Raw genomic sequence first — 72,089 nt, 5'->3', positions numbered from 1 at the left:
ACAATGGTATCGCGGTCATTTGGTGGGGAAACAGAGTTGTGACAACGGTATCGCGGAAACATGGTCGGGAAACAGAGTTGTGACAACGGTATCGCGGTCATCTGGTGGGGAAACAGAGTTGTGACATCGGTATCGCGGTCATTTAGTAGGGAAACAGAGTTGTGACAACGGTATCGCGGACATATGGTGGGGAAACAGAAATGTGACAACGGTATCGCATGGTGAGGCGCTGGGAGTATTGACTTTGTCAAAAGCTGTTTTGTCTGTGATTTAACTTGTTGTCCTTTTAGTAAACCTAGGGATGAATATTGAGGGCAAGTTTCAAAAACAATCATATTAGAAACAAGTTGTCAAATACAAAAATATTTTGAATAAAGTTATCCAATTGTTATATTTTTATTGATTGTTGAAGAATTTGAATAGGTTTACAGTTGCATTCGTTACAGCAAGAAAATTTACCAATTCATTATACATTATACCTTTAAGTTACAATAATATTGTTTTTGTCTGAGGTTTTTTTTAAAAATCAGCTGAGCCTTTACTTTTTATCATAAAACGAACATTCTGCTAAAAGAAAAAAAATATCAGAAATAAACTAAAAATAACTTTATACTTTAGTCTTTTCTCTTGTGAAAATCAGCCCATTCGTACAATCAATAATATCACAAATATAGCAGACTCTTGAAATGATTTTATAATTTATAACGGAAGTCACTTTGAAAATTAATGACAAGTTGTTTGACTGAACTTTCGTTTTCTTTTATGAGGGTAAAAGCTTTTTCAAAGCGTTTGTTGCCTGACACACGTACAACTATTTTCTGACCATTAAGTGTCTATTCCAGGCCAAACAAAGGCAATTCTTAGAAAAACAAAAATAAACGATCTATCAATAATTTCAAGAATATTGTACAAAACGAATTACTCTACACCTTCACACGTTGTTCAAAAAAGAAAAGGTTGATAGTGGGAATCGCCAACTCTTCATAACGCTTTACATATTAACACTGAACAGACCATTATTATTGACAGTCATTCTTTAAAATAATATATTTTAAAGAAAACGAAATGGCGAAATATTATTTCACCCTAATTCTATTGGCAATGGTACAAAAAGCTAATGCGATTGTAAAAGATTTTCAAATACTGGAGGTTAAAAAAGGTTTTACTGTTAAAACCTTTGATTCAGTCGTTCATGGTATTTCAAAGATACAATGTGCCGTGGTGTGCCTGAGAAACGAAACGGATAGACAGTGCAATTTGGCGGGTTATCACAAAGGGTCAAGGTCATGTTTCCTGAGTTTAGACTGATGTTGTCAATGAGGCTGATGCAGATTACTCGGTGTTTTACCGTGATACTGGTAAGTAGTTTATAAAGAATATTAGAGAACAAACGGGTACGTAATGAACATCGTTTGAAAACACACAATCATATATTCATCTTGTATCATATACAGAAATTTGATGCAGCTTACAGATACATAGTTTCCACTGAACAGTGATACTAGTTCCATAATAGACTTAAATATAACAAATACATTGTTTTTGTTTATTCTAATGTTATAAGAAGCAATTGATTGCCTTTTATTCTGGCAATACAATCTTTTTTCAAACCCTTTTTATGATGGATTAATTTTATTCTCATTGCCTTCAAAAATAAAATAAAATTACCCAGTTCTTTTCATTTTCATGAGCGAATGTACGTTTCAAAGTATGCGTGCACAGTTTCAAAATCGTTTAAAGGCGTATTCAATAAAAAGTTGATATGATTAAAACAATCACACGGACATTATTTAATAGGCCAACTCTCGAATTAGTTTATACCATTTATATGAAAAACTACGAAAACAAGCTCAGTAGCCAAAAGCTTAAACATAAACCCCCTTTAAACGCACAGGATCAACGCCAAAGACAACGAAAATGAAACAACAGGACAAAACTCCACAAACAAAACAGCTCATATATATTATATAAAAAAACCATATCAATTGCACATTGATCTTATCAAATAATTTGAATATATGCTTTGACTTATTCAATGGGATGGAGACTTTCAAGTACTTTATTACGCACAATAAGTCGAATAAGGAATAAGGAACTAGTTCCAATGCTGGTGCTGCTGGGTTGATGGATTTAAGCCCCGCTACGTACGCAGGTTTACTCATAGATTTACAATATTAAGTACTAACAACTAAAATAGACGTTCATCCCAAACAGTCTTTTATTTGGTACACAGGCACTAGGGTTGTACATCTTCGAAGTGTATATGCGTGGGGGTGTGGGGAGTTACTAATCCTTTATTATAAGAAATATAAATTTCGTTTACACCGTTTTAGTAGTATTTTCATTATTGTCAGAAGGAGAGTCAGTATAAAGTTTTATAATATAGACGATGAAATCAAAGGATAAAGGGAGTGGTCATGGATTTCGATTGCAAAGGTTTTATAAACGTGTTTTTCAAAGTCAGGGTCTTAAATAACCACATCGAACGACGGACGTTCTTGATTCAAACAATGGCTACAAAGACGTATTCATAAACAATCGAAATGAAACTTTTCATTCACTTATATCAACACATTCATTGTTTCCGCTTTAAATGAAGGGCATTTTATCATACTGGACGTGTTGTAATCATATATTTTTTATTTTTATTTTTGGAATTGCCAGTTCATGACAACCCGTATATATATATATATAAAAGTGGAACAATATCATTTAACAATTGAGGTAAATAGTAAATATTTTGAAAATGCCTTAACATTATATTGTAATTTTATTAACAAAAGCGTTCAAAAAACGTTTAGAAATGCTATTATTGTTCAAGTGAGTTTGAAGAACTTTCAGATCATTATATAAATGGTACATAATATTTATTGGTTTGGATCTCCTTTCACAAATAAAGTAGGTATTATAGATGCAAGATATAAGTAATAATATGTTCTATTATCTTGGATATTTGATACCTCAAGTATCCATTGTATTCATTTATCTGAAAGCTTTGAAGACAACTAGAAGGACAAAATGTCCTAACTGTATTTTAAGCCCATTTTGCAAGCAAAATACAGAAGAATTATATCTAAATAAAACATCATTCCAAAATATAGGTCACTATCCAGCTGCGTTTTAATTAAAGACTATCGGAATTTGAAAAATACAGCATTTGCAAACATAACGTGGAGGTCATTCGTTTCAAAAAATACTTGTGTTACAAGATTTACGAAATATTTACGTCGGGCGAAACTTTCATTTTACCTTTACATTTGTACAAACGTAAGCTAGAATCAAACATAAAATCTTCGGTTGACAAAAACCACGCAGTTGATATTTATTTAATTTACATTATTGAACGCACAACTTGTTTAAAGGCTTTCTCCGCATTAACTAGGTGCAGCGTTTTAATACTTATGTGAAAAACAACAGAAACAAGCTCAGTATCAAAGACAGAAAACACTGAGAATGTTCTTGCAAGACCACAGGAGGAGAGATATCCACATTAAACAACAGCGCGGTTTTCATATAAAAAATTCTTAATCTATCACAAGAAAGGCTTAAGTAAGATTATTATTTTTTTTAATGATTAAACTTCTTTTACCTCAATTCTGAGATCCAAAATGATCAGCAACCATTCTATAATATATTTAGATAACCTTCATGACTTGTCACTCTTTGCACAAGGTTCGCTGAATTATGCGCGAGAATGCGTTGATTATTCCTTTTATTATCCATAAAGACTCAAAGATTCTCTGTATAAAAGAAAGCACATACTCTTAGTATAACCAATGACAAACGTAACCAAATTCCTAACCGGAATTTCCTTGCAACAGTGCAATTCAACGTGCTCCATTAGTAACAGACAAGGCACTTTAAGGATATGCTACCACAGTTTAGATCAGCTGAATGACATCACAAATATCGTAAATAAACCGGACTGCAATTATTTTGATCATACACCCAAACTCATCATATAAACCGTGGTCGAGTTGGAATTAAAAATAAATATTATATCCACTGGCAGTAAGTAGACAACAGCGTTTTACATATAGCAACCTGTTGTTTTTCACCTCATTTAAAACATGTTTACCACGGCATTTATGCTAAGACAGTTTTTTTAAGACACGAAACATATTCAAACGAGTTAAAATATCAAATTATTACTGATTCTTTTTCGTTACACAAAATGTATCCAATGTATAAAAATAGCAGTTCTGATATATTTGACCATGACAGTACAGGTGTATAACTGTGCTATATCAAGCCACAAATTAGGCGGTGTTTTCAAGAATCACTGCATATACAATCCTCTCGATTGGTCAGATACTTAATATTTTACCATAAGTAGCCATTTTTATTTATAAACGAAAATTTTAATCATGTACAAAAGTTTCACAGGCGGGCCGTAAATTGATTATCGATAATCGGTCTTGGCCGCAAAAACTAATTATCGTCGAGTTGCGCAAATAATCACGAACACTATGTTTAAGGGGGTCATATTAAAGAGTAAAATATGTATTAAAATAACGTTGTGAAAACAATTCAAGCATTGTGGAACTCGTTATAATGATGAAGTTAATCCCAATGCCGGGAATACTAAAGAGCTAATTAGGAGCTTTGTTAATATTTAGGTTAAATTATTCCGAGAAGTAAACGTTTAGCGTAACGCTCATTTCACAAATCAAGTAATTTTTGGAACCGTGATTAATTACCACAGCGTGCATTGTAAGAACCAAGTAATTAAATTAAACATATAACATTTTGTTTCGGTTTCGCAGCTCTGTGTCAAAACAGCGAATACCTCGTCAACGGAGCCAACCCGGTGCTCGATTCCCAGCTGTCAGTGTCGTCTATGTGGGAGAATAACGGCACGATGTATGGTGCCCAGGGTGCCCGCTTGCACACAATGCGTACAGAAACGAATGCAGGCGCTTGGAGCGCTGGTGTTGTCGACGAAAACCAATTCATACAGGTATTTTTTTGTATTAATATCATTTTTTTTTCTGCCGTTTTCCAACTTATTAGAGTTATTAAACTTATGTTGTTTGTTTCAACGGAGAGTGATTCGTTTACGGGAGCACATTGTTTAGAACAAATTGGATATGTCATGCGACGTCATATTATACACAATTTTATTCAACGATGTTGACGAGTGTCAGATCCTTTAAGAAATGTAATACCAGGACAAATTTCAATTCCGTTAATTATTTTAAACTGTGACGTCATATATCCTGACTAATTGAACCAAAAGCAACCGTTTTAATTCTGTTTATAGAAAATGTGTTTTGTTTTGAATAGTGACGTCATATCCGGTAAGATAACGTCATTAATTGTTTATGTTCGTGGCGTCCTTGCAGAAATATAGTAATCGGAATAAACCACATAGGCGTCACATCCTTTTAATTATATTTGAAAGAACAATGCATTGTCGGATGATATTCCGTAAGAATCACAATATTAAAACTATACTTTATATAATGAAAAGACATCTTAGTTTTTGTTTACTGGGTTTGTCCTTGTGTTTCCCCGCACTGACGCCTCGCTAGGAGTCTAAGAACGATAGTGGACTTATCATTCACTTGTATTGTCGTTCATTATTACACGGCCTGTAAACGCCAGCTCCACCACTTTACGGTGGTGCAAAGAAAAAGAGCTGTCGACACTTCCGTGGTGGAGCTGTGCCCTATGTTTACATGAACAAACGTGAGTATGATTTATATTTTATTTGATAATTTCATTTAACGAACATATTTCGAAAATCGGAGAATGTGGTACCGTGTAAGAACATTTCTACTGTAGGATGGTTACTATTTCGTTTCAATATTGTGCAAACTGTGGTGCCAGGAGCTTTTCTCCCGAATCAGACTTGTGCATATTTTGAGATCTGATTGCATAGCAAGTACATTTCAGTGCTAACACACCCCGTAAGAACATTCTCACGCATGCAAACATAACTGTTATGTAAAGTACCTATGCCGGAACACAACAAAACTTCTTAAAAAGGAAAAATGCACATATTTATAAAAGTGGTGGCGCTGTTGCCCTAGTGGTGGCGCTGTCGAGTAGTGGTGGCGCTATCGAGTATGTTTTGCGCTTGAAGTATTATACAAAGTTAACGCTTTTGGAATGAATACAAAGGTTGCTATGTTTATCATTCATTGAACATAATGCTGGTATGCATACTACTTGCGGAAACAGAACTCTTCGCGAACTACCTTATCCTTACTTAAAACTATTTCAAAAACAGGCTAGGTGCTGTTATTTTTTACCATAGAACTATGAGTATCTATCATGTGTGTCCGGTTATGAGGGAGGTATTCTTGCATACCGGACCTGTGTTTCCGGTCATTTGACCAGTGCTGGAAAAACGCATCTTACACCCCCCATGTAAGATGAGTTACGCGCAACAACGCGCTTCTTCTTATTTCTTAAATTGTATGGTTTATGAATAGTACATTATTTCATTTCAATAAAGCGAAATCAAATAAATAAGTATGCAATCAATTGAAATAAATAATGAATAATCGTAAAAACGCGATTTAAATAGTTACTATTTGACATCAATAGCGATTTAAAATAAACAAGGTTTCGCGTGCTTTTTGGTAAAATGTACAAAAGTGCGTTTTCTACGTCAGTTCTTACACAAACTGATAATTTTAGAATTGCAGGAAAAAATATCAATCATGTTTTTTCGGTCCGGACCGAAAAATCCGTCCTTCGGTCACGCTGCGTGGCCGGCTTACGCGCGTGCACTAGGGCCGGATTTTTCTATCCGTACTGGACACACATGGTAGATATTTATAGTTCTATGGTAAAATTTACAGCACCTAGCCGTTTGTTTTCGAAATAGTTTTAAGTAAGGTTAAGATACCGGTTATTCGCGAAGAGTTTTGTTTCCGCAAGTAGTATGCATACCCAGCATTATGTTCAATGAATGATAAACATAGCAACTTTAGTATTTATTCCAAAAGCGTTAACTTTTTATATTACTTCATGCACAAAACATACTCGATAGCGCCACCACTACTCGACAGTGCCACCACTAGGGCAACAGCGCCACCACTTTTATAAATATGTGCATTTTTTCCTTTTTAAGAAGTGCTTATTAATTTTGTTGTGTTCCGACATAGGTACTTTACATAACAGTTATGTTTGCATGCGTGAGAATGTTCTTACGGGGTGTGTAAGCACTGAAATGTACTTGCTATGCAATCAGATCTCAAAATATGCACAAGTCTGATTCGGGAGAAAAGCTCCTGGCACCACAGTTTGCACAATATTGAAATGAAATAGTAACCAGCCTACAGTAGAAGTGTTCTTACACGGTACCACATTCTCCGATTTTCGAAATATGTCCGTTAAATGAAATTATCAAATAAAATATAAATCATACTCACGTTTGTCCATGTCTACATAGGGCACAGCTCCACCACGGAAGTGTCGACAGCTCTTTTTCTTTGCACCACCGTAAAGTGGTGGAGCTGGCGTTTACAGGCCGTGTATTAGTTATTAGTTCTTCATTTAATCTTGCATTTTGCAGGTCGATTTCAACAGTTTGGCCCAAGTAAAAGGCATCGCTCTGCAAGGCCGAGCGAACAAGACTCAGCACGTTGAATCATATAAATTCCTGTACAGCCAAGACTGTGTCAACTTCACCACCTTTCAGAACACAAATGGAATAGACATGGTAAATATTGAAGTGTAGTAAGTAAAGCACATAATGAATGATGATCATGTTCAACAGAACTAAATTTGATAATACTTCAGGAATAAATATGTTGGCATGAATTACTGTCATAAATTGTCATCGTATTCTAACACCATGACCAAAAACTTTAATGGCTGATATAACAAGCTCTTAAGTCAATTCAAATCGAGAGAAGTACATAGTTGTTTTATCATTTTTGAAAGGCAAACACGAAATTCGCTGATGTGGCTTTAGCCCATAATACCTTGAGTAAAAGGTGGAAACTTTAGACCATATCGCGCTCCAAAATGCATGTGTACAATATAATGTTTACAATTCAACCAGGATTCACGTAATACATGGAACATGTTTTGACTAGGTATTTGCAGGTGTTTCACTTAGGTTTAGGTTCACATAAGTGTGAGGTGCTGCCATTAATCATTTTAAACGGTTCTTGAACGTTTTTAAAAATGTTTTAAGTTATAACATTATTTAAACGACGAGTTTGACATGTATAATGATATATTCAGGTGTTTTGTTTCTTGGAAATGCAGACCAATATATAATTGTTTCAACAATGATACGCAGGGTGAGGTAGGGCTAGTGTTATTGACAAAGTTTTGATTTCGATTCCCACCAGGGGACCACTTTCTCAGCACCTTTTAAAACTGACACTAGTACTGATTTCTGCCAAGGAAACTGACTCGATCGTATTTTTATAAGCTGTCAGCTTTCGTCACAAACAAGCTAAAAGAAAGTAATATAAACTAGCCTGATTCTGTTTTATCATTAGTGAACTTCGATCGTTGGGATACGAGTGAGGTTGTGCACGCATACTAGTATAAACCCCCCAATAAATTTACATTTTACTGACCGTTTCAAGGCGGTACCTAACAATCCTTGATAAATACCCCTATTTTTATATAGTATATATGCACTGTGTTCTTTGTGGTGTTCTGTGCTGTTGTTACATGCTTAAGGTTTGTGATTGTTTGTTTTTGTGTTCAATGTTTTTGGCGTTGACCCTGTTCCATTAAGCGGGGTGTATGTGTACACTTTCGACTACTGTGCCTGTTTCTGTAGTTTTTCGTATAAATATGCATTTAAAAGTATTCCATAATGAATTCAGTTCACGTGGATATAGACATTTGAATTGTTCCAGGTGTTGACCGGAAATACAGACCCTGAAACTGTTGTGATAACTATGTTACCTTACAATGTGCCCGCACAGTGTGTTCGAATCAACCCACAAACCTGGGCCAACCACATCAGTCTACGATTTGACATTTTCGGATGCTATTAAATATACTAACGGAAAAAAGTAGCGTTGCATAAAGAAAATGACTGGCTTAAATGTAAATAGTACTGCTAAGTGTTCCTGAAAGTGCGTGTGTCTTTTTTTCAGATTTAAAAAAATCATTTAATTCAAGTCATTTTTTCAAAAGTGATTTATAAACCAGTTCATTTCGGCATGCACAGTTACTTATTCTGCTATTATATTAAAGGATGCTATTATATATTGTATTTGAAGATCTTTAAAGTCTTAATCTTTTCGATGGAGACAGTACGAAGGCGGTCATAGATCACATAATTATATTGACGACGATCAGTCATTTCTGTTCGATGTGTACTCATGTTGTATATTCGTTATGTGTATGTTTTGTCTTGATAGTTGTACCTTTTAACATGACTATGGTAGCTTTTGAGGCTGCTGGATGTCCATGAAACTTTGTTCTCCATAGTACTTTAAGTGTTTGTAAGGAATAAAGCAGGTGTGCGGTAAGTTAGACGGTTAACAGATGGTAAATATTTAATGGAAGACGTTTGCAAGTAAAACTAAAAAAAATGAATAACATATCCCGGAGTGAAACAGTTTCTTATATGAAGCTTTGACATATATTTCTGATTGCTGTGCTTTGATGTTTTGAAGTGAGGTTTGCTGTGGAATTGTGTGATTTTCTTATTATAAATTTGCTGATTTGATTAGTCTACAAAAGTGTTTTTATAGCAAAATATTATTTTTGTTATTACCGATTGGTGATGCAAAAATACTTTTTTTTACCTTTAATGCATTACATTGTTTAACTCCTTTGACTTAAATGATCAAAACAAAAACACAAAAGGATCTCGGTGCAGGCGCAAAGATATTAGAGCTATTTAAGCGTATTTTAACATAATAATTTGTGGCCACGGAGTTTAATTAACAAAGAAATATTTTTAAAGTGTTATTTTTTTTAATTTGTACACAAAGCATATGATGTTTTATTTGATCATTTAAGTCAAAGGATTGAAAAAATAGATTTTTTGTATGAATATATATAGTGCGCATTTAATCCGTTTACTATATATTTAGCGTTTACACGTCTAGAAAAGACCCCTTAATTCGTTGAATTACAAAACGCATGCGTAAACAAGTGATAAAACATACTTTTATTTTTAAATATGTATTTCGCATTTTATACAAAACCAAAAGTAAATTTCTTTTATTCAGTAATAAGTGATATTCAGTAGCAAAATATAATAAACATTCCTTTATAACTAATGATAATAATAGTTACGGATTCTTTTAAATACTGTTTTCTTTGATGTGATAATTGGTGTGTATAGTTTTATTTTTACGTAATCATCTATTACAATAGTCATCTATTTTAATTTTGCAATGTATGTTATACTACAATGAGACAGGGACAAGACCAGTAGTTGAAAATTAAAAGATAAGCCCTGTTTAAGACTCGAATAAAATACAAATTGATTTAATGATTCCGTAAATAAGGGAGCATGTTCTCACTTAACATTCATATATTATAATATAATATGTTTAAAACTGAGTTCCCTTTGTCCATGTCATCCTCTAAATGGTGTTTTGTAACCTGTATCACACTTTTGTGGACTTAATTTGTTTTTAAAAAAATGTTGACATTTTGACCTTACTGTGCATTATATTTGTTGAAAAGGGTTAACACTGCATAAATCGTCACCCTAGTGCAATAACTCAATATCTGCATATAGAAATATAAACATATATTGAGTTATTGCACTCATAACATAAGACCTGAAATATAACCGATAGTGATATCATCATTATCATCGTAATTATTCAGTTATTAACAAAAATAAGAAAACACAGTAAACATTTGCATTACAAGTTAAAGAATATTTCAATGTACAAATTTATCATTCTTTTTCATTGTGATCAGCTTTATCTCCGGCGGGAGGACGGGATAACAAGTTTTTTGAAAACCATGCTATTTCGGGTATTCTATGTTTGGTGTGTTATTTTTTGTTATCTAGCATACTTTTAAGAAATAAATTTAGTTTATTTTCGTCAATAATTAGCTAGCTTGATTTTAAAGTTGAGAAGATTTGGAGAGACCACTCCACCATATTCGCGACAGTTATAATAATAGTTTTTCCAGCTTTATGTTATGAGGTTCATTATAACATTTAAAATTTTGTTTGTGTTAAGCCTGATGTTATACCACATTCCTGAATTGAAAACATGGGTTATTTTACTTGACAAATCTCTTCCAATGTTTAATATTATGTTTAAAATCCGCTGCATTCAAGTCAGAGTGTTTTTTTTTCGTATGTTCAGCAGCAACTAATAGTTTATAGTTTCATTTCATCAATAATTATTTTAAGCCAGCTTGATTTGAAAGTTTAGAGATTTGGTAAGATCAGACCAACCATTTACCCGTCAGTTTAACTTATATTTTTTCCAGCTTTATTTTATCAGGTTTATGTTATAACTAATAATTCTATTTTTTAGCCTGATGTTATGCAGCATTCGTGAATTTTCTTTCATGCTTTTCGATGAAATAAGGTAGTTTTATCAGTGAAATAACAACAGTAAAAATATTAATTCGATATTCTCAATGCAAAATAAGGAGTGAACATATCAACGTTTAGAACTCCTTTTAAAATCCATTGTAGTTCCCAAAACAGAACACTTCTCTTTGAACCAGAAAATATTGGCGAATAAAATATTTAAAATTTAAAGAAATGTAACATACCTGTAAGATTAAATAAAGATACATTTGGGAAAAAACAACTTACCGTTTATTAGAAAAAAGATTATCCCGTTTTTCAAACGTTTTCTTGATCTTGGAGCTGAATGTTCAAACATTTGCTTCTATACCAAACAAATTACAGGCGAAAACAACTGTTCGAAAATGATAAGAATGTTATATCATCATTCAAATGTATTTTGAACTTTGTGTCGTTGATATACGTAATACGAACTTTCCTGAAAATTCACACAACAATTTACAGATTTACCGATATTTTCTTTACTCCACCCACGCCTCAAAAATTGTCTACAAACAAGCGTGGTCCTTATCAATGATAATTACCTGGAATTCGACCTGTCTTCAACCAAAACAGACTGGTCTCTGACTATAAGATTGCTGAATATCCATGTGTCATGAAACACACTCTAAAACTAAGAAAATGTTTTATATCCAATGATTATCCGCATTTGTTTTGCTAACACATTCGACCATTCAAATTTTCATTCAATAAATGGTGGCGTAGTAATTTGGTTATGTATCCATGCCCCGCTTGAAATAAGTGTTTTCGTTTTTTTGGAACATAGATGCACTAATAAAACTACATTCATAACTGTTCATAAAATCTTTGCACTAAAAAACGAGGGAATACTTAACTATAAAAAAGAATATCAGAGAACTTTTTCTCAACAAACCGGAAATAGAAAATTGACAACTACGTCATCTGCTATTCTATATATAAAAATTGCGTGAGGGGCGTCCCACGGGTTACGGAGTAAAAACACACTTTTCAAAAATGGGAGTGATTAAAAAAAAAAAAAATACTGATAAAACTCCGAATATAAGTATAAAAGAAACAGACAATTTGTTTATTTCAGTGTAAAATCGTATTTTATTTCACGAGTGTCATAGAAAAACATATTTTCACGAGTGGCGAAATAAACAAATATCCTCTATATATACTTTAGTTGTTCTTTATATATAATTACCTTCATTGTTAAATATGTATTTATACTCAATTGCATTCTAGTCAGAGTTTGTTTGTTCGTTTGATTAGCAGCAACTAATAAATATATGAAAAACGTCGGTCCAACTGCATTTTGATGTTGTTATCTGATGATGTACCGATGTCCCGCCGAAATGCAAAATCAAGACGCATCGTCAAGCCGATTTAAACTCATGCCAGGTCGATATATATGATCTAGGCCCACAAATACTAATTACGATAAACCTCCCTACAAAACACAGGATAAAGGCCACGGCACACCGAACAAGAGAAACATTACTACAAGACAACACAAGGATCTAGGCCGAAGAACATCGAACAAGAGACACAATGCTAACAGTCTAGGCAAACGAACAACACAATGGTATAGGTATAAGAAGAATGAAGAAGAGACAAAGTTCTACAATGTAAAAAAACAGCTATCAAAATTTCTTTCATGCTTTACGATGAAATATGGGGTTTTAACAGTGAAATAACAACAGTGAAAATATCAATTTGATATTTTCACTGCAAAATAAGAAGTGAAAATATCAATTTTCAGAACTACTTTTAAAATCTTTTGTTGTTACATGTACTTGCCTTGGTCAAAACAGAACACTGGACTTCAGTAAATTAACAACTTACCGTTTATTACCGGTTATCCCGTTTATCAAACATTTTACTGATCTTTGAAGCTGAATGTTCGAACATTTGCTTTCATTCCAAACAAATTACAGACAAAAACAACTGTTCGAACATAAATAAAATTTTATAGCATCGTTCAAATGTATTTTGAACTGTTAACCGTTGTAGTACTTAAAATGAGCTTCCTGGAGAATTCACACAACAATTTACAGATAGATCCGATATTTTTTACCCCACCCACATCTCAAAATGTGTCAACAAACTAGCGTGGCATTTACTCTTCCGGAAAACAATTATTTTAAAGCGAAACAGACTGGTCTCTGACAGTAAGATGACTGAATATTAACTTACTTTAAAAACACGCGTATATCCAGTCTTAAATTAAGAAGAATGGTTAAAATCCAATGAGTATCCACATTTGTTTTGCTAACACATTTGACCTTCCAAATTTTCATTCTATAAATAGCGGCGTAGTAATTTGGTTAAAATAAAAAGTGTTTTCATTATTTTTTGGAACATTAGTGCACTAATAATACTTCATGTTTACTATTCATAAAGCTTTGCAATAAAAAACGAGCGAATATTAAGCAATAAGGATGAATAGCAGAGAACTATTTCTCAGCAAACCGAAAGTAGAAAAGTTGACAGCTATAATTATGCATGAGGGGCGCCCCACGGGTAGCAGCGTAAAGCCCACCCTTTTCAAAAAAGGGGGTAATTCAGAAATAAATAAAAAAACAAATAAAACTCCGAAAATAAGCATAAAAGAAACAGAAAATTTGTTTATTTCAGTGTAAGATCGTATTTAATTTCACTCGTGATCATAAAAAAACTACATTTTCACTCGTGGCTTCGCCACTCGTGAAAATATGTTTTTCTATGACACTCGTGAAATAAAATACGATCTTACACTGAAATAAACAAATATCCTCTATATCGTCATTGATAAATAATTGGATACTCGTGGACATTTTGTAAGAATCCACTGGGTGTGTAAGCCTTACATCACAATATCAGATGTTTCGTTTTATTCAGACTGCAGGTTTGAACGAAACAAAGAGACTACTATCTTGAAACCTGATAGATGCCTTCTGATAATGTTTCTCCTTAATTTTTAATGCTCTCATGAGGATTTAACCCTTCCTAAAGTAGGCTTACAGGTTAGTCAAGAAAACGTAACATGATATTGTCGTTTATTATTCCGAACACTTGGAAAATACCTTTGCCATATATCGCATTATTTAAGCTGTTTTCTGCGACATCTTTAAAAATCATCGTATTATTGAAGCACTTCGAGACATCTTGATGTTATTATTCTGCTGTTTTAATCATTCGATATTTTGATTAGGCAGAACTCAGTCCTTAAGTATAAGTACACTGTTACTTGCTAAATCGAGTATGCAATAACATTATGCCAATTAGGGCAATACAACTCATTAGTCACAATTTACATTGTCTAAGCCGATTTCTGCAGGCACTTCATGGCACCTTTTATATTATAATTCGGATTATTCACGGCCTCTAAACGCCAGCTCCACCACTTTACGGTGGTGCAAGGAAAAAGAGCTGTCGACACTTCCGTGGTGGAGCTGTGCCCTATGTTTACATTAACAAACGTGAGTATGATTTATATTTTATTTGATAATTTCATTTAACGGACATATTTCGAAAATCGGAGAATGTGGTACCGTGTAAGAACACTTTTACTGTAGGCTGGTTACTATTTTGTTTCAATATTAAGCAAACTGTGGTGCCAGGAGCTTTTATCCCGAATCGGACGTGTGCATATTTTTAGATCTGATTGCATAGCAAGTACATTTTGGTGCTTACACACCCCGTTAGAACAATCTTACGCATGCAAACATAACTATTATGTATAGTACCTATGCCGGAACACAACAAAACTGATAAGCACTTCTTAAAAAGAAAACAATGCACATTTTTATAAAAGTGGTGGCGCTGATGCCCTAGTGGTGGCGCTGTCGGGTAGTGGTGGCGCTATCGCGTATGTTTTGCGCTTGGAGTAATATAAAAAATTTAACGCTTTTGGAATGAATACAAAGGTTGCTATGTTTATCATTTATTGTTATGCTGTTTATGCATACTTCTTGCGGAATCAAAACTCTACGCGAACTACATTAAACTTAATGAAACCTATTTGGAAAACAAACAGCTAGGTGCTGTTAATATTTCCATAGAACTATAAGTATTTATCATGTGTGTCAGGTACGAATAGAAAAATCTGACCCGAGTGCACGCGCTTAAGCCGGTAACGCGGCTTGCCGAGGGAGGGATTTTTCGATCAGGACCGGAAAAACATAATTGATATTTTTTTCTTGCATATCTAAAAATATGAATTTGTCTAAAAATATGAATTTGTCGAAAAATTGACGTGGAAAACGCACTTTTGTACATTTCACCAAAATGCGCATGCTACGTTGTTTACTGACGTCATAAAGTAATTTTAAATCATTATTGATGTCAATTAGTAACCTTTACAGTAAATCGCGTTTTTAATGATTATTCATTATCTATTTTAATTAATTGCACACTTATATATTTGATTGCGCTTTATTGAAATAATGTACTTTTCATAAACCATACAATAAAAGAAATAAGAAGTAGCGCGTTGGTTCGCGAACCTCATCTTACATGGTGGTGTAAGAGGCGTTTTTCCAGCACTGGTAAATTGACCGGAAACACATGTCCGGTATGCAAAAACCGGACACACATGATAGATACTGATAGTTATATGGTAATATTAACAGCACATAGCCGTTTGTTTTCGATATAGGTTTCATTAACGTTAAGGTAGTTCGCGTAGAGTTTTGTTTCCGCAAGAAGTATGCATAACCAGTATAACAATAAATGATAAACATAGCAACCTTTGTATTCATTCCAAAAGCGTTAAATTTTTATATCACTTCAAGCGCAAAACATACGCGATAGCGCCACCACTACCCGACAGCGCCACCACTAGGGCATCAGCGCCACCACTTTTATAAAAATGTGCATTTCTTTTCTTTTTAAGAAGTGCTTATCAGTTTTGTTGTGTTCCGGCATAGGTACTATACATAATAGTTATGTTTGCATGCGTAAGAATGTTCTAACGGGGTGTGTAAGCACCAAAATGTACTTGCTATGCAATCAGATCTCAAAATATGCACACGTCCGATTCGGGAGAAAAGCTCCTGGCACCACAGTTTGCTTAATATTGAAACGAAATAGTAACCAGCCTACAGTAAAAGTGTTCTTACACGGTACCACATTCTCCGATTTTTTTTAAATATGTCCGTTAAATGAAATTATCAAATAAAATATAAATTATACTCACGTTTGTTAATGTAAACATAGGGCACAGCTCCACCACGGAAGTGTCGACAGCTCTTTTTCTTTGCACCACCGTAAAGTGGTGGAGCTGGCGTTTAGAGGCCGTGTTACTGTTGACTGCTTCGATTTTGCGGCAAATGAGTGCATTTTACATTTTTAAATCTCTAGCACAATAAGTACTTCATACTAAGTCATCAATGATATTGAGAACAACGCGTTAATATGATTTGATTTTGAGGCAATCATATTGTTATTTTAAACAAAACAATACTTTTATATATAATTTTAGCTGGAGGAATGAAAAAAGGGCAATGAAACAATAAAAAGTATAAACAATGTTAGTTTGTTTTTCTAGCACCTTTTGTCTTTTAAACACATATTATGTTGTAGCTCTTTTCAAAATAACTCGAAAAAAAAATGAAAATGTATTTTGAAGGGGTCAATTTTGAACAAAGAGTAATGTAACATTTGTGCTTTCCTAAACACCGAGTTTTGCTATTTGTTAAAGGTTTTCAAATATAAGTAAATAAGTTTTATTTTCTTTAAACCTATAGTATAAACGTTAAGTAGTAGTGTTAAGGAATTTGTAAAACTGATGAATTCGATAGTGTTAATTCTCCGTTTCTGATAATAAGAGAACAACAACTAAAATGTCTGAATTATAAAATTTGATTTATTTTGAATATCAAACACAATGCATAAAACGGATGGCCCGACTAACAATGGTCCTGATGTTTTCTTTCTACGTTGAATAACTATTATTGCTTTTTATTTCGTATTGTTTATTTTAACGAGACATAAATTTTATTTAAATAATGTCCTTATTAAATCAAATCAGCTTTTATTTTCATGATCTCATTTATATTTTGAATGTTTTTTTTTTATTTCTTAAAATAATTTTATGTGTGTGTGTTTTTGTAAATGTTAATTCAGACAGGCTTCAACACAATGCTAATTAGTTGCCATAATGTTTTGTTGAAGTTGAAACTATTTACAGATACATCATTGAAAAATATTATTTTTCGTTTGACCTTAAGTTTACTGCTTGTTCGTCCGATGTTCCGCTTTTTATTATCGCCTTTCTTATTTGGTCTTTCGTCATGAACCTGAAGGGACGCTCAATTTTGTCTTCATTACTTGCAATCAAAATGGCTATTATTGGGGCTAATCCTAAGGACATAATGAGACAGCAGTCTATTTATGATATGATTAATGACAAGTTATGCTTGAAATTAAACTTGGGTTAATCGACGCCAAAGACAACCGACGCAGGTTAACGTGCGGTAAATTTGAAAAAAAACGGATTTTCAGTAAACATACTTTAGAAGAGAGATCTTTCGAAACACATACTACATATGAAGGATGAAAACAGCAGTTTCTGTGTTATTGAAATTGGGCATTGGTTGAAAAAATGATCAAAACACCGTAAACACCTCCTTGAACTTAAAATTGTTTTTGTTTTTTAAACAGGCTCTTGTTTTTCTCGAATGTGAACAACCGACCGGAAAGAATATCAACCCCAAGTGAATTGAGGGTGGATTGAGGGTTGGGCGCTCCCAGCGCGCATCGCCAAACACATTTTTCAGTGAATTTCCAGCTTAATATGTTAAAAATGATCATCAAAAACACCAGAACGCGCCATTGTTTATGAAAAATACACTGCAGGACCAGCAAACCATCATTTTCGTGTTATTGTCCGGTTCCTGTTTAAAAGACGCACTTCGTAAGTAACGTTTCTAATATGCGCCCTTTTTAATTTAGATCCTTTACTCGCCCCTGTAATCTGACAAATAACACGCAATTGCATTTAACATTGTGAGAACTGCCTGACATTGACATTGAGATTAATAATTTGCTCGATTAATATCAGCCATATATTCTCTTTAATACCTAATGCATTCCAGATAATAGTCCTGCCTTTGGCAAAAAGTGTGCAACATGTCAGAAATTTAATGATTGGTTCCAGAATGTCAGACAATCAAATTAGAATTAAACAGTAATGTGCGATAAATAAGACAAAGGCAACTTAATGGTGCAACTTGCTCCAGAAACTCTCCAGGACAAACTTACATTATCAACCTGATATAACTGTCATTGGTGAGTTATGAACCTGTTATTAGGTTCTACAACAATTCATGCGATGTCCTTGATAAAAGTACAGTACATTAACATTTATCCAGTAAAACACGACAAAAGACGATCTAAAATTCAGATTTAGGTCAGTGTTCAAGGGTAGTATAGAACGTAGGAACACATCATCTGAAAATAGACGAAACAGTCACAGTCACACACGTTAGAATGCACGTGCGTCATACATTTGTATGTCTCCAATTAAACAACACAATAGCAAGGTGACACACCTACATGTTGACTTGTCTGTAGTCATTGTGACAAAGTCCAAAAGACCATTCCGTATATACATAGACACAAACTATTGAATAAAGCTCTGAAACCCAGCTTCGATTGAGCATCTCCGCCATGCTGAAATTGTTTTCAAATGTGTAATTCAAAGAGCGTTCAGAAACGTAAAACTGTCTCTTTTACTGACCTTTCTAAGGCTGAACATAACAATCCTTGATACACACACCTTGTGTTTTTATATAGAATATATACACAGTGTTGTTTGTTGAGTGTTGTGTTGTTTGTCCATGTTTCTTGTTTGTGATATTTTATGTTTGTGTTTGTGTTATATGTCTTTGGCGTTTTACCCTGTGCCAATAGATTATCGATTTCAACATCCAGTTTATTATGTTATCTTACTTACACAATGTAATGTTTGAACAACATTTCATTTGACAGTTTTGAGTGTTCATGAAGGTGTAAAGGTTTAACGGTTAATGCCTGTTAGTAAGTTTTGAACTACATGCCAGTTAGTCCAAAATCCTGAGCGAGCTGTATGCACTCAGCTAGAATAAGTCTTAGATAAAAGTGGTATGTTCTATGCATATCAAAAATATTCGTAAATACTCAACCTTAACTACTCTCCTGATTCCTGCCTCATACACCTTACACTTTACATCGTAAACAGTGTTATTTATCGGCATGATTATTTTGGATCTTAAAACGAATCTCGACACTTTAGAACACGATGCAGACTAGGGGTGTTGAGTCTGTGTGGTATTTTTGCTCATACTTTACATATGAATTGAGCTGTTGTGTAAGGCGAACTTTTATTGAGTATTTTAGGTCCGCTGCTGTTTTATTTTTTATCAATAACACGATGTTTTATGTTGTTTCATTTAATTCATATTGAACATCTTTTATATTATTCATTATGATTTCAAGTGACAAGTGAGTACAATCTGGGATATTTGTTGCATTGATGAAATATGTACTGTTGTATTTACGAAATATATTGACATTGCGCGAACTACTATTGTAAACGGATTTTCCTTTATGGCCAAGAGTCGAGTTTGAGCACGCAACTTTAGCCGAGGACAATTATAACGCCAACGTCTTGATTTTGTCTTCGACAGACAGGCAGGCGAATAATACAACTTGTACAAAGATATATTCTGAGAGAGATCCTTCGGAGCAAATACATTTTTCCTATACACTTGAGCTTATTGCGATTGGGCTTATTCGTGTAGTTCTTTTTGTATTTTTAATTGAAAATGTTCATTGACTGTAATAATTTGTGCAACAATATCTACGCTCCTTACCGCACAATAAGTTTACTTCTGCATGCATAGGGGTTCCCATTGATTTGATCGTTAGGCCTTTGTCAACCAGCGACAACGAATAATATGATCTGGCAATAATACGCCTTTGTTAATACATATAATGATTGAACAGCGCCTCCGCACAATTTATTTTGCTGTGTATACATTTCAGATATATTTCAAGCATTCCGTTCGTATTGATGTATAATTTAAGTCAATTCTTATTACAAAGATCCGCGATAAATCAAAAGAAATATATTCGCAGTGGTCGAAATTAGCACAAGCCCGCACCGCCTGATCTCGAAAAATGCTTTCCGGGCTTGCTCAAATCCTGGATGTAATAAAGCATGTCTAGATCATTAAATGAAATGCCAAGCATTATTGCAAGAATTCGGGCATGTTCATCCAAAATACTTATTTCGTTGAATGTCCTCGTATCATCAATTGAAAAAGGTAAAAATAATTATCAGTCCTATATTCACTTGGACATTTCGCATTGAAATGGTCAAGCTGATTACGTAAAGCAATAACTAAACCACCATAATGAAAGGAAAACATATAAGATTCCTTCTTCCTCATATCCGTTATAAACAACTGTTATGTATTAATAACAAAGTAAGACTAATTATGCACTACCTGAGGTAACGTACTATAAACAGGATGCGGCGGAAGGTGATTATAATGCAGCTCTGAAGACGCACTAGGGAAAATGTGGCATGCCATGTTCATATATTGCATCACGAGAATCACTCGTTACATGAGGCGTCAATGCGAGTGTGTCATTGTCGAAAGAAGTTGCTTTGTTGGTTAATTGGTAGGAGCCATGTTATTTCGTACTTCCAATTAACTCTGAACGGATATTAATTGTGTTTCTTTTTTATTTCTTCGGTCATGGAACGACAATGGTTGGTGTTACAATTAGTAAATTAAGGTACAAAACCACAAGCATCATAAAAGAATAAACACTGCTTTGAGGCAATAGGTTCAAGGTACTTGATTGTCACACAATAAGATAGTTTAGATATGATTACATGACAAGATTCATAAAGATTTTAGGTCGAATATTGTTCAAAACTAATGCATTCCTATTAAACAGTATCCTTAGACAGAGTCCAAATATATCCTTCAAAAGCCCTCCCTGCCGGACGTCGAGTTGGATATTTAACTGACAGTCGTTGGCTAGCGTTAGAGTGTGTGTCCGTTCCACTGTTATCATGTTTCCATTAACAATTCAAGAATGAATGGTTGATAGCAGGTATTGAGAAGGAATAGAGAACGCAAGAACCAATGGTCTACTACAATTACAAATTAATTACCCTGTGTTTAGTTTTATTTATTTATACATTGTCTGGAGCATACATCTTTGTGGTTTTGATTTCAAACCTCAAATCTAAATACATCTTATGAATGAGGAGTGAGGGCACACTAACCAGACGCCTGTCGTTGGTATCTTTTAAGTATTGCCCTATGTGCATTGCTATACTTAATTCTATCCAATATTTAAGCTTAATTTCAAAACGTTTTCAATGTATATACAGTCGAAACTCGTTATGTCGGGACCAAGGGAAAGAAGTCGAGATAACGAACATTCGACACATCCGAATTACAAAAAAAGTATCACCAATCCCAACACATATGCGTTTGATAAATATCCGACATCCTACTTCTGCAATTGAACGGTCTTGTTACGGTCGTGGAAACAGCAAACGTATTATTTAAAAATAAAAGTGCAGGCGCGTATGAGCTGGGGCCGCGACTGCGGCCCCAATATTCTGGCTAGTAACGGCAATGGGGCCGCGAATATTTGATACCGATTTTCTTAATAATTGTATTTTAAATACAGCTACGCGCAAAAAGATCAATAGCAGTCTCACACGATATTGAATAAACACGTAACCATGTCATAATTAAACCCGTGATCATCTAGCTAATTGGCGTTTGAATGGCGTGAAAACAGTCGGCGGATTATTGAAGACGGGTAAGTGGAAGAAGAGGCAATAAGACAATAATTGTTTGTATCGTTTTTGATGTTTCAAAAAACTGTAGTTGAAGAACTAAGAAAGGACATGAGTCCCGCCACACCTGGATATAGAGTGTTGTGCCCGACTAGATGAACTGTTAGGGCGGAGTGTTTGAAAAGAGTCTTAGATAATTATTCCGTTCTCCAGAATTGTTGGATACCACCTATGAGACCACAAAAGACACTGAGACCAGAGCGCGCATTGTTGGTGTGTTGTTGTGAAGAGTCAGATGGCCTCATTTGACATTCTCTATGGTGTGACACTTTGGTATGAACTGTTAAAGCACAGTGACAACCTAGGGTTCCGACAAAGACATGTCAGCTTCTGAAGCTCACGATCTTGCCCATGTGTCAGTGTCTTAATGTAATAGTGAATAAATGTTACTAAACGATAATTGTTTTATATATATCAACAATTAACCGAAAAAGGTTTAGATAAAAACATGAACATTATACCTGAACTCACTGGAAATCGAGTCTTTCAATGCTTAAAATTGAAAAAAAATCTCGAAGGGAGGTGACACCCCTCCCGAGCCCTCCCCCTCCGCGGCCCCAATGTCAATTTCCTTCCTACGCGCCTGAAGTGATAAAAAATGAATTATTTGTGCCAAATTTATTTAATTCGCGTTTAAGGATTACACAAATCAGATATAAAACCATCACATACACTTTAATATTGTTACAAAACGGTAAAGCACATATGACTTAAAATAGTACATTCGTTACGACTGTTTTGTACATGCAGTATACAGAAATTACTTCGTCACGTAACTTTCAATGTTGTCGAATTTTCCGATGATGTCATCGTCGACCTAAATTGTGCCTTTAAATGTATAGCTGGATCAATAAAAGACTCTTTAATCAAAAACATAAAGAAACAACCTAAATTATTCACACTTAACATTTATGACAGTTTGTTATTTTGACACGCACGGTAATTTAGCGACATGCCGCAAACCGTCATGAATATGTTCGCACCTACATCTCGATCTACAGTTCGACATAAGAAACAATGGAAATGTGTGAAACTCTACCATAGGTACTGAAATAGGAGGTCATCATAGCGAAAGAATCGAGATAGAGAAATCTACACAAGCAGATTCATTTTATATAGAATAAGAATGAATAAATTCGGGACCGGAGAAAAAAGTCAACACAACCGGAAAGTCGAGATATCCGACGTCGACATAGCGAGTTTGGACTGTACTTCATATTGTACATAGATATATGTTGAAGAAACCTTAAAGGCATAGCAAACATTAATCTGTCTTTGTTATTTTATGAATGACCATCCTTTGTGTAAATTATTCCATACGTGTTTGTCCAGAGCATCCCTCAAGAGTATTTGATTTTTAGACTTCAAAGTGCCTAGATAGATTATAATATTGAAAAGAAATAAAGTGAACAAAAACCTAGTCTTAGTGATAGTGTGCTTATTATTGCTTTCATTGCATGATATTTTACCTGTTTGTATTGCTTCATTTCTCTTTGTTAAAGGTTATTCGATCAGCAGGACTGTATGACTCTGACAAAAATTCATTTATTAAACAAAGTCCGGTGCCATCATGCTAGGAGATGAATAAAAATGGAATATCGAATTAGACGGTGCAAGGGTTGGCAGTATTGCATCGTGGAGGTTCTCAATGGATGCACCCAGCTAACACGTCTATATTGTACCGACGTATAATATAAGCCAGACTGTCGTCAAAAGCTACGATATATAGGCTACGTTAAATAAAAGTCGGTTCTACAAGCATTTGCATGCTTTGTTCCATTTGCCATCCATTTTTTGCAACAAGTAATGCATTACCCTCAGCAATGTTACGCAAACGACAGGGGGAAAAGTGTCTAGACTTTTACATCAAAATAAAATTGACCTGAAATAAAACCGATATTGATATTATTATTATCATCGTAAATATTCAGTTATTAACAAAAATAAGAAAAAAGTAAACATTTACATTACAAGTAAAAAGAATATTTCTATGTACATATTTATTTCCTTATTTATCATTGTAATCAGCTGTATCTCCGGCAGGAGGAGGGGCCAACCATTTTTTGAGAAGCATAGTGGTATTCTATGTTTGGTATGTTATTTTGTTGTGATATGAAAGCCACATTTTGTAAAGGGACATTTAGTTTCTGGTTCATGATAACTTTTCTTATGTCAATATGTTCTTGTTTTCATTTTAGCATGTCCCAAGGGATTCGGATGTTGTAAATACACACGGTATTATCACATTCTTTATTTCATTTCCTTCTAGTCTAGACTGACATTTAATTGATTCAACTTTCTTATCAGATTTCCTTTAACAAATTATTCATAGTCTATTTCCATCAATAAATACCTTTATCCAGCTTGCTTTTAAAGTTTAGAAGTCTTGAAGAGATCAGTCCAACATTTTCCCGTTATTTCTAATAATAGTTAAAGCTTTATATTATCAGGTTTAACATAACATTAATAAATATTGTTCTTTAAGTCGTGGTGTTATACCATACTCATGAATTGGATATAAAAAGAGACGAAATGCTGCAGGGCAATAAAATGATCAAGACCAACGGACATCGAACATGACACATTTTGCTGCAAGGCATTACAAAGATCCAAGCCAACAAACAACGAACATGACACATTTTTCTGCAAGGCATAACAAGGATCCAAGCCAACAAACAACGAACATAAGACATTTTACTGCAAGGCAAAACATTGATCAAGCCCAACAACCATCGAACAAGAGAAACATGCTGTAAGGCAATATTTATGCGAAAAGCTTAAAGACAAGGATCAATGCCATCAAATATGAGACATTATGCCACAAGGCAAAACAAGAATATAGGCAAACGGACATCCAACAAGACACAAAATGCTACAAGGCAACAAAAGGATCAAAGCCAATGCACATCGAACATAAGACATTATGCTGCTAGGCAAAACAATGATCAAGGCCAACGAACATCGAATATCCGACATTATGATGCCAGGCAAAACAAGGATCAAGACCAACGAACATCGAACATGCGACATTATGCTGCAAGTCAAAACGAAAATAATAGCCAACGAACATCGAACAACAGACAATTTTCTGCAAGGCAAGACAATGATCAAGGTCAACGAACATGAGACATTTAGCTGCAAGGCAAGACAAGGATCAAGGCCAACAAACATCGAACATGCGACATTATGCTGCTAGGCAAATCAAGAATCAAAGCCAACGAATAGCGAACAATAGACAACATGCTTCGGGACAAAAGAAGGATTACGGCCAACGACCTTCGAACAAGAAACACTTTGCTGCAAGACAAAACAAATGTAAATGTTTGAATATTAATGGAAATGTTGGTAGAATTTACTGGTTGTGTTTACCGATAATCTTTTTGTGACATCTAGACTGCAGGTTTGAAGAAACATAGAAACTACTCTCTTGATACCTGATATTTGCCTAATGAGAATGTTTCTGCTTTATGTTTAATGCTCTTACGAGGATTTCAACCTTCCTTATGTAGGGTTACAGCTTTGTTTGTCAGAAAAACGAAACTTGATGTAGTCGTTTGTTATTAAGAACACTAGGGAAATACCTTCGCTATAGATCGCCTTGTTTAAGCTGCTCCGCTACATTTTTGATGTTCATTGTATAAATGAAGAGTCTTCTCGTTGTTATTACTGTGCTGTTTTTAATCATACGATATTTCGATAAGGAAGGTCTAAGTCTTAACGTATGAGAACGCTGTACCTTGCTAAATCTAGTTTGCAATAACATTATGCCCATTAGGGAAAAACAACTCATTAGTCACTGATTGCCTTATCTAAGCCGTTTTCTGCAGGCACTTCATGACATTTTTGATATAATAATTCCATTTATAGTTGACTGCTTCGATTTTGCGGCGAATGAGTTCATTGTTGAGTACTTAATCTAAAATGCTATTATAATACTCAAGGAACTTCCAAAGACCCATTGTATGATAGATATAATGTTGCACTGTCCTTTTATAAATAAGTCTCATGTTGAAATTTTACAACACAAGCACAATGGATATAATAAGTCAAGAATGAAATAAAGAGCAAGACGTCCATTATTTTTGTTTTCGAGGTAAACAATTTGATATTGTCAAAAAACAATAATTTTACATAAATTTAAAGCTGGTGGAAAGAATTAATCAAAAAGGCAATAGAACGAAAAAGAAGTATGAACAATGTTAGTCCGTGTGTTTAAGTATTATTTCGATCGTCTTTTAAATATTATTTTGTTGTTTTTCAAAATGACTCGAATAAACTACCTTCCCAACCTACTTTTGCACCGTGTGAGGCCCTTCAAAATAAACACAATACAAAAACAAGACAAAATAGTACTTTGTAGGCAAAACTATAAATCAAGGAAAGCTTATGTAGCATGTGTCTATATATGTTATTGTTGCTATAAACAGTATTATGACGACTTTTAAATATGTGAGTTGTACTAACAACAAGGACGGAATCGAACTGTCTTTATCCCAAGTTTTATTGAATAGAACTGATCATAATAACACAACAACACGAATAACCTCCTACTGCTATCTTCATAAACTTCAGGTATTTGAACATAAATATATCAATTTAATCTAATATGCAATATAAACTTTATTAACAGTATCCATCACTATTGCTTTCATGTAATAATCAAAATTGAAATGAAAATAAAAAAAAATAAAATTAAGTTTTGAATCAACACTTAAGACGGTCCATACCGCTCATGAATTTGGAGCTAATTATCATTTATCAACACATATTACACGCACATGCATTACGGTGTATATGCATAACTCTCTATTCAGTTTAAATTTCACCAAATAGTTATTTAAAGGAAAATATAATTGTTTTTGTCAACTTCAAATGACAAGTGTTCTCTTTTTCAAAATACAAACCTTTTTCAGAAAAACAACATTGAATACCAACTTCAAAGGCTTCGTCGACATGTGTAATTAATCATTTTTATACGCTTATAAGACTTGTCCATAAAACGGTCAATTATTAAATCTCTAAATAAGGAATACACAAGAAGGATAATGGTTGTATATACATTATACCAGTAAAGACACTGAATGTTTTCCTTTAGAATGTTTGATAAAGGTTATTTCATTTATGTTGCCTCTCTGGTGGGGACACTTTTCCACCCTTATCCTGTTTACTAAATAAAACAATATACATTCCCTTACTGATAGCTCGCTATTATGCACGTGTATTGTATTCTATTCGAAATGCTAGAAGTTTGCCCATGAATCATATTGTAGTTTTTTTCTAATATGAACTAAGGCGCTGCCTCTACGGGCTTGAAGTGTTATTGCCGGACACTTTAAGTTTATTTAATGACTAAGTGAAACATACTAGGAGTAAAAGGGAAACTTTTTTTTTGTATATGCTAATAAAACTTTTTAAATAACAAGCAGTTCTGTTGCTGTTAGCAATTTATTTAGTGTATACGCAACAATCTTCAATAATAGTGTATACATTATATATAATGCATTACTTTATATTGTATATGAAGTTTAGAGTTATGCTTCTTAATTAACTTAAATAAAGCTACTATGCATTTGAGATCAAGTATAAAAACGCACAAAAATTCTAAGTAAAAAAGGGGCATAATTCTGCCAAAATGCTCGATACAGTGACCTCCTCCTGTGTACAGGTTGGGAGCATGATGGTGAACAAGCGTGCGAAGTTTCAAAACAGTATGTCAATGAACTTTGAAAATATTTGAGGTGGTAAGCAAACTTTAACATAAGTGGTAATGCTGACGCTGACACTCGGGTGACTAGGATAGCTCTCCTTATTCATCGAATAGTCAAGCTAAAAATGATCACATATCAATAATGTTGCACTGAAGTATATTACAAGCAGGGGTAATTATAATTTTAACTAGAATTGAATGGGCAAAAATCTATTTAAATATGATGGTAAAACATGGCAAAACATTAAATAAATTACTAATAATTATGATTGTATATGAACAATATGTAGCCAAGCAGCTCTGGAAAATTGTCTGCAAAATATCTCAGTGAGAATACTGAATACATTCTTATTTGTTTGTTACAAAAACATACACAACACCCCCGCCAAAAAAGTTGCAAAATGTAAATTCTGAACAAATGTGTTGTTTAGATTTTAAGGGCATATACCATTCTGCTTTAATTACAGAATTATCTTAACGATGCTTTCAATTAACTTTAAAATAATTTGTGTTTGCAATGACAAATCTGACAAACATCATGTCTAATGATCAAAATTATCTAAATTTCAATTAATGAATATTGTAAACAGCTTTGCTGTATAAACCAAAAGACCTGTGACAGCTAAATATGCAGCAACACATGTATTTTTTTTACAGATTACCAACAGTGACCTTTTTGTCTTGCTTTTTGATAATAAGGTTGTTGTTTTTTACATCTGGTGGGAAATAAAATTGTATGAATAAATTAATGTTAAAATTTTCTAACTTTTAAAGGCCAATATGTTATGACCTCTTATGAGGTATATTCTAAATGAAGCATGAAAATAGTCAAAACCAATTGTTCATATCATGGGACTTTCAAGACCCCGTGTATTAAATATTAAACTTATCAAGGTGTAATTACAAACAAATGACTTCTAACCCTAACATAATGTTTAACCCACAGGGTGATCTAAAAATAAATGATAAATTGCAATTACAATCAACATTCAACAGAGCTGAAAATATATTCTAAATTTAGCACCTATATAGAATATACAATAACAGTAAACAAGTCAGTGATATTGTTTGAACACACCCAAATAAGAACCCAGTGAAAAACTGTCAGCTGAGCTCACTAAGCACTATTTCATATATTTTTTTATATTTGTTGAGTGTACCAGCCAATAGAGCAGGACCAAATTTCAGTTCCAAAACCATTTATATATGAAAACAATTGAAACGATTAAAATGATTATATAATGTAATTTATACAGAATGACATCATGAGGCTATTGAACTATTCACATATGTTAATATGCACAAAATAAGGCTACAGCTATCTACTATTAATTTATATAGATTTGAAAAAATGCTTGCAATATGTACAGTGTCAAATTATGTTGATAAAATGCAGTGTTCTCAAAAGCACAATCAATGTGTTCTGTACTGACAGCTGGATCTTCAATGTTTAACATATCAATATCAGTTCAACAACATACAGTGATCTTGGATTCATTGACAGTTAAAACACCATAACTACTATACACCGAACTGGTGTCTTCTTGAAAAAGTCATGAATAAAAGAAAACAAACAAACCAGCAAAAACTGAAAGTATCTGGTTTTAAATGCTAAATATGACACAAAATTAACAGAACAGAGTTTTGCAATTGTCTATATGTTGCTCAATTATTACATATTTGCTGTAAATGTCACATTTTGTATTATTCACACAAACAAGTTTGACAGGGGTGACTAACATCTGCATTCTCTTGAAATATGGGATTCTGTGCTGCATCCAGCTTCAAATTGTTTGACCACTTCAGGCTGCTGGCACATCAGAATCTGCAAATAACATAAATGCAATGTTTTTAACAGAATAAAAGTACTAACTACTACTGTGAAGGTATACCAGTTAACAATCATTTGAGGCATACACACTTTTTTATGTAGTCATAAATTTGATATAGTCACATATGGTGATAATTAAAGAAGTCCAACTTCAACACAAATTATTTATTTATGAAACAACGTTTCGGCCATTCGGCCTTCATCAGGTTGTATTTATATAATGAACAGGAAATGACGTCAACATCAAATGACGTCAACGTTGATAACGTTGATATAGTCACATAATGATAGTCATAGTGTAATTTGACGGATTCAAAGATCAAACCAAAATAGATGAAATATATTATGTTTGAATATTTTGCAATGAGTATTAAACAACTCCAAGGTAATTGACTACAAAGAAGTATTTTGGAGGAGTCAGAAATGCACTTGCTTAGAATCTCCTCTTACTTGAAGACATTTTCCATTCTCTGGAGGTGGTATGGAATTCCAGACAGAACTATCATGAATAGGATTTTTGTCCATAAAGGTCCTCTCGAGCTTCAGCAACCAGGTGGCTATAAAAAAAGAACCAATACATTTGTACTTTTACAGAATGTTGAAATGTAGAATAGTTCATTAGAAAATGATATAATCTCATGGCCGTGACCGGAAATAATTTATAACCAGCATGAAACAATGTTATTTAGGAATGAAACAAACAGAAAAGATAAACTTAAAAGATTCAAACCCGCTACTGTTTGGATACATTTTCATAAAGTGATTGTGAAATACTAATAATTTACCGCAGTGACGAACAAATGGTAAAATCCCTGCCAAATGCCCCCGCACCCCAGGGACTCTTGGTAGGCCCATTCCTCGCTATATTTTGCGCAAAGACAAAACCACCGCATTCATCCGGCACTGCGGGGCCCCCTGAAAGGTAACTAGAGCTATCACTGAAGGTGATTAATACCCCCGAACGCCGCCCTGATATGAAATTGCAGTCAACTATTTGGAAAGCCAACCTATAAATGACAACTTTATTTTATGGACTATTGTCATTGTAATTTGCTAAAATAGTGTAATGATTCATGTACACTGAACTCCTTCTCATTGTGCTGTACCATTGTATAAAGTTTATTACATTCCATCCGGTAGATTTCAAGTTATGCTCCGGACAAAAAAAAAGTAACAAAAAGCAATAACTCTGTAATTGGCTCAAATAGAATTGCGGTTTCTATACACTGCACTTCCTCTCATTATGATCTATCATTGTATGAAGTTTTATTAAATTCCATCCAATAGTTTTCAAGTTATGCTCCGGACAAGAAAAAATAACAAAGGGCAGTAACTCTGTAATTGGCTGAAATAGAATTGATGTTCCTATACACTATACTTCCTCTCATCATGATCAATCACTGTATGAAGGTTTATTAAATTCCATCCAATAGTTTTCAAGTTATGCTCGGGACAAGAAAAAAGTATTAAAGGCCATAACTCTGTAATTAGCTAAAGTAGAGTTATGGTTCTTTAACACTGCACTTCCTCTCATTGTGCTTTACCATTGTATGAGGTTCCAATGAATTCCATTCAGTACTTTTCAAGTTATAATCCAGACCAAAAAAGTAACAAAGGGCAATAACTCAGTATTAAGCAAGAATATAGTTATGGTTATTGTACACGGCACTTCCTCATATTATGCTCTACCATTGTATGAAGTTTAATCCAATTCAACCAGTAGTTTTTAAGTTTTGCTCCGGACAAAGTTGCAACGGACCGACCAAACAAACCGACCGACCACAGGGAATAAATATTATTAAAAGTTAAAAAAAAGACATGATAGTATTTAACAGTTTTTTCCATTGATGTTTTAATTGAATTGTCCCTTACATGAGGAAATAGTAACTAGAATATTTTTTACTTCTTATATTGATACTTATTGTTCAGGGTGGTGAAATTTATATTCACAAATTTCCTAAAACAAGATGAAGCTTACACTGATGCAACCTCACATTTGACAGTTTAGACATTATTTAGTTTTTGTATTAGATGAAAGATTCAGCTTATTTTTGTATCATTACAAAAACAGATCTCAAGTGTATGAAAATGTCCCTTGAATTACGTTTTTCCTAAAACATTATTAAGTAAAAGGGCTTTTTCTGCCCACTTTGGGAAAAAGACCCTAGACATTTTGGATAATTTTGCGTCGTGAAAATGCTGAAACTGGGAAAATTAACTGTTAAAAGAAAAAAGCTGTCTAGTCTCCTGGGAATTAGGATATGATTTTATATTAGTTTAATTCCCTTTAATAGAACCAAAATGGCTGAAATAGCAATCCTTGGGTGTAAAAATATATTGCAATTAATCAAACTGACAGATAATATTTCATACAGATATATCTGAATGTGATGAAAATCAATGATTTCCGAGTACAGTTATCAAAAACACTTTACATCACATAATTTATTAGGATGTTGAAATCATACCAGTACATTTTAAAAGACTTTCTAAAAAAAATTCTGAAAATTGGGAAAAACATCTTATATTTTGCTTTGGGTCCGAAAGTCGAACCCGTGGGTACTATAGAAAAAGCCCTGAGTAAGTACTACGCTTTAAGCCATGAAACATACTTTTTTATACTAAATAAATTCCAATGATTCTGTCCAATATGTATCTAAAACTCACATTGGCAGCTAGATGGTTTATGAAAGGCTAGACACAAGATGGTCCAAAAATCAGCAAATATATTATTTCCCAGTTCATTTTGTGAATATTTAGCATGTAAAAGTGACTTGATAAGAACAGACTCATATACTGACAATATTTTTAAATCAACGGATATTTATATGGTACACAAACAGTTAATTTTAAATTGGTAAAACACAAAAAAAAACAGCGAAAGAAGCAATATTGCGCCATTAGCAAAGGTTTTCACTATTTCTTTTTTTCTTGCAACTGTACAATCTGGTGTCCCTTAAAGTTAAACTCCCACAGATTTAACGGTTTGACAACTTTAACGAGCCAATTTTTGTGTAAATGCATTGAAACAAGTTATATAAGACTGCTGACAAAAAATTTGATCGCAGATTTATATATCTTATTTCAAAAAAAATGTTTTTTTATTCATTTTTCTTAAACCGTTAGTTACGTTTTAAAAACATAAAACATTAATGCACCAGTCAAATGTTACCACGCCCCCCCCCCCCCAGGTCCGGAGAATAGCGGGGACTTCCGGCTATCCCCGGTATACCCCGGACCTGGGGGGGCGTGGTTACAATTGACTGGTGCATAATTTAAAGGAAATATAAAAATCTGCAATCAGATCTTTTATCAGCAATCTTTTAACATTGGTTTGCAGATATTTACGCAAAAATTTGCTCTTTCCAAGGGAAAAAAAAAATAAAATGTAAAAACGGTAAATTTGTGAGAGGGCAGCTTTAAATTCTATCACTGATAAATGAAAATACATGACATGAATAGGATCATAGCTCCACCTGTTTAGTTGTCATTATTTATTGTCAGAATTTGAATTTATCCGTTGAAGTACAATTGGGACAGAAAAATGTACGACAATTGCAGGGCTGGAACCCGGGACCCCTTTGCTAACAGGGCGAGTTCTTCACCAACTGAGCTACTGAGATGCATTCACCTTTTCTGACAATCTAAATAAAGAGGATGGTACCATGCCATAACCTATGTGCGATAACTTAAAGAAAGAATAAATAGTGAATTTGTTTTGTTCTAGTGTAAAATCCTGATGTACATGAATTTCACCGAGTGAGAATCAAAAGCTATATTTCAAGAGTAACGAACTGAAATATTTTGCGATCTCAATCACAAGCATAACAATTTAATTTTAGACCCTAAAAGTGTATAAAATGGCATTCAATTATAATTATTGAAGTTGGGCAACAAATTATAATTTGTATACAAAGGTTACATTATTTTGGTAATGAAGTTGTTCAAATTGTGTCCCAGCCCTCTTAGCACTGGCATTCAATATCCTGGAAATGAACTTCAACCGCGAAAATTCATTTTTCGGAATAACATTCTTATTTGACAAAATATTATCAGGATCTCTCAAGACATTGTTGGATAAGTATTCTGTGGCATTTTGACATAATGAAGAAGTACTTATGTCGACAGACTTTTTCGTAATAATGTGAATGCTTTTTGATCCATAATCTATTAAAATCTTTTTTTGTAAAATTTGTCCAACTCCTAAATAACCCTAAACATGTCGCCAAGAATAAATGTTTCAACCCCAAAAAAGATCGTTCCTCAAATCTAAATAAAACAAGCATTTTCAACGTTTTAGTTTTTGACCTTCCCCACCCACTTTGGAATTGATGTGGATACCGTTTGCATCACTTTAGATTGTTATTACGTAAAACCCAGCGTTATGTCATTATGGTGTCCAAACAGCAACGTATGAACGATTTAATTTACAATAACAAGTATAATTCTTAGTTCAACTCAACGTGAAAACAACGTTAAATCCGTGTTATTGCATCATGATATTGATATATATATGCAAATCATTGTTTACATCAACTGTCGTAACATGCGCATAAATACATTTATCTTAATTATTTAAAAATCCGGTTTAGACGGTATTTTTAAGATGTGGGGTAAAAAAACAATTGTTATGACAAATCCTGTTCATTTTGTATTATTATTGCAGAGTTATGAAATATAATTTCCGGTCAAAAGAAGTACTCTTTAGACGTGTATTCATAATATGTGTTCTCCACTCCTTTTATGGAAGTGCCGAAGGTGGATTGTACATGTACCTCGGGTATTTCCGTATTGATTTTCATTGGTTAACGGTGGTCAAACCCCGCCCTAAACATGTACAATTTGCTTGCCGGCATGCACGCGCTTTATATGAACAATGTCATATGGGAGATGGTTCGCGTTGGTAATGCTATTTTTAGGCTATTTTCTATCATCACGTGGTAAGGCGGGCAACCTTCACCTTACATCTCCAGCTATATGAGTGAAATGGCCGCTGCTGCTGTTGAATGTACCTGAAATCTGGTACTGTTTACTCTATTTAGGAAGCGAATGGAAAAAATCTTCTCTCCTCTGTTTTCACGTTTTAGTTGTTATAAAATAACAAATAAAATGAATCAACATTACATCTGTTAAACGCGATTATTTTTCTAACTTGTTCCTTAATATTACACATTTTCGCGACAACGTTTATGATTTTTTGTCAATATTTCATCCACAGTTAAACTAACGATGGGCGTTAATGTAAACTTTATAATATTTGAACTTCATAATATTGGATTGTACTTGTTAAGGGACCTCTTATTCGCCCGTTCCAATTATTGCTCACCCTGCCATTTAATGTAGATATTCATTTGTTTCAAATCAAATCATCAAATTTTATTTTCAGTCGGTATGACGTAACAGAGAAAACATTGGCTATGAATAGCTATTGACCGACTACATATATATATATATATATATATATATATATATATATATATATATATATATATATATATATATATATATATATATATATACAAGCATATATCTATATAAAATATTTAAGTATTAAAGAGATTGTTTGATGCAAATACACATTAAAAACACTTCCAAAAAGGTAATATATAACGTGTTGCTGAAGTTCTTTAGCTTATATTCTGAGAGTCAAACAAGGTGTTCAAATGAAGTATAAAATTGGCAAGAAGCAGCTTGCCAGTGAAACCAGCCAATAGATACCCGACTGAATGATCAGCACCAACATAATATGGGGCTTATGCACCAGTCAATTGTAACTACGCCCCCCCCCCTTCCAAGGTCCAGGGGTCTGCAGGGGAAATTGGCCGTGTTCTTACCTTCCAGGTGGCCAGGTGAATGTGGTGTCTTTGCACCAAAAATAGCAGGAAATGGGCCTTATGTGGGGTGCGGGGGCATTTGGCGGGGATTTTTCCAGCAGATTGATTCTGCAGGGTGGGGATTCTACCAGGGGGGGGGGGGGGAGGGCATGGTTACAATTGTCTAGTGCATTATCAGTTGCTCATTGATATCCACCATGACTTCTTACAATTCACTCTATTATCAACAGTAGTGCACTGCTTGGAGAGCAGAATCTGGTGGGAAGCAGTAGCCTGCATTGCCATTTTCGCTTTTCAGTTATATTTTTCCTACAGATTGTTATTGTTATTTCGTAAAATGTGTAATTTTGCATGAAATGTTAAACAAAATATTAAAAGAATCATTCCGAATTTGTGATGGGTGTTTCAACGCTTCAAATACACAAAAAAACGTCATTTTGGTGTTTACGTAGAAAATGCCGGATACCTAATTGAATGCCCATTTTAGCGCCCCAATTTGGAGCCAGCTTTATTCATAAATATTAGAAATAAACAATCGTATCACATAGTGATGAAACAATTATCGAGTATAATGGATGAATCGTCGCTGACAATGCTACGTCGGCGACAATCGATAGAACTTGTCCAAAATCGATGTCGCTAATGTTACTTCCAGTAACTAGTCTACATATTATTTTTTTGTTGGCAAATGTCGAGTAAAGGTCTTTTTTTTCTTTCCAGTAAATTCTCATTGAGTTCATTATAACAAGGCATGTCACTCTCTTTCACAAATGCCGTGAATGTAAACACTTTAATTCACTTAAAACCGTATAAACTCTCCCAAATTTCTAATTGTTTACATATTTCATAAAACCTTCTCCAATAACCTGTCTCTATGGTGTATTGGGTCCGGTCTTACCTGCAAATACCAGGGGCCCAGGCTTGATGCCTACTGTTTTCGAAACCTTTTTTGGTATTGTTTGTAATTAACTAATTTACTTTTTTGTGAAAGTTTCATGAAATTAAGATATTCCAATAGAAATGTTGAATATTTTATGTTTGTTATACATGTGTATGTATTGATTTTAAATAAGAGTGTCACTGCTGTTTAACCAGTCAAAATACAGACATGTTCTGAAAACAAATACTAAAAACAACAACATCTGAATTGCAATTGACCTTTATAGTAGCAAACATTTCAACCCTCCAAATGTACTAATTGTTTAATGTAACCATACATATTTGATGTAATCAAAACAGGAAATATCATTACAAGCACATGGTATCAGGTTTACTCCCACCTCAGATAGGTATATCTAAAATTTTGGACATGCTGGAAATTCTTTTCTAGCACATCGGATAGACATTTCCGGTGAATTCAGCTGTGCTGGAAAACTCCATCTGGCATCCCCCCATGCCAGATGAGTCACGCGCTGTGACGTAATACTTTCAGTTTCTTTTATTTTACATTTAATGTAACCATAATTATGAGATTTCAATAGATGAGTTCCATAACTATTAACTTTACAAAAACACACCTTCAAAACAAAACAAAATAACCCTTAAAAGACGTGATACTGAAGGAACTTCTTGACGTATGCAGTGAATAAATATTAATGCGCGTCATGAGGTCAGCTGACATCATCGCACATGCTGTTTAGTGAAATTTACTGCGCTTTTCTATGCATTTTTCAGAAAAAAAGTGTAATTCAAGGTATGCTAGAAAAAATATCTATCATGTGTGTCCGTTCCGGATCGAAAAATCCGACCCTCGGACACGCTGCGTAGCCGGTAACTCGGCAAGCTACGTTACCTGGCAACGCAGGTGCCCTCAGGTTGGATTTTTCGATCCAGAACGAAAACACATGACAGATATTATAAATGTTGCCTATGGACAAAGATAAAACGGGCAAAGATAAAACAAAGACCCGTATCAAACTGAAATTGTAATCACACAATTACCTGCCTTGTTGTAGACCGTCATCTGTACCGTCATGGAAACCTTGTCCTGTGGCAATATTTAAAATCCTAATTAATTAATTTCTCGCTTCAAATAGCACCATTAAAAAGTGTTCATGCTCCATTCAAGAAATGATGCTGCACTTTCCTCAGAACTATTTAAAAAAACAATTTGACTATTTACATAATTTGAATCACTGCATGCATGTCCATGACAACCACGATTTATCACATATCTATATGCACATTATTTACACTTTGACTGAAGAGTTCCAGCGTAAAAAATACATTTTAACATTATTTTGTTAAACTGTGGTGGGAGAAGAAGCATCTTCCATAGCCGCTCGTGTAAGATAGGTTTGTCCCAGCCCTCGCGCATGGTGTTCTGCGGAAAAGAGGTTTACTGTTACACCCTACGCTTGGTTGGGGATGAACCTATCTTACACTTTCGGCCATGGAAGATACTTATAATCAGTAAAATATTCAGGCTATCTTGTTATAATTTTATATCACCCTTATGTTTAAAGTGTTAAATCCGAAGCATACATGTATATACAATTGGTTTTTAGTTTGATTATACATGTATACTTTAAGGGAATAAACAACTCGGTTTACAAGAAATGTTAGAAATTGAGATAAAAGATCTAATACAGTATAACTAAAGGTCAAAAATACATGCATGTTTAGATAAGAAAATATCAGATTTTTTCCATGTATTTGAATCTTGACATAAATGAAAGTATAAAACATAAATTGATTATAACGATGATCATTAGTAACAGTTTTGTTGCTTGCATAAAATTTAATTTAATTTGGATATTAATACATTTCAAAGAAACAATATATATAAAAATTATATAAAACAAGTAATGCTTCATAGAGGAAAGAAGAAAAAACAGTGGAATGCATTGAATTTTGACATTTTTTTCTAAAGAATTGTTTTTTTTGTTAAATTTCAAAAGGAATATTAACAAACTCTTTGTATACCTCAATTTTAAGTTTAAAATAGAGACTGAGACTGACTATCTATTGTAACAAAATTTTGATGTTATTGAGTAAGAAAATCATTTAACATTTACACATGAAATTAGTTTGTCCTAAAAATAATGTTCCATTCAATAAATAATAATGACGTAATTTCATGCTATACTTGCTGTATTGTTATTTGTTATCTCATTCCTTGCTGTATTTATGAAATTGCAAAGTATAACTACTGTACTACAGTACCATATTCCTATCGACTGTTTCTGCATGCTTGTCAGAGGGCCCGTACTAAGGGGTAACTTGACATATTGCTATTGACGTGGTGTAATTTGGTAAACACATAAATAAGCAATTTCAGAAATAACGAAATTCAACCAGGTTGGGCCACATACAGTCAAATACAGTCATGTATCTTTTTTCACAAGGCTACACTCAAACATTTCATATTCTCAGCGAGTGTGATATTTAAAAGACAGGGTCAGACTGGTTGTTAGAATCTGTAATTCATTCTGCTCTTTATAATATTTTAAAGAAATACAGTTTCTAGTACAAGTATAATAATTTACAGACTGATTGACTTTTAAAGTTTATAGATACTTAAAACAAGTTTATGACGTCATCCATTGTTCTTTTTGTACTCTATATGGGTTTTCAGACTGCATTCCATACTTTTTTTTTTCTACTAACTGTCCAATATTTGAAAAATTGCTACCGGTATGCAATATTTGCGTAATGGACAGACAGTAGAAATAGTAGTATGGTCTGATTAACATACCGTAGAATCAAGACAATTGCATTTACACATTGTTTTCTTGTGAATGCTATCAAAATCGTTTAAAACTATTTACTTGCAGTACCATCCAAAAATGAGTCTAGAGGTATACAGAAGTGAGGTTTCAGAATTTATAGATATAAAAAGCAAATTTATCATGCAGGAGTAAACCGAAGGTGATAGTTGCTCCAGGAAATTAAGTGAGTTTATTGTTGTAAACATTACATAGATGTTGATTTTTAAATGGCCAGATTTAGGTGATAGACCAGTTATTTGCTTTATTGGATATGTTACTGAACAGAATAACATATTACCGCTGTAAACACGGGTGTACCATTTATCCATAACCTCAACAAATTAATTTTGAAATATGACAGACAAGCAAATCCATGATTTAGTTCATCTGTTCTTGCTGTTGTAAGGTTGTAGGAATATTAATCAGGAAATACCTTTGTATGTAAAAGTGCTTTCATTTATTAATACCTCAATCAGTCATCTAAAGGTTTGTTTTATGTATGTAATTTTCATTATTTTACCAGTAAAATACTTTGTGAAAATATATGTTGTTTCCCAATGAAAAGCATAATATATTATTACAATTTACTGATAGAGCACCCAACCCAAATGTTTCTAAACCTCTATTTCCCTTACAGCAGGAGTAACATAATCGCACAATTTTAGTTTTGCTATAATTTGTGTTATGTTTTATGTGATAATGTCAAGAGTTTTTTGGACATAGAAAGGAAATTATAAACTTCATTTTATTTAGTAAAATTGAGATTAACTAAGACATTTCATAGTCACTTGATGAGAATGAAATTTCTGCTTTGGTTTCATATATGACCTGTAAAATATGTATTTTAGTAACATTTAACCTAAAAGTGTTTATTTCATTCTTCAGATTTATCAAAGGAGCCATTCATATAAATCCTTCATGTAGTAAAAGTAACTAAAAATTAATGCAGTTTAACAATGTCAGACAATCTGAAAAAGATTTTTTACAGGTCATATGACACCAAAAGGAGTCGATGCCCATCAAGTGACTGTGATAAATTAGGCTTGATGAAATAAGCTGCCTAAGTCTGTTACTCTTAAAAATATTTGAGAAAATAGGGCCATCTGAGGCTGCAGATTATGTGCATAAAAACCCATATCCTATTGTATAATTTCAGTTACACACCACCTATGTAGAGGAGAATACAGTTAAGCTGTAGCTGATTGATCACAAGCTTTCCACTCTGACAGCCATCTAGACAATGAGTACTAAGTGTCAAGTGAAATCGGTATGTGATGTCAATGACTATACAATTCTGATCATCGAAATTAGAGAATTTAAAAAAGCTTCCAGAATGGGGAAAAAACAGTTATTTAGCTCGCATGTTTCTCAAAAAAATAAGTGCTCATTGTGTCTTATTGATATCTGTACATGTACATCCAATAACACTAGTGCAACTAAACTACTGTATTGTGAAATACAAAGCAAACCTTTGGTACAAGTAGTATCAATGTTAGATCTACAACATTACTTCTCCCTTTATCACTGACACAATTATTAACTTTTATTAGAGTCACTTATTATTATCAAACTTTATTATATCCCTTGCAGAGGCTCATAGAGATTCATAAGTGACGTCAAGGTTTCACTGCTTCATTTGGATGCTTTGCTTTTTTTTAATTTTATCCTTCTCTAAATTATTAATCAATTGTCCGTGTTTACAATGCACAATTTCAAAAACATCATTTTTGTAATGTTGTTAACTTGTTACATAAGCATACAAATTGGAGCATTTTTCATAAACAATGTAATTAGCTGCCATTTTTTTAAAGTTTCATGCATATAAAGCTACTGCTAAAAATGTTTTGTTTTTGTCTTCTCATCTCCCTAGATCATCATCACACTTGATGAACATTTCCCATGTTTCCACGAGGCCAAGTGCATTGAAGTCTTAAGTGGTAACAAAACCCCAATAGAATGAACAGCATAAGAGTGATGTCAGTGTCTGAGCTGAAGCAACTGTAGACACACATTCTAGTGATAAAGAAAGGTTTGTCAAAGGATATGCATGCATCTTACACTCTGAAACTAGCAGATCCTGATCATATTGCCTTCAATGAAATATCTGATGGAAAAGAAACATTTGACAGGTCATGTGAAGGTATTTTATTGTAAGGGTATTATCATTTTCTAACGTCATATATGCCATAATTCTGGAAGGGTTCCTGGCAACTTTTGCTCTGAAAACAGGGGGAATTTTATTGTTTATCAATAATTAGTGTTATGGGAGCATTTAAAGGTGTGCTCTTATTTTAAAAAAAACACTAATGAGATATATGCTGTTCAGAAATGTATCGTACAATATAGATATTTTGGGGTAATTCACAACCAACATGTATCGTATAACATATCTATTTTTAGCTCGACTATTCGAAGAATAAGGAGAGCTATACTACTCACCTTGGCGTCAGGCGTTGGTGTCACACCTTGGTTAAGGTTTTGCGTGCTAGCACACAAAGGTTATATCTTAGCAACTACTTGAGGTATTGCAATGAGTCTTCATACAATGGTACTCAACCATCCAGCCTACTTAATTTACCAAGTTAGATAGCTCTAGTTTGCATTTAATGCAAATAATTGCCCTTTATTATTCGACATAGAAATTCTGGTTAAGGTTTTGCATGTAACCACATTTCAGTCAATATCTCAGCAAATATATAATGTATTGCATTGAAACTTTACTCACATGCTCCCAACCATTTAACCTTCTTAGTTAATCAAGTAAGATAACTCTTTCTTTAAAATGATATAATTTTTTACCCTTTATTATGCGACTTAGAAATTCTGGTTAAGGTCTTGCATGCTAGCACACAAAGGATAATATCTCAGCAACTACTTGATGTATTGCATTGAGACTTTATACAATGGTATTCAACCACCTTACCTACTTAAATAACCAAGTTAGATAACTGTGTTTTGCAAATAATGGCCCTTTATTATTAGACATTTATGTTAATATCTCAGCACATCATGTATTGCATTTAAATCTAATCTAACAGTGATCCATGCATGTTTCGCCAAAACTTTAATCCTTACACTGAAAAGCGGCGGAATAGTCGAGTGCGCTATCTCTGTGACATATATGTATTATATTCGATCTAACCACCAATTACATGTCTGTTTGTTAAACTTCAAAGTAATGTTTTAAGACTTAAGGTATAGGACTGTAACCTTAAAAAATTAGCTGCTATTTTTCTAAAGATGTTTATGTCTTCAACATATTTTCAGGGGTTTTATAGTAATATTTTATTTCTCAGTAATAGCTTTGCAATAATCCTGTTCGAAATTATTTTATTTTTTAGAGCAGCATGGGGGATTTTTATGCTTATAGTATGATTGATTTTAACTCCAAAATTTAACATATTGTCGTAGCCCTGTTGTTTTTTACCTCAGCCTTGGGTAAAAAATTATTAAATATAATGCTGCTTACAATTGAACTTGAATTCAACAAAGCCATAATCATTCAAAGCTTTTAAACTTTAAAATTCTTTGTTCATTTGTTGTTTAAGTAGTATTGATATTAAACCCTTGCTGAAGTATGTCTTCACTTTTGCCTGCAAATATTGTTGAAGTATTTGGACATATACAACAATGACCAAAGCAGTATCATATGATTCTGGTTTTAATTCAGTTGGGTTTTACCCTTTTGGCCTAGCATAAGCAGTACTGTTGTTTTATTCTTATTTCATGTTTCAGGTGATATCCGTTAAAGATCCATTGATGTTGATGAAGTACTTTTGATGGGTATTGGTCTGTTGTTACATTTGGATAAGTGGACAGGTATTCTTTTCAATTCTTGAAACTTGCTTAGTTAGTCTAGCAGTGTGGTTTCATTGAGATAATGTAATTTGGAAAGTAGTCTTGAGGAATAATTATCCATTTTGTGACACTTCTCAGTCAGAGTTCATGCAGATTGTGATGTAGTTCACACTTTTGGTTCTTCTAAACTTTGCTTGCAGTATTGTGATGGTTCTCTTCTGAACATCCACTCTTTGTGGTACCTGGAATAGAAAATGAAATTGTATTATTTAATCTAAAGATATTTCAGCAAATCTTTACCTCTTTTTGTTTATAACATGTGCAGTGAGCTAAAATTTACCTTGAAATGGGAAATTCATGTCAGCACTATACGGTCTGCGATTTTTTTATAATGGACCCATTTAATGGTTTGGAATGGTGACTTAAAATTGGCTTTAAAATTTTATTTGTATAAGTAATTTGCAACGTAACCTACCTTGGTTTTAGCTTTTCTGCTTCAGAGTACAATTAATAGCTAAAGGATTTCACAAAATTAGTTAGTAGATATTGATGTTGTTCTAAAATAACCACATCAAAAAGATTACAATTATTCAATTGAAAACAAAGAAATGGCAGCGATATTAAAACTGAGTACTGAATAAGTGTTGGAACAATGTTCGTGTATAAAGCCACATTAAATAAGGACAAACGGACTGGAAACAAGAGGCTGATAACAATGTCATATGAAATCAATTCTAAAACATTTTTGTCAATTTTTTGCCATTAGTAAATTAGCTAAAAGTAAGCAATCAGTGGGTGTTAAAATTCATGAGCAGTATATCAGTGAAGAAAGTATTGATTACATAATTGTCTGTTGTACACAAAATAATTAATATGAGTCCTGATCAAACTACTTTGCAGGCTATACTATTGTTGAAGGAAAACTATATCTTCATCATAAAGTTTTAAACGTTAGATGATTTAGTGCCAATCTAATCACAGTGCAATACTTATCAGTGTGTGTATACCACATGATAAATTACGTCATATATGCTACGTCCGAAGGCAACATTTTGTTTAAAATGACGACTTAAAGCAAAGATAAATTTTCTTTTACTACACCAATTTAAATGAAACCAAGGGCAGTCTATGCCGCTTAAATAGCCCTGCCTTCCTTTTATTACTGAAGTTTGATAAGGTGTTTAGTTTCATCTAACACTTCGACAAACAGGTTTCCAAAATAATGTTTTGACAGTGCTCCGTCAGACGGCCGTATTGTGAAAAAGTTTGTCGGAAGTATTTTAACTAAACTCTCAATTGAACTCTGGTAAAAGACAGAAGGAGGTGCTCCTTAAACGGTGTAGACTGCGCTATGTTTCATTTAAATGGTGAATAAATATGAAAGTTATCTTTGTCTTTGTTTAAAGTCTTCATCTGAAGCAAAATATTGCCTTCCGGTGTAACATTTATGACACAGTTTATCATGTGGTATACACACACTGATTATGTAGATGATAGTGTCACATATAATATTGAACCAGTGAGCCTGATTTAAATTGTTTTATTATTGGTATAAGGTTTTTGGTGGTTTGTACAGATTCACCAATGATGTTTACCTGCTTAATGATGTGACATTGGCTTTCAAGGTTTATGAAGAACTACAATGAATTGTCACTCTTTATTCTTTTAAGTGTAAGATTACAGCAAATTTCGCATTGTGAACACCAAAAGCAACATATTTACTTGGTTCACTTGTGATATATAGGATTTGGCAGTCTATCTGTGAAATATATTGCCATCTCTCACTGAAACAAACAATTACCCTGTATTTATATCATTAACGGTTATGCCATCATGCATTAACACCATTTTAGTTTTTTAAACATAACTGTTGTTGAAAGTATGCAAACTAAACGTTTAACTTGTTAAATTTTATTGATTTTAAGCTTAAATTTAAAAAAATTAAATTAAATGCTCACTTTTATTAATTTAAAGAAACTTCTTTCATGAACTCTGCATTGCATAAGCAGTCATGTAATATCCTCTTTGATATAACCTTACATAATGTTATTCACAATTTAACTGGACAATTTGTTTGAATAATTGCATTGTAATCCACCTTCAGTATGCCATGATGAGACAGTCATCCACCTGCAGTCTGCCATGAGATGGTCGTCCACCTGCAGTCTGCCATGAGATGACCATCCACCTGCAGTCTGCCACGAGATGGTTATTCACCTGCAGTATGCCATGAGATGGCTATCCACCTGCAGTCTTCCATGAGATGGCCATCCACCTGCAGTCTGCCATGATATGGTCATGCACATGCAGTCTGCCATGAGATGGACATCCACCTGCAGTCTGCCATGAGATGGGCATCCACCTGTATTCTTATCAGATGGTCAGCCACCTGTACTCTGCCATAAGATGCTCATCCACCTGCAGCCTTGTATGAGATGGTCATCAACCTGCAGACTGCCATGAGATGGTCATGCTAGCTCTTTGAAAATTAGCTATTGACTCATATCAGTGTACAAGTTACATAAAACCTGACCTGGTCCATGGCCTTAGATGCATCAGAGACTTTTTTTGGAGACCTTGATGATTCCTTAGGCTTGTATTAATTCGATTTTGCTATACATTCTTTATGTTTTTAAATCATTGATTGAAATTTTAAGAAGTTTGATACAAGAAGCCTGTAAGATGGTACAGTTTATTTTGAAGTGATATGGTCATTGATTTTTCATTGGGAAGATACAAAAGTATGGGAGTAAACTGTCACTGGTTAAGATGCTTTCATGTATAATTTTCATATGTAACAGCTTTCTTAAGTACAACTGTTTGGAATAAGAAATCTGTGCTGGTCAACAAGTTAGTATTGTCTTGAATTAAATGTATATTTAAATAGGGTTTTTTTCTAGTCAAATTTTGCTATGGATCAAATAAGGCTACTACTTATATCCCCTCATATGCTGTTCAACTGTGAAGAAATCATAAACTTGTAATATGGATACAGATACAAATACAATTCTTATTTTTGCATTCAAAACAAATTATTACAAAACATTTTTTTGACGAAATTAACCAATTATGTTGATCAAGTTCATTAAGATAGCAATGGACATAATTCCCGTAAGAAATTAAACAATAATTACTAAGTATAAAACTCCAATATCATCTTTGTTTTTGTCTTGTTTTTATCTGACTATTTCCAGAATTTTTTATTTGTTGTATCATGAACTTTTCATATTTACATTGGCATCATTTTAAAAGTTGTTTAATGGGTACAACATTTTACATATGAACCCATGAAATGTTGTATTGATAATGTATTAGACAGTATATAAGTTATACAATAATAAAATATGATATTAAGCAATATTTGAGTAGTTAAATTTATACCATAGTGCCACCATGTTTTCATACAGATTTTTATACTAGATTGTAAAAAAATCACATTCTTCAAATAATGTCATTGATAATTATATTCTTTTTATATACAACTAGCTTTATTACTTGATGTGACATCCTAAATGAATAGTATTTGATATGTGCATGTAATATAGCGACATTGTATGTATTTAGTCATTAGAATAATCGTAGTTATGATATAAATAAAATATCAAATATATATGTGGTCATTCAATTTGATGTTTTCGAAAATAAGTCATACTAATGGATTTAATTTGTATGGTAAGGTACTTAGCATTCTGTTTCTTGAATGTTTATCATTGAATGATTGTCGTTTGCAGACATTATGTTATGGAGGAAGATGAATCAGAATAAATTGTAATGCTTTAGTTGAGTTCATGAAACGATGGAACAAAATTTATTTGTAAAACAGTTATGTTTATTATTTTGAGTTTGAATGTTCTCTTCCGAATCATACATTTGTATCTTATTTCATAATTATGTTATCACTAAAATATAATGGCCATGGGCTGTGTGTTTTGTGAATAAATTTTGAATCTATTTCATTAGTTGCCATACACCATATTTGCTTAGAATACAGCCAACATTTGCAGCCAATGAAATTGCAGATAGCATTAATTAGTAATTTCACCCTTTACAGGTGTTTAAAGGCCCGCCTTCTGCCACTCATCCAATACACAATGCGTTGACAATTTGTTAACCAGAGGTAGTATTCTTAGATGATATGAAGTAGTATTTTACTTCGCCCATTCTTAATTATTAAAATGTTACTTTGTCACAGTTGCCCTTCTCAACTATTGCTCGTATGGACAAAAGAAACGAATAAAAACAATTAAAACTGACAAGTCAGCAGGGACATTCCGTTTTATCAAGAACATTTGTTTACTCTATGGCGGATTTTACTCTCGTGGTTTTTTTTTCCGGAATTTTTGAATTCCAAAATGTATGTGAATTTGTTATTCAATTTCCCAAAATACCTATTTTAGACATATTTCACCGTATTTTTTTAATAAACTGGATACAATTTAATATGCGAAATATTAGCTTCTAACTTGATGGACATATTTGTTTTTGCAGATAAAATCATTTATTAAGATGTATTTTAATGAAGAGACAATAAGGTTGAAAAAAAATAAGACTCCGAACTTTATGCTAAAACTGTTGACTGCTACACATTTTATGAGGATATTCTATATTCATATTTAATGATAAACAATCCTCGATCAACACAAACAAAATAAAAATAAAAGTTCTTCCATGAATTATTGTAAATGAAATACGTAAATGATGGATAAGATTTTCAGCAGTTTAGCCAAACATAGATTTCATTTCATGACCTAAAGTCCGGATCGTGATATATAGGAGTTAAAAATGCGGTACCCTGAAATTACAAGAGCAGTATGCAAAAATACATTTTTTCATACTTTCCAAAGCTGACACAATTACTCATATTTAAAGACACATGGATTAACTATTATTATTATTATGAAGAAAAATATTAATTGAAACATAAAAAAGGCTATTTTATGTGAAATCTACCGAGCTCTTGCTCTTTCAAGTTAGCATTGCAGAACTGACTGCGATATATCGAGCGATTCTTTTCGAGCAGGTTCGAACCCAGAAACAGAGGAGAGCCATTGCTCGACATGTCTAAGTGTCCTCTGCAAGCATGTTATACTTCTGCATAATTCTTAATTAATTAATTACTAGAAAAAAATATTACCATGCAAGTCTGGCTTTTTCTGTCAATCATGACCTGGATTCGAACGCGTTGATGGACTAACTCAGCATGATCCGGGAATAAATCAAGATTGTTCAATACATCATTCTAAAGGTCTTGTAAAAACCCAACCACTTGCAACATATTTGGATTTTTTATCTGTTAAGGTGGCCGATCAAGGTAAAATTGATAGAATGGGACTTTCGAGATCTGCTGATCCGAGCAAATCCCATCATACAAAAACACGACAGTCACTTTCTATGGAAGCGACTGACACGTAGTCCACCTTAAATCACGAGTGTCTGTCCGTCCGCAACTTTTGAGACCAATATCGCCTTATTTGGATGATAAATAATTTAATAGTGAATAAATTTCAAATTAAGCCGAACTCAAGGCTTATGACAAGTGCATGCGCTTGGATGGTGGTGCAAAAGAAAAAAAACCCGAGCTCAAAACTTTTCAAAATTGGTCAGGGTCACGGATCGGGGCAAGATCAGAAAAAAATGACCTTTAAACATGTTCATAGCGTATTCGCACTCCATTGACTGCTTATTTTCTAATGTCGCAGAGTCCGTTAAATTAAGTTGTCCCATGCATACTTTATATAAGGAACTAAACGACATTGCGGTTTAACGACGATTTAAGGTGAAGGTCACCGAGACCAACCGCCCTACCAAATTTCAAAAATATGTAATGTAATTTGATTTCCCCGTTCTGGAGCTGGGTAGAATACAACCGCAAACGTTAGCGACTTTGCACATGCCGCACAACCTGCCCCGACTTCGACCGATAGTCAAAACTCTAAATAATTTAATCAAATGGCTTCTTTAAGTATTTTCTTGTAGCAATAACATTTCAGTACAAATCATGTCTGTTTTATTGCCGTACCAGTGTTCGTTCATCTGAGCGTATGGAAATACATTCGCGAAACGGCACTTTTCATATGTTCCGTCTTCCTCGCCATATTTTTTAAATTGACACTGTTATTCAAAATCAATAAAAAATATTTATTACTTATAACAAGATTGTAAATGTGTATTTAAAAGCAGAAAGCGCATAAAATATTAAATGATTGGTGAATACTTAAAGATTTACTGTGGTCTACTTTAGTCTTATAAGGTAGAAATACCGTGTCTTTATGCTTATTGCTTTCAAATTAAACTCGGTATCCTTAATAAACACATTGTTTTCGACATTTCTTCATCCTTTTTGGAATATTAAAACAATATTATGAATTATGGTTAATCTTATTTGAGAGTAAGAGTGCATCTTTAAAGATGTCTTATTGCGGTTCGTTTTATTAAACAGTTTTAGTAGATTAGAATGTATATCTTCCTTTTATATTTACGTTGCCCATTAATATATACCATAATTTATTCAGCTGAACCCCGTTGACTCGAACTCCTCGTTGGCTCGAACTGGATGTAAAGGACCGATTTATTAATACTAAATGTAAGCATTCCCGCTTATCTCGATGTATTTTCGCCGTTTCCTGGGAGTTAAAGCCAACGAGGTTGGACTGGATGCGTTCTTTCATACAAACACACTTCCAGAGCTCATCATTTAATATTGTTTGTCTACAATTTTTGGTGAACCGGCGCATAGACCTTCGCCAAGACTATGTGATTATTTTTCATATTGTGAAAAGTTGACGACGACAACACACGCTATGCACAATATATATGTTTCTGGTATATTTTCTTATTAAAGGATGTAAATAGGAAAATACGTAGTTCAAAGTTGGTATTTATTTTTCAAATAGTAAAAATATACTCACAAAAAGAAATATAGTGACATCGAGAATACTGTCAATATATCCAACATTTATAATTCACAAACAACTTTCATAGTAATTGACATTTTCCAAAAAGTTGCAAATCATACAAGTACAATGATATTTTGTTATATTTTGATAATGAACTTGTTTTCATTTTTGGCCTCCTCCATCCCCTTACAGCCAACCCTTTCCTCCTTTATAAAGTAATTAATACAGTGCCACACACAAGTCCCTTTACACTCACATGTGGTTTGACAGGACATATATCTTTTTTAACATTGTATCTGAATAAAACACTACTGATTATAATTATGTTATGACTATGTCTACATGTTAAAGCAAGTAAAACGCTCTTCTACTTAATCAAAACAAATAGATCATTGACATTTAGAACATTTTTTGTACCTCACCTTTAAAGCTGCTCTCTCACAGAATGACATTTTTGACTGTTTTTCTATGTCTATGAATCAGCTAACTCACAATATAACATATCAGAATTGATTGAAAAACGCATTATAAAACGCTTTTAGCAATAAAACATACATTTTCAAATGTAAATTTGAAAAACTGCAAAATCTTATACTACTGGTTTCAAGAGACTCACTCAAAAATTTGCGAATTCAAAGACAAAAAATAACATAAAAACTGTCAATCTGTGAGTTTGCAGCTTTAGAACACTGTAAAAGGACTTGTGTTGGAACTGTATGAAAACAATAACTTTTTAGTTATTAAGATCAAAATTAATCAAAAGTGTATCCTATAAACGTGCAGAGCTGAAATGATTTAAATTTAACGAAGTTCTGAACAATCAGCACATTGTCTATGTACTGTTAAAGAAAAAATGGTCTTTCAAAATTTTAGTCAAACAATAACAATATTATTACACTCTATTTCATACAAAGTTTGTTGGCCAAAGATACAATCTATAATCTTAACATTTGCTAGTACATGTACATTCAATATGTAATATGCAGTAGATGAGCTAATAATGTTAACAATGATAATCTAAGATACAATTGGTATTATGTCGAAAAGGTTCTTTGATAGACAAATAGATGTATTCGGAAATGAAATATAGAGCAATCTCAGCTTTCAATGATCTGTCTATTAAGTTGTAGTGACAACACTTTGAATTTAGAGACTAGATGTAAAGTCAATGCTAATATTTTTTTAAACACTTTTTAACATTTGTTTCTTGTTCTTTGATAATTATTATCACTAAGATTCTTTATAAGATGATGTCCAGAGAGAAAGATGAACTAAAGCAGTAAGTCGACACTGGTTTGGTTGATCCTCCCTGCTGTCATGGTAATAATGTGCTGCTCTCTGAAGAGGATTGAGGAAAACACAAAGCAGATGTTCAAAAATATATATCAAATATTCACATTACTTAAGACCAGCTAAGGCAACTTGCAACTTTTTCAGGTAAACCTGTCGCTTCCTCTTATTCCACTCATGTAAAAAATACTGTAAATAGAAGCAAAAATGAGATTGATTCATCTGGCGGGCTGACTTTTTTATACACTGAATAAAGCTATTGAATTGCTCACAAATTTCAGAATTAATGCTTTCAAAGCCCTGAAGCCTTGATGAACGGAAAGCAACAGAACACTTGTGGGCATAGCCATGAAAGATGTCATGAAAAAATCTTACATTTCTGAAGTAACCACTCTCCCGATTTAAACAATACTCCTGAAGATTACATGCAAAGTCATAAAATACATCAGAAGGAGGTTTTACCAGGTGTGAATACAGTGAAGCTGCTGGGTCTTTTCTTCCTTCTGCCCTTGTCATATGGAAGCCATAGCAGTGACCATGGTCTGCACAAAACCATAAAAACAAAGTACTTGTTCCTGGAGCTGAGACATTTACCTTGGTGAAAAACTTGTTGCATCGCTCAAAGTCATGAGCAGCATCATCATGGTCAGCATTCTTTTTGTTGACATTTTCTTCATCAATTGTAAATTTCCTTATGTCCCTTACCTTCAAACCAGACTGATTGAAGTAGTATGCACGGCCATATTTCTCTGGATTATATGTACCTGGTTGTGGAATGGCTTCTTCTGAATCATTGCAACTAACATCTACTGACCTATTGCTAAGATATTGAAGGAAAAGTTTAATATCATCTGGAATAAGATTACCATTGCTTAACATAGACTCACCAATCAAATCATGGAGTTCAGGTGCATACTTTCTCATTTCAGTCATGCCAGAATTAAACCTAATGTTTAGTGCAGATTCACTATAATTACAATCATTAATTACCTGATCAAAGTCCTGACAATATCTTGCTGGCAAAAGACTTGTGACTGAAGCTGTTGTTGCCAACATCTTAAGAACAAAGGCATAAGCTGTCTTTTCTAAATCAGACATATTTGAATTGAAACGTTCAAAGGATGGTTTTACCGCAGTCTGGCAGGACTAGCAACACTGCAGCAACTTTTTCAGAATCATCATCATTGCCAATTATTTCTCCTAATTGTTTCCTAGAAAGGTAATCTAAATTGGTTCGAATAGAAATCAAATCAGCTTTATTAATATCTCTTACATTTTGTAGGAAACATCTGTCCATGCGTCTATGTAATGTGCGTTGAACTGGAATTGAAGAATCTGGAATACTAATTTCTTCAAATGTGGCATGTCTGAATCCAACACCAACCCTAGTGCCATCACAACACAGTCTTTTTGGCTCAAAACCACATACCTCACAAGGCTGACGAAAGTCAATCTTCATATTGCTTGCCCAACTAAACCACCACCTAATAAAAACACTAGCGTCCATAAACTTTGCATTTGGGTGACGAAATTTGTAGATGGCATCCTTTACCTGGCAAAATCCCGAAAATGTGCATCCGGTATTACTCATAACCATTGAAACATACTCCCATCCAATTTCATCACCAGCTGCTGTTTCTGAAGAAAGCACATGAAGGCATTCATCCTTACCCTCTTGCCATGTTAACTTACATGGATTTACCAAACTACAACATAACCTACTATAAACCATACATTTGACCGGAGCTGTACCTGTATAAACAGTCAAAGGTACTGGACGCTCCTTCAAAGTCTTACCCTGATTGTTCTCATCTAGCCACCCAGCACCGCAATCACAATTACCTTCAGGAACAGATGGAGATAGCTCTACCCCATACACACATCCGTTTGCATCTCTCTCACGATCAGGAGTTGACCAGGTGTCACGATTGCAGGTATTAAGCATCAACTTACTGCTTCCTTGCTCACAGGGAAGATGATTGCTCTTTGCAGGAAAATTCCAAAGCCCGGTTTCTTCTTCAAAATAGTGTAAACTACTACTACTACCACCACCACCACTATCACTTGGCCCAGTACTACTTTCAACTTCAAACGTTTCTAACCTTTCAACTTCATCACCATCATCAGTAAAATTTGCCACTGGAGTTATTGTAACCATGTCACAGTCTGAACTATCTCCATCACCAGCATCAACTCCATCCTCAAGAAGATCAAGCCAGTGCTCTGATTGTGATTTTAGAACAGACAGATGTTTACAAACCTTTGATGTGAGCAAGTTGCCGACATATTTCTTATGACCCTTTCCTGCCTTGCACTGGCCACTGTCACAAGTCACTATGTAGGTTCCCTTACTTTTATTAAAAGTTAACCTTACCATAACTGGCAAGCTGTCTTCACCAGCTAACACATAATACTTACGCAAATTCTTACCTTTGTACATTTCAACTAGCGAATTACCTACATACTGTAATCCTTGTTGAACAAAAATGTTTGGCCCGTCATTTCCCATTGCCTTGCCTGCATCTGGGAGATACGGAACAACCATCTCTTTCACAAACCTACAATGTATGCATGTAACACAATTACCCTGGATATCTAAAACTACACGGTCATTTTCCAATGAATTACAATCAGGGACATTCAATAGAGTTTTGTATATGCTGCAGGAACAGTAATAGTAGGAGCCTGATTCTTGCTGATATTTAACTGTGTAAACAAAATCATTCACCTTAAAAGAACCATCAGTTTCACTATAGTTGTTTAAACAACAAATGAGAGTGTCATCCTCATTTTGTGCTATGACAAATTTTCCTTGTTCAGACTTAATATTAAGACAATAATTTTCATAAACCGAGACACCCATCTCTGAGATTGAATTATGCTCAGATGTAGCTTCAAGTGTGTGTTCAAGAGCATTTGCTGTCACTGTCACTAATCTAAATCCTTTTCTGGTTCTTTTTGGAGCTGGTTCATGTTCAGATATAGTAGTAGTTTCTCCTGAATTCATTACAACAGACTCTGGGGAAAAAAACTTCCTTATAAAATGAGAACAATGCATCAGTATTTCCTTCAAGATAAAGTGAAAGAGTTTTATTTCTCACAGAGGTTGCATGACAAGTTGTTTTTAACAAATTTGAATCAAACCTACATTTAACTGTAAAATACTTTAAATCATTTAGTGCCCTTATGTCACCTGCCATGCAATTTAGAAATACTGATTGCTTTTCAAGAGTACTCAACACCTGTGTTGGCAGTTGCATCATGCATCGTGAATCTGGAAAAGAAACTGGAAGAGACCTATTGAGACGAAAGTCTACTATTAATTTTTCTATATTTCTTACAGAAAGAGAATTGCTAAGAAATGTCTTATCTTCATTTACTAATGAAACATTATTTTTGAATGGAATAAGACAAACAGTATGTCCAAAAAGACACATTTCTTCGGTAGACGGTAAGTTTGATAAGTCTGCAATACAAGGTAATATACTTTTGACATTCCTTTGAAATATTGTACCAGGGCGGTCTCTGATGTTATCACGTTTATTATTGATCAAATGCCTTTTCTTAATATCCTCAGACGTCAATACACTATGAAGGATTGTACTTTGCTCAGTCAGTCCATACTGCTGTTGGAGTTCAAAAAGAAACCTTTGTTCCAAAAAGCCATCAAAAACCCCAGATTCAATGTAGCGAACATAATGAACAACAACATCATCAATACTGCATTTGAAAACAGTACAAGCAAATGTTCCCTGAGTGCATTTGTCATATGATGCTAAATTGGCTGCTACTGTTTCAGGCTTTAAAATACTCTGCCTCTTTGATGTAAGCATTTCATTTTGAACCATTATCTCTAAAATTTTCTTTCTAAAGATAATTGCAGGGGAGCATCTATCAAGATTATCAATTAAAGTTTTGAACCATTCACACTTATATCGACTTGGTTCTGAATCAAGCTTTCTTTTCAAACTTGACCTTAATAAAGTACCACTATAAAAGTCTGATATTAATTCTGGTCTTTCTGTTTCAATAAAGTCGTATCTCAGTTGTTTATCATTTTCCAAAACAGAATCAGAGTGGGCAGAGGAGGTAGAAGGTCCTTGATCATTACCCCCTTTATTCTTGCACATGGACCTGTCTTCAACACAAAGTAACTTATTTATAAGTGTATTTCTATTAAGCATTTTATAATCAAGTTGTCCTGACCTTACTTTTTCCATGTTTTGTAAATGGTCAGCTACAGTATATGGTCCAGAGGCTGGAAGGTCACAGGACTCACCATTGAAGAAAGGGATATTCAACTCCACTCTCTGAAATTGATAAAATTCTATACCCATACAAGATTTCTTTCATTCTTCTAAATTATTGTTCAAATATTGCATTTTCCACACAATGCATGATTAAGAGTCATTGACAAAGGTTTTTCTTCTTCAGAAAATAAAGAATGTTATAGAAAAAAACAATCAATTGACACATGTTATTTATATGTATCATGAAAAAATCAAAAGGGGTAAGAAAATAATTCTTATATACATATAATGCATAATTTTGTAATCCATATCTCAGTTCAAGTGTTTTACCAAATTAATGGGGCATGAGAGTAAATCTGTTGTGTCATGGAGCTGACCCTCTGGTAGTGTTGACAACCAATCCTCAATGCTGATGAAGGTTTCTGCTACTCTAGTAGTCTAATAAATAGGAATGCAAGTAAATAGAATGTAACTTGATAAAACATGTAAAATTGTAACAATAACAAAATGATCTTCAATAAACATAGTAAATCATCATATTTCACACATATTTTTAGTGAATATATTATTCTAAAAACCTTAAACCACTTCTTAACATATTAAATAAATTAATCGTTTTTATGATTACATTTTTAAGACAAATGTTCTCAAGACTTTGTTTGAATTGAATATTGACTAAGTTTATGATTATAATGATAATTATTACTGTTGCCCTTTAATAAGTATAATGAAAGTGAATACTATTTACCGGTCCAGGGTTCTGCTCAACATCATTGGCCAACAATAACCTCCTTCTTGTAGTATCCACGTTCTGTTGAAAGTCTGTAAAGATTTTCATGCTTTTAACATTAACAGTTTAAACATTTTAAAAATAAGCTTGTAATACCATAAATCTGAAATGAATACATTGCCTACAAATGCTTAATACTGTAAACTAAAAAATAATAAAATAAAGAGTTATCTTCTGAATACTTCCAATGTCATACAAAGCAAACTTAGTCACAACAATCATGTCGAACATTTAAATGCACTGATTTCTTTGTAAATACGTACCCTTCTGTTATATTTTTCTTACCTTTCTTGGGGGGATTGAGATTTACTTGACGGTCTTCCTTATCCTCAAAGATTGCCTCTGGTGCCTGTTTCCTTGGAGAATCCTGAGTCAACAAAGAGTATAATTTAAACAAGTAATAAATAATATTCTTCAAGAGTAAGAACTGTCTACAGATATTTGATCTTAATATGTTTTACATATCTTTTACAATTATATAGAATTATATTATTTTTTACTACATCACCAAATTCTGCTACCTCAAAACTCCTTTATTATTTCTTTTATATCATTTATTTTAAACATGTCTCTACAAAAAAATACCAGTCACTCTCTCAATAATCAACGAGATCAGACTATTTGTGACTTTTGATCAAAAAGATGTTTCATTTCCTAATCTCATTTACCTTTGATTTAACATCCATCTGAATATACTTTGAAATGGTCCTTCCATGAACATGACGTTTGTGTATATGATCTAGGAGAAAATCGTCCCTAGAACATCTAACCTTGCAGTCAGGACAGTTCAACCAATGTTGATGCTAAAAATGTTGAAGTTAAAGTAAAAAAGTAACCATTGGGCATAACTATTCAAAACAGTTATAAAAGTTGAAACAACTATGCGTTACCATGATTACCCTATTGTGTAGTAACACACCTTAAATGAGATATTATGAGAATATTGACAATCACATGTAAGCAATTTCACCGTGAAATGATTTATGACAAATAAATTATTTGTCATAAATCATTTGAAATAATAAAAGTTAAATTTATTTTTAATACAGTTAAATAATTGATTTGAATTTTTAATACCTTGTTCGCACATCTTTTTGGCTTAGGCAATGGTGGGTTTTTTCTCATGATTTTCTTTCCTGCTGTCACAGCTTTCAGTTTCTGAAATGTAAAATTAATTGAAATACTACTTAAACCATCTTTTTATATACATGTGAAAATATCTCTATAGACATTTTCTTCATTCATGCTTGACCAAAGCCTTCAATTAAAGTATTGTAATATCTTAACTAACAAAATATGAATGATACAATGAAGTAATTATAACATCTACAGTGTACTCCTTTCATCATACATAACAATTGTCTTGAATTAAACAACACTCATGCATTTTTGTTTGCAATGTTAATGTACCAAGGTCGTCATATTATATACCAAGGGTAAGCCATGTATGTTCCTAGCTGGAAGGCAAACTGCAACATCCCACAGAAGCAGATGAACATGGTCACTGGTGTCAATAATACTGCAATATAAAAATGCATAATAATACATAATAATATAATCTGTTATTTACTTTTCTTTTTTTTCATGAATGAAAATAAATTTTAACCCAGAATTAACAACAGACAAGACAATCTTCTATTTGTAGCATAGGTTATCATTTTCTAATTTAATCTAAAGAAGAATATATAAAAAGAACCCATTTAACTTTACACATTTTTTGTACATTACGTTAATCAGAAATAAGCAAAAGAAACCAGTGGTTTAGTATGTATTATATGTCTGTGTGTACAAGTGTGACAATATCATGTAGCCATGAAATAAAGAATAAAAATTATGACAACCTTGTCTTCCCACGCTTCCTTTCCTGCACCTTCATCTTCTTTCGGCCTTTTCTCTCTGGGGTTTCCCGTCTCTTTTGAACCTGGAAAAGAATTAATTAAAAATACCATATAATATTGAAATTACTATTACACTTGTTCATACAGTACACATTTCTTACGCAGTTTTGTTAAAAGCTTTAAACTGTGGCATATACCAATTCATGGTTCTGCAACATTGAAAACCAAAACTGCCTAGCTTCAAAGAGATGGAAGTCAATGATTGTACTCATAAGATTCTTATTATCAATAACTTAGTATAGTTTCAAATACCCCTGAGCATATATTAAATCATCTGATCAGCGATGAATGCTTTTTTAAAGCTGCTTATGCATTTAAATGTGTCTGATGTTCATCGAAAAATAATATATTAAATACCGATACATTGTGAAAATCATAGCGCAAGAAATTGAACCTTTTCCTTCTTTTCCGGAAGTTTAATGCGAATAGGCACGTTCTTCAGATCTTCTTCATGAATCTGTGCCATCATCTGAATCATAATCATATTGTATTGTACCTGAGCCACAACATGAAACCAACTTAAATCTACATCACAGAGGTAATATGTCAAATGCGTACAACAAATATAAAATATCAGTTTTATTAACCTGCTGCACTACAGTGGCATACGACCGCTGTTCCATAGTTTTTACTGGTGGTACGGTTGCATCCTCCTCCTCAGCTGCTGACGGCTCTATCTCTTGTAGTTCTGGCCACTCTTCTTCATCTACTTCATCATACAACCAATGGGAGTCAGCATGAAGATCTTGCAGGCACCGTCTTGCTCCATATCTGTTAAGATGCAGTCCATCCTTGGCCAGAACCTAGATTATTAACAATGTATAAACATGTAAAAAAGGAGATGCATCGGCAGAAAAGAGCTTTTATCCCAGTTGTAAATATTTACTCAACATGCCTTTAAGGCGGTATACTTCATATGATTAACATATTAGTAGGCCACGATTAATATTGAAACCTGTCTCATGCTACTTTATAAAAGAATTATTTAATTAATGAAATACATAGATATATATATATATATATATAATAAATTAAAGCAAAATAATATCTGAATGGATTAGAATACATGTACTAGCTATAATTTCAAATGCATTTACACATCACACATTTCTAAACTGGGTGATTGTCTGGTAAGTGCAGTGGTTAGCACACTCACTCCTTAGCAAGGCTACCTGGGTTGAATTCCTGGCCTGGGCACAAGTGAGTTTGGGATTTTTGGTTACCATGCCAGACAAGTGGCTTTTCTCTTGTAACCCCACAATACAAAAACTCACTTTTGCGCAAAATTGTGCCAATAAGAGAAACTTTACAATTAACTTTTTTCACAGTGGTTGTAAAATTAATAAAGTTTAAACCAAACTAGGTCAGAGTTAGCCTGTTCTGGATTTAAGAAACTCGGAAAAAGGTCTCAGATATAATAAACTATAACAGTATTTTGGAATTGACAAAAAAAATCTAGTCATTACTATCTGATCAAATACACATTCAAAATATGTTCATTTTGGCCATTTATCAGACCATCATAAAACAGATCTATATAAGCAGACATTTTAACTTTGACCTGAAAAACTGATAACTGACTGGCATCTGATTTGACATTCCACGGCAAGATCTACATAAACACATAATAAAAGGTCCATTCAGATAGCTATAAATTTTAAATTATTTAAAGTAATAAATTATTTTTTGTTATTGGCGTTGGGGATTGGAGTATCTTACCTCTGTTGAGCAGTCATACTGAAAAAACCTCACATAGGGTATATGTAATGCAACATCTTGCAGTGCTTGGTTGGCGCGCATCACCCAATGTTGGCATGCTCTCAACATCTTCAAGGACAAGAAACCGCGTCCGCTAAAGTCTGGCGCCCTCGGCAAGATTGAGCACAGAACAATCTCTGCTCCAGGAGCTGTCTCTCTGAGAACATCTACAACCTCTGAAGCATTCCTGAATCCAAAAATGGTCTGTTTCATTGGAAAAAAATCAGTATTTTATTACGATTCTTGATGAAGTGTCAAAACTTAGGTTTAATACAAATGCTTTTATCTGTTTTATTCTTAGCTTCAAAATAAAAAAAGAAAGTACTGGCTGTGTTGAGTTTGAAAAATATGTATAATTGCTCTTTCTGTTCATTATCACTTGAAAGTAGTGATGTTGATGACAATGATGTAAACAAAATTCAATGTCAGCACACAATAAATAGAGAGTTGAAGACAAAATGATCTTTTTCAAAGAAAGATGGTCAGAAGTCTTCTGGGGAATGTGTTACTTATCATGCATTTGTTAAAATAGATTTTTTTTCCTGGATCAGACATCACGAAAAGTTCAGAAAAAGTCTCGGTCATTCGAACCCACAGCCTCTGATATTTTGTCGGTCCGATAGAAAATTTGCTGGTCCTACAATTTTTGTTTGATAACTTGCTTTATCAAAGCCTTTGTTGCTAATTTTACAATTACAAGAAATAAAAATGTATTAAGATATTAACCAGTAAATCTTTATCACAAATAACTAATATTTCAGGTTGCCATATTTTGACAGACACTCGCACTTAATCGTAATGAAAATTCCGACTGGGCGATTTTTTGGCAATTTGTATTCTTTGGACCATACCAGTACAGGTTTTCGTTATCAAATAGCATGTTCCAAAGGATTATGGATAAGATTATTGTTTGAAACATTTGGAACTATCATTTAAAGCATTCCAATGTTTATGACAAAAGTTTATCATTTTAGCGTTTCAAAACATCGCGCGATATATACACAGTAGTAAACATTATTTTGTAATGTATTGCAAAGGGAGGCAAATGCTGCATGGTGTTTGATTTAATGCGGTATGCATTCCGACTTTTACACTATCGGAAAACGACATCGGATTCGAAAACAAATGGTTATTTGATAATTTCATTAAAAAAAACGATTTTCTGTTAAACAAAATAAATTATTCTTACTTTAAATCCGTGTTTTATAATTGATAAAGATTAAATCTTCATTATTTTTTTTATTTACACCTCGCCGTGAATACTGTCGATCAGACGGACTGACCCCATCACAAATTTAGTCGGACCGAGTCAAAATTTACCAGTCAGGAACGTCGGACAGACAGTTTTCCCGATGTCTGCTGGATTACCTGCAAGGCTAGTGCCTCAGTGAATCGTTCCTATTTGAAAGGCAGAAGGAGCCAATTGACTCAACTACCGTACCATGCATGCATTCAACCATGTCAACTCCATCAAGTAGTGAATAATTGCATGACTATTATCGATCATGTCATTGATAACATTTCCGGGGCTATAATCACGTTTGATGAGTATGGCCCTAGTGCGCAGGTATTACCAATTGGACAACGCAAACTGTTACTATATATAGTAACATATGTTTAAAGATAATATATGGTGTTGCAGAAACGCGTTTACATGTGTCAAATTAGAAAGTACTAAATTTAAAAATAAGAGTTTCAAAACTTATTACAGCAATTCACATATTCAATAATGAATATTTTATAAAATCCTTTTAAATCATCTAAACTATGCACCTGTAGAAATCCTCGATTGTACAAAATACATCATTGGAACCAAGGTGAAGGTATATACTCCTGAAATGCTGATGTTCCACCTCTTCCCGAACTCGGCAGCGGAAGTTCTTCCTGTCTTTTACGTAACGAGCACCTTCAAACAAGTGAAAAATACATAGATATTAATTTTAGCATAGATAGCAATTTGTTCTTAACATCATTCATAAAGTACTGTGAGCATTTCTAGTGATATTAAAAAGCATTGGCAGCTTTTTTATGCATAGCAGTTACATTCTTTGTAATAGTAGTTTTGTGAAACTTGCCCAGTTGGGCAATTTGCTTTTAGAATTTAATTGCCCGAAACCATTGTAACTTGCCGTTATATAATTAAGTTAAAAAAAAAATTGCTTTATGCCTCAAGTGTGGCAACTTGTGAACGTCACTGATCTCACGCTTACATATTTAATCTATTCTTAAAGATATGGTTCCTTTAACAAATGCAGTTTTATTTGATTGCACCACCATTTCATACAGGTGTCACAGTCTATTGGCTTGCTATGATGGCTGGAATCGTCTCTTCCTTTATTTAGCCTTTAAGCCCCTCAGTGCCAAGTGAATTCTGTGGTTTTGTTTTTTTCGCGCTGAAAACTGGGGAATGGGCCTTCCATTTGGCAGAAATTTTACCAGCAGTTTGTTCCCACATGGTAGCAAATTTACTTGGAATTGACTGGACAGGTCAAAGTTCCTGCTATTCGATGGACTGAGGGGGGGGGGGGGGGCATGGTTACAATTGACTGGTGCATTATATCTCTCCTTGGCACAACATTACCTTTAAGTGTGGTCTTGTGTTGTTAGGGAAACCATGAGTACCCGGGGGAAACCCACTTGAACGACCTGGTACAGTCAGGCAACAAGTTCACCAATGTTAACGACTTAGATAGTACTATTGTGTGTAACACTCTGTGGCCTAGATGTCCGCCTATGGAGCGGGAGGTTGTGGGTTTGATTCCTGGCCGCGTCATACAAGACGTTAAAAGTTGGTATAAGTAGTTCCCTTGCCTGGCACTCGGCAATTAAAGACATTATAAGTGGTGTACTCAGTACTGGTTAAACCCAGGAAAGTTGTAGCCGGTGTATCGGTGCTTTACACCAGGCACGTAAAAGAACCAAAGGGTCCTTTCCAAAAAGCTAGGGTATCGCACACAGATTTCCTTGTATCCCGCCACTGTCTCTTCCGCGTGCTGTCCCTTCAGCAAAAACAATGGACCCAATTGGAAATAAGTGCTTGCACTTTCACAGGTTATCCTTGACCACAAGGATACAAACATACATACATCTGGAACGGCTGCAGTTTTGTACTCAAAAACCTTCTTTTTACAGTTACTATGATTGACATAATCAGTATAAGATCTGAAAGATATAGTACTCATGAATCAAAACAAATTTATGTCGTAAAAATTAAGGTTTTTATCCAATTCAAATATTGTATAATGAAACTTACCTGAGACGGCCAGGAATGAAATATTCACGTTGCCAGACCGAGTGTTGCTCGAATCTCGGAGTCTGTAGACATTGGAGTCACCAGCCACCAAAACACCTTCCATGATAAGCTTAAAATAAACTAAACAGCAATTTTGCAAAGTGTACGGATATAATTTGATTTTAAAATCAACATAAAGCACGCGGAGAAATTCAAAAATCTAGATTCGATCGCGAAAATACAAGACTTTTAGTACTGAAGTTGACAGGCTTCAAAAAAGGAGCGCGTTACAAAACTTTTAATGCGTAACGAAGAATTAAATATTTATAAAGATCAATCGGCAATCGAAACGTTATGACAAGAACAAGCAGAGCGCTTTGAAAACAGTCTTTTTGCAATGTTGAGAAAAATTTGGGGTTTTCCTCTGGAACATTCGAGAGAATGCACCGCATCCGTTTCTGATTACCTTGACCTTATCTAAATCATATGACCGATCATGTGATTTCTTTATTATAGTGCTATTTTTAGCATTACCAACGCGAACCAAACGGCCTCTGATGTATGACGAGCTTTTCTGGTTCTCATTTTCACGGTTCAGTGGTGCCCAAATTTTTTAATGCCTATCACTCCGGCAAAAAAGAAGTAGTCCCTTGCATACACGTACAAACCGTAAGAGGGCTTGTACAGACAAACCCTTCGCGTTTGTCTTCAAGCCCGTATTAAAAGGCACGTGTATGTTCACTTTAGTAGAAAGTATATTATACGATTATTATCGTTTTAAACGCTTTATGAAATAGGTTTGTATATGACGCCAGGTTCAAATAGTATTCATAAGATGACGGAATCAAGTTAACAATTAATACTGAGTTTATGTCTTGTCAATCTTTTTCGAAGAAATATAATAATCATTTTTATCTACTAAGGATTATTTCGATGATGTCGTCTTTACTTTCGAAGTGTACCTTTTACGCGGTGTACAACTATATCCTATCAGATAATGGTCAATTTGAATTGACATTTTTTATTGTTACCACCTATATGTATTTCTGATATTTTTCAACAATACGCTAGTTATTATGAATGTCTTTTAGCTTGACAAACATCGAGTTGAATATATTAATGTAGCCTTTATACGATTTGTTATCTTTTTGACATTGCACGTTTTCAAAATCAGTTCAAGTTTCTTGTACGACACTGAAGTAATCGAAGTTACAAAAGACTCATATCAGTCGTAAAAATATCTGAGTGTGAGCATCCATTTAGAGTGTCTGTGTTTAAAATACCTTTCATGCTTCGAAACCTTATAGAATCAGTTTAAGGTGATAGGCGGGAAGCAAATCAGAACACGTGTTCAAAATTTTCTTAAAAGTATTGATTAATGATGGCAAAAAATGAAATAGCTCAAACTGTTTTACAAATCACTATAATTAGTAGAAGTATTGGTGCATGATATTACCTAATGCGTAAAAGATCGTAAATTGGTCTTGGTGAATGAAGTAACCTAATGCGAACTTGATTACATAGCAGTCTCATTGTGATTGCTTGTTTTTATGTTCTATGCATTTGGCGCTGACCTTGTGACATTAAACGGGGTTAATGTTTAAACTTTCGACTACTGTGCTTGTTGCTGTAGTTTTCTGATTAATACTGGTGAATGATGTTACCTAATGCGTACTTCAAGGCCTAGCAGTCTTGATGTATGATGCTTCCTAATGCGCTCTTAAAGGTGTAGCAAATTTTGTTAATGGTGTCACATAATGCGTACTTGAAGGCGTAGCAGCCTTTGTGGTTAAAGACACAAATGCATTCTTGAAAGCGTAGCAGTCTTTGTGCATAATGTTTCTTAATGTGTACTTTAAATCAAAGCCGTCTTTGTGCATGATTTCGCATGATGCGTACTTGAACACAAAGCTGTCCTGGTGCGTGATATATATATATATATATATATATATATATATTATATATATTGCCTTCTTAGAGGCCTAGCAGTTTTGTAATATGATGTTTCCTTATGACTACTTAAAGGCATAGTATTCTAAACGCATGATTTTTCCTAATGGGTACTTGAAGGCAAACTCATATTGGTGCATGATATCACAATATGCGTACTTGAAGGCACAACAGTCTTGGTACGTGATGTTCCTAATGTTTACTTGAAGGCAAAGCAGTCTTGGTGCATGATGTTACAAAATGCGTATTTGAAGGCATAGTAGTGTTGGAGCATGCCTTTGTGAAGGGTGTTAGTTTAAACATACCATTTACTGAATGCCTTCATAAAGGGTGTTAGTTTTAGCATACTTGAAGGCATAGAAGCCTTTGTGCATGATGTTTCCAAATATGTATTCAACGGCGTAGCAGTCTAAGTGCAGGATGTCGCCTTATCCGTACTTGAAGTCATATCAGTTTGTGTGCATGATGTTACATAATGATTACTTGAAGTCATATCAGTTTGTGTGCATGATGTTACATAATGCGTACTTGAAGTCATAGCAGTTTGTGTGCATGATGTTACATAATGCGTACTTGAAGTCATAGCAGTTTGTGTGCATGATGTTACATAATGCGTACTTGAAGTCATAGCAGTTTGTGTGCATGATGTTACATAATGCGTACTTGAAGTCATAGCAGTTTGTGTGCATGATGTAACATAATGCGTACTTGAAGTCATATCAGTTTGTGTGCATGATGTTACATAATGCGTACTTGAAGTCATAGCAGTTTGTGTGCATGATGTTACATAATGCGTACTTGAAGTCATATCAGTTTGTGTGCATGATGTTACATAATGCGTACTTGAAGTCATAGCAGTTTGTGTGCATGATGTTACATAATGCGTACTTGAAGTCATATCAGTTTGTGTGCATGATGTTTCATAATGCGTACTTGAAGTCATAGCAGTTTGTGTGCATGATGTTACATAATGCGTACTTGAAGTCATAGCAGTTTGTGTGCATGATGTTACATAATGCGTACTTGAAGTCATAGCAGTTTTTGTGCATGATGTTACATAATGCGTACTTGAAGTCATAGCAGTTTGTGTGCATGCTGTTACATAGTCCGTACTTGAAGTCATAGCAGTTTGTGTGCATGATGTTACATAATGCGTACTTGAAGTTATAGCAGTTTGCGTGCATGATGTTACATAATGCGTACTTGAAGTCATAGCAGTTTTTGTGCATGATGTTACATAATGCGTACTTGAAGTCATAGCAGTTTGTGTGCATGATGTTACATAATGCGTACTTGGAGTCATAGCAGTTTGTGTGCATGATGTTACATAATGCGTACTTGAAGTCATAGCAGTTTGTGTGCATGATGTTACATAATGCGTACTTGAAGTCATAGCAGTTTGTGTGCATGATGTTACATAATGCGTACTTGAAGACATAGCAGTTTGTGTGCATGATGTTACATAATGCGTACTTGAAGTCATAGCAGTTTGTGTGCATGATGTTACATAATGCGTACTTGAAGTCATAGCAGTTTGTGTGCATGATGTTACATAATGCGTACTTGGAGTCATAGCAGTTTGTGTGCATGATGTTACATAATGCGTACTTGAAGTCATAGCAGTTTGTGTGCATGATGTTACATAATGCGTACTTGAAGTCATAGCTGTTTGTGTGCATGATGTTACATAATGCGTACTTGAAGTCATAGCAGTTTGTGTGCATGATGTTACATAATGCGTACTTGAAGTCATAGCAGTTTGTGTGCATGATGTTACATAATGCGTACTTGAAGGCATAGCTGTTTGTGTGCATGATGTTACATAATGTGTACTTGAAGTCATAGCAGTTTGTGTGCATGCTGTTACTTAATGCGTACTTGAAGTCATAGCAGTTTGTGTGCATGCTGTTACATAATGCGTACTTGGAGTCATAGCAGTTTGTGTGCATGATGTTACATAATGCGTACTTGAAGTCATAGCAGTTTGTGTGCATGATGTTACATACTGCGTACTTGAAGTCATAGCTGTTTGTGTGCATGATGTTACATAATGTGTACTTGAAGTCATATCAGTTTGTGTGCATGCTGTTACATAATGCGTACTTGAAGGCACAGCAGGATTTTGCATAGTTCTACCTTATTCGTGCTTGAAGCTGTAACATATATAACCTAAATCTAGTAAAGCGGCAATAGTTCTACATTGTCCCACTATATAGCTTAGCTTTCTCAGCGAGAAATATGTTTAGTTATAACTTAAGAGGAAACGTGTTGCCTTCTGTAGTTGTAGGCTTATTTCTTAAAATTAATTTTAAATGAATTGCTCTTACAAATTCACGCAGGACTTCATTTTGGTCAAATAATTATAACCATTTAAAACATTAACATATCTACCAAAATGTTTAATCATCTATTTAATAAGTTTACTTTTAATGCAAATATCATTATGCAACCATAAACACTACCGTGCACACAGTTTTGATACTGGCTCCAACCATATTAGTATTATCGTATGTGTACATTTAGTTAGGTAGGCTTTCTACACAATAGTTCTGTTATAAAGTAGCCATAACTTAAAACGAACATGATAGAAGAGCTTCCTCTGAAAGAACATAAAAGCTATTACTATGTGATAACAACTCCCTTTGTGGTATCACTCAACTACAATAATGGTCTCAGCATATGTCTCGACAACAGCCCGCCCCTTCGTTGGCTACCTACCATACATTGAGACTTTATTTGTAGCGATGATAGGTTGAATTATGTTGAATGAGAAACTTCAAAGTTCCTGCTAATAATACCAAGCCTTATTGTTGTTCGCCCTCCGGGAGCTGCATCCCAAATGAGAAATCTTTATATATTTTACGCCCCGATGACGCAAACAGCTCATTGTCTGAGGAAGTGTCTGCGACTTGCTGTGATTTCAAATATATATATCTATATTCGGACTCATTAACGGCCTTTAACATACGAGAACCACATGTCTCGACCAAATGGTAAAGATACGACATCCTTACATAGGTTAAAGAATGTGGGTGATTAAGTTTCAAATGCTTGCGTACTAACTGTCTGAAGAAAACACTTGTTTAAAAAAGACAAGTAGAAGCTGGTGAAAGCGATTGATTATAAAATCAATCCAATGGCATGATGATCGATTTCTCGAGTCAAATCCTTTAGAATCATAGAGGCATATCTTAGAATTATAACATTTATTTGAGTACATCGTGTTTGGGGAAATAATCAATGCTGATCTGGCCGTAATCATTCAGGTGCAGGTGATGATTGTGTCTCGTCGTTTAGTAATGAGAAGTTATTATGAGTGTTTCAAATATCGTTGTTGTCTGCAAGTTGATGCAGACTATTCTGATATATTTAAGTTACCCAGTTTTGATACATATCGGGAGACGTATAAATATACATATACATTAAAGAGTTAACTGCATAAAAACATTTTTAATAAGATGATTTTATATTGGGCTATTTCTTTCCACCATCTGCAGTATAACCCTACGCACAATCAGAGAAAGAACTCACCCAATATGATATCATCTTTCTATAAATATTATACTTATGCCGATATTAAATTACTTAATCCTTAATAACAATTTTTACTTCCCGTACATCTAAATCTTTTTAATTCCCATGTCAATAAGCGACATCGCCGTTGATTATCTAACAATAATACACATGTTACTATAAATAGTAACATTTTACTATAGAAATTCGTTCCCGCAATAATGATTATCGTCTCCGCCCGTGAGATTATCACGGCACGTCAGGGCGATTATGGCATTATTGCCTGACGAAGACAAAAAAGTGCACACTGACGTCATTTTCACGAAAATAAAATGGCCGCCGTATACTCGGAAGGCAAACATTTAAACATTGTAAGCTTTAAAGGGATTAAAATTGAACTACCGGTGGAATAATAGTGAAATTAGTTTTACCAATAATGACACCTTCCGTGTTTCTATAACGAGTACTACCCGACACCGTACCGGATGTTTACATTCGGTAAAAGTCATTAAGCAGTGAGACAAAGAAATGTTTTGTTGAAACGTTTTGGCTTACTTTATTCGCTGAGAAATGTTAATTATTCCAGCGAAATGGCTAGGGTCATTCAAGCCGAGATTCGTAAGGAACTGCTCCTAGGATTGATCGACCCTAGCTGTGCTCACCTATTGAAATGAACATCACAATCGGCCGATGAAAAACAGGAAATATTTGAAGAACGGAAAAATTGCAGTCTTATTCTGAAAACACGTACGAAAAGGTTTGCTATTTTGAATTCTAGTCACTCGTTATTTATCGCAGCTAATGTCTTTCAAAACCATTTTGTGATATCTCAGTTTTTAGACTTTCAGACTAGATGCTAATTATATGACATATCTTTCATTATTCCGCAAAATCATGTTTTTAAATCCATTTGAAATCATTGACAAATGACAAAACATTTGTATTATACAGGATAATACATGGTTGACCATGGCTAAAGCCCTCGGGCAATTATTCTTTCCAATAGGGCAATTATCAACCAAAAGCCATGGTCAACAATGTATTATTCTATAAATAAATCCAGTTTGCCAATCATTGGAAAAGAGAAGCTTAACGGACTCATTTCTGAGAATATAATTTAAAAGTAAATGTTGTTGTTTTTTAACTTTCGAATTCATGGATTTTTTCGACCTAAATACAAAGAGTCAAGCAAGTTTTTAAGCATATTGATTTAGGAAATTTACGTCATACATTGATAAACATGTTTTAACTTGTATTAATCAATATCATGTCCCCTAACTATCATTTCGTCGGTCAAGATTACCTCATGATTCCCATAATAACATGCACGCTTGCGAGACTGATAATGTGAACGAGCTCGAAACTTCAAGTGACGTATACACGTGACATAGATTACAGTGTATACACATCTCGTGACTACTTATAATAAAACATGCACTTTAAATTCAGTTCAAGAATAGACAAGGTAAGTGGACGTATTCCACTCAAATGTGGCTCATACTCGCATTAGAAAAAAAAGACACAAAACTATTGCTATGTCTAAGCCAAAGTTTTATTGAACCCCAAATGTCGAAAACTTTAATTTTAAAATATCATAAGACATCAGAAACTTGGACATTAAATTATAAACTGTTTGATATTTCAAGCATTAGAGTGATTAGTCGAAACAACCAGTGGATACGAACAGGATAAAACGCGAGTGTTTAGATGTGTCTGATGAATATCTCTCTAGTAATAGTTATGTGCAGGTGTATAAATTGCTTATTTCGTAAATATAGAGCATCAACTTATTTCTTCGCGAAATTGGATAATTGCTTGGATGGTTATTGGATGTTTCTTTTACCCACCCACTAAGGCCTCACCAAATTGCTAACTTGTTCAATTGTGGATTTTTTCCAAAACATAATGGTGCGAGCGAGCGAAATAATAATAAAAATATTTGTTTTGCATTTAGCAAAAAAGAGGAGCGAGCGAAGAGCGAACAAAAATATATATAGTCATTTCACTCACTTTTGCTCACATTTTATTCACTTATTAACTAAACAATGATATTGTAAACAGTACAAGGATACCATCCAGTGAGAGATAATTCTATACAAATATCAGTTTTGAGAGCAAACAAATGCTATTTGAGATCAAGTAATGTACTTCTTTAAACTATTTAATAAATGAGAGAACTCAAAACCACAGTTTTTTAAACCTTTTTGAACAGTTTCTTTCAAATACCCTATGCATGGCTAAGTTAAAGCCTGGATACAAGCATCAATGGTCATAGCCACCTGCCTGCCCAATGGCATATCCAAATCTATTAACTAAGATTTCCACTTTTCCTTAGGAAAACCGTGGTTAAAAATAATTCTCTTTTAAAATACATTGTCATATCTTATACCATGGAAGTGACTAGACAAGGTGACTTGAAAATTAACTCACAAAATGAATATAGGCATTTGCAATCAAATATAAACTACAGCTATCACTCTTGTAATGACTACACGATTGGCCTTGGTAGCCATCTAAGTTCTGGAAGAGAATTTACAAAAAACCTAAACCGTATTGTAAACCATTTCAGCACCAAATTTGTCACAGAAAATTCCAGCCAGCGCCAGATTGATTTTAGGCTTTCTCACAATTTAACGCCTATCTTTTTAAAACTTGCAGATTTCCCTTATCTTTATAGAAATCTTGTTCAAATTTAGACAAGTAATAGAAAACATAAACATATATACAAAAGACACCTTTACTTCTTTTGTACTGCAAATACCGATTGTGTCAATTTTCGGCGACCAAGGCCTGCACCTCTAGCACGCCCTCGTTGCCTCATGGGGACAGGATTTTCATGATCTGCTGCGTTGGTGGAATCTGAAATTTTGATAAGCAATATTATACATAAATGTTCATTGTAGAATAATGTTGTATGCATTACTGAAACAGTTTGATGATAACACAAGAAAAGTGGTGCTCGTTTCTTGGCCAAACTTTATATTCTATTACTGTACATGCATTGCATATAAGTGAAATAAACACTATACTCTGATCTGTAGCAAAATAAAAACAAACATGCATCAATCATTTAATGTATATTTTTGAAAGAAACAAATAATCCAAAAAATACATCATTTTTGCTATATTAAGAGCAAAACAACAAAGAAGTTAAAATACACACCTAAAGTTTTTACCTGGACAGGCTTAGTAGGTGTAGATGACCGATTGGAAACTGTCTTTTCACTGTTACGGTCATCCGAATTCCCGTCACCATGTCCGAACCAAATTCAAACTTTGGATAATCACTGTCATTTACGATGAAATTCAGCAC

The 72,089-nt window shown here is 33.9% G+C and overlaps 1 protein-coding gene and 1 long non-coding RNA gene across 2 annotated transcripts; one reads left to right on the top strand and one right to left on the bottom strand.

Moving 5' to 3' along the window:
• The first annotated feature begins 40,627 nt into the window (after nt 1-40,627).
• LOC128206258 (uncharacterized) lies at nt 40,628-45,702 on the top strand. Its single transcript, XR_008256421.1, has 4 exons — nt 40,628-40,668; nt 41,272-41,430; nt 43,137-43,220; nt 45,304-45,702. It is a non-coding gene; the product is annotated as an uncharacterized LOC128206258 (long non-coding RNA).
• A 5,064-nt stretch (nt 45,703-50,766) lies between these two features.
• LOC128206914 (uncharacterized) lies at nt 50,767-63,738 on the bottom strand. The gene is given in 15 exon segments (XM_052909653.1): nt 50,767-52,522; nt 52,524-53,943; nt 55,592-55,695; nt 55,966-56,073; nt 56,384-56,457; nt 56,711-56,792; nt 57,094-57,228; nt 57,503-57,583; nt 57,857-57,944; nt 58,267-58,346; nt 58,718-58,792; nt 58,911-59,126; nt 60,043-60,268; nt 61,855-61,987; nt 63,335-63,738. Coding segments are annotated over 15 exon segments (3,954 nt in total). The 5' UTR covers nt 63,438-63,738; the 3' UTR covers nt 50,767-51,493.
• Nucleotides 63,739-72,089: the final 8,351 nt, after the last annotated feature.

Source organism: Mya arenaria, chromosome 10 (genome assembly GCF_026914265.1).
Source record: "Mya arenaria isolate MELC-2E11 chromosome 10, ASM2691426v1".
Taxonomy (NCBI): domain Eukaryota; kingdom Metazoa; phylum Mollusca; class Bivalvia; order Myida; family Myidae; genus Mya; species Mya arenaria.
This window is presented reverse-complemented; position numbering and strand designations above follow the sequence as displayed.